The sequence below is a fragment of the Meleagris gallopavo genome, chromosome 22 (genome assembly GCF_000146605.3).
Source record: "Meleagris gallopavo isolate NT-WF06-2002-E0010 breed Aviagen turkey brand Nicholas breeding stock chromosome 22, Turkey_5.1, whole genome shotgun sequence".
NCBI classification, from domain to species: Eukaryota; Metazoa; Chordata; class Aves; order Galliformes; family Phasianidae; genus Meleagris; species Meleagris gallopavo.
The window spans coordinates 6,067,809-6,138,618 of NC_015032.2; the positions used below are offsets into that span (position 1 = coordinate 6,067,809).

General features: G+C 47.0%; 3 protein-coding genes and 1 long non-coding RNA gene across 4 annotated transcripts in view; 1 reads left to right on the top strand and 3 right to left on the bottom strand.

Moving 5' to 3' along the window:
- Positions 1 to 21,979: 21,979 nt before the first annotated feature.
- Positions 21,980 to 29,391, bottom strand: LOC104914023. The gene is made up of 6 exons (XM_031556527.1): positions 27,520 to 29,391; positions 27,359 to 27,418; positions 26,826 to 27,137; positions 26,224 to 26,299; positions 25,668 to 25,754; positions 21,980 to 24,919 (listed from the first exon to the last, which is right to left on the bottom strand). Exons 1-6 carry the CDS (start codon positions 27,692 to 27,694, stop codon positions 24,475 to 24,477), a joined length of 1,155 nt encoding a protein of 384 aa, XP_031412387.1. The 5' UTR covers positions 27,695 to 29,391; the 3' UTR covers positions 21,980 to 24,474.
- A 490-nt stretch (positions 29,392 to 29,881) lies between these two features.
- Positions 29,882 to 40,158, bottom strand: LOC116217383. The gene is made up of 3 exons (XR_004161854.1): positions 39,547 to 40,158; positions 32,447 to 32,528; positions 29,882 to 30,537 (listed from the first exon to the last, which is right to left on the bottom strand). It is a non-coding gene; the product is annotated as an uncharacterized LOC116217383 (long non-coding RNA).
- Positions 40,159 to 46,856: 6,698 nt separating this feature from the next.
- NPBWR2 (neuropeptides B and W receptor 2) lies at positions 46,857 to 53,910 on the top strand. The gene is made up of 2 exons (XM_031556528.1): positions 46,857 to 51,347; positions 51,840 to 53,910. Exon 2 carries the CDS (start codon positions 52,226 to 52,228, stop codon positions 53,222 to 53,224), a length of 999 nt encoding a protein of 332 aa, XP_031412388.1. The 5' UTR covers positions 46,857 to 51,347; positions 51,840 to 52,225; the 3' UTR covers positions 53,225 to 53,910.
- Positions 53,911 to 61,753: 7,843 nt separating this feature from the next.
- OPRL1 (opioid related nociceptin receptor 1) overlaps positions 61,754 to 70,810 on the bottom strand; it is a 12,374-nt gene continuing 3,317 nt past the window's right edge. Inside the window, exons 3-4 of the mRNA XM_010722396.2 lie at positions 64,901 to 65,256; positions 61,754 to 64,628 (exon numbers count right to left, since the gene is read on the bottom strand). Coding sequence (XP_010720698.1) covers positions 64,105 to 64,628; positions 64,901 to 65,256 — 880 coding nt within the window. The 3' untranslated portion in view covers positions 61,754 to 64,104. The remainder of the gene's footprint in view (positions 64,629 to 64,900; positions 65,257 to 70,810) is intronic.

Consider the following 70,810-nt stretch of genomic DNA (forward strand, 5'->3'; position numbering starts at 1 on the left):
GCCACAGAGTGTTTGGCTGCTGCCCAATAGATCAGATCCATAAATCTTCCTGTCAGACCCTCAAAAAGGGCTGCGTAGGATAAAGGAGTCTTCAAAGCCTGAGGGAGTGCTGCAATCAGGGCATCTCTGAAAATCCCCTTGCGGCACAGATACGCACACAGGGAGCTCGCCTCTCTCCATGTGCCTGCTGTGGGGACACATTCTGCACACTTACTGGAAATGGAAGGCTTTTCCAGCCCTGATTTAGGTAATGCAAATGCAATTTTAAATATTTGCGTATATTCTCCTGGAAAAGGCTAGAAGTGGCTTCAAAGAAGAGTTCTGCCTTCCTAAATGTGGCTTTTATGACCCATAACTATCCTGGATGCTCTCGGAGACACCCTTCTTAAAGCCAACTCTTTGAGCAGATGTTCAGTGCTAAGCAACTTTGGAGAAAAGCATTTATACATCAAGCCCAAAGGCAAACCACACCAGAGCCACCAGCAGTTGGACATCCCTCCAGTTCCTACCCAGGATCCTCCCAGCTTCCAGCACCAAGGGATCGAACAGGAGATGAGTCCCATCTGTTAAGCACAGGCTCAAAAAGGAAGACCTTGAAACACAACTTTCTTGTACCAGCACTACACATTAGCCCAGCTCTGACAGCTTCATCCTCTGGCACATGGCTTAGTGCACTCCTTCACAGGATCACAGCACGGTTGCTCAGTGCTAGCAGTGATGGAGAGCTCACAACGTGTGTGCAACCGAGAGCCAGAAGCACGTCCATGTAAAGGAACACTGCAAATCACTGAGCACAGGGCTGAGCACACACAGACACGTGTCTCCTGCCACTTGACAATTCAATTACACTGTGTTCAAAGCGCTGCTGATCTGTAAGTGAGTAGACATGTGAGGGAAGGAAGTGCCAATTAGTGAATCTCAGCAGCCCTACTCATTCTTTCCCCTTTATTTGACTTCTCAAGGCTCAAAAAGACTAACCATTTATTAATGCTAATTGGGGCTTGCAGACGGAGCTGCCCTGCAGCAGCCCTGGGGCTGCATGGTGGCAGAGCCCTCCTACCCTGCAGTGCTACAGGAGGGGACCAGACTTGGCTTCCAGCCCCCAGCAGCCAGAGGCATGCAAGCATCCTCCCCAGCACACCTTCCTTTCATAGACTATCCTGAGTTGGAAGGGACCCATCAAAACCAGCTCCCGGCAGGATCACCAAAAAAAAAAAAAACCAACCAAGGCCATATGAGTCACAAAAATGCTCTGAAAAATGGAATGCCTCTCTATGAGGACAGGCTGAGGGCTGGGATTGTACAGCTTGGAGAAGAGAAGGCTCCAGGGAAACCTGAGAGTGGCCTGCCAGTATCTAAAAAGGCAGAGAAAGAAGGGAGGAGAATCTTCAGTGGAGTCTGTTGTGATAAGACAAAGGGAGATAGTTTCAAACTAAAAGAGAGGAGGTTTATGTTGGATATAAGGAAGAAGGTTTTGTACAATAAGGGTGGTGAGGCACTGGCATGGGTTGCCCAGAGAAGTGATGGTGACCCAACTCTGAAGACTCTCAGGGTCAGGCTGGATGGGCTCTGAGCACTTGATCAATCTGACGTAGATGTTCCTGTTCATTACAGGACAGTTGGATCAGATGGCATTTTAGGGTCTCTTCTGATTCAAACAATCCTATGGTTCTACGACTAGGTAACCCCCCAGCATCGGACTCCTCATTCCCTCTCTCTTTCATAGAGCCATAGTATATAGTTTTCCATCCTCACATTCAGACATCCACCTCCCACACCTTCTCCCACTTGTGTTTCAGCATCTCCAAGGCAGGATCATGCTGGGACACAGCAGCACTCACCACCACCTGCATCCCCAAAAGGGGCAGCACTTCACAGCAAAGAGCCCTTGAGCATTCCTCTCTTCTCTCCTCGGTAGAGCAGAAGCAGAGGGAAATGGAAACATGTACCTGCTGGTCCCACTCCCTTCTGCATCCTCAGGGAGCTTATGCACTATCCACACCAAAAAAATATTGAGGAAGAGCATTGGAGGCAAGAACAACATATTCCTTCCAAGAAGCTGCACTGAAATCGCAGCTTTTCAGAGCCAGGCACATTCCCTGGAGGAGTCAGGAAAGGACTTCTAGCGATGATTTTCGTTATATCCCATCTTTTTTGGAAGTTTCCCTGCGTTTTATCTCGGCAGGAAGGCACAGGAGCTCTGCGGTGCCGATCCCACCAGGGGGCAGCGCGCACCGCGCAGTGCTTGGAGGAAATAATTTGTTGCTGCTGTTGGTCCTTGCTCAGGTTGGTGGGAAGTTCTGCTGGAAGGAGTTATGATGTTCTTAACCCATTCAAGGGAATTTTAAACTGGGAAAAAAAAAAAAATGCAATGCCTTAGGTGAGCAAGAATAACTGTAATCAACTGTAAGCTTTGCTGGACAAAGAGGGGTTTCCACTGGGATTCCAGCCCTGAGCATGAGCAATTAATGCTGTGTCAGAGAGGAACTGCTGAGCAAAACGGGCTCATCCCTGCACCACTTTCTATTCAGGTCACTGAGTTTTGATCGTCCATAGGAGCAGGCAGGGGCTGGGGAGAGCTGCAGCCAGGAGGGCTCCTTCTGGTCGAGGAGTAAAGGAGAGAGCCAGAGTTGTATGCTCCTCTTTTCAGCAAGCAGCATTAGGTTGTCAGATCCTTCTCTAAGCTGATCAGATGCATAGCTTGCTCTTCACTGTAGCTGTCCTACCTGAGCTCAGTTAGAAGGCTGCAGCACTTAGAAAGGATGCCCCCTGAAGCAATGGGATGCTGCAGCAGGAATTTTCCAGTGGGGGAAAATTGTACTCAAAGGAACAGGGTACTTTGGAGAGGGAAAATTAAACCTTCTCTCATCTGAACACCTAAACTGACAGCTTGACAAAATAGTTACCATAGCAACTGGAAGGAAAAAGTCATCAAAAACTCAGATCTTTTTTTCCTGTTGAATAGAGAAAATCAACTTTTGATTGCAGCAAGCTTCATTGCAGTGCTGGTGATAAAGTGGCTGCAGTGGGGCTGGCTGTGGCTCACAGCATGGGACAGCTCAGCTCCCTGTGGTGCTGGCCCAAGTCGCTCTTGCAAACCCTTTGTCCTCCAGACCTAGAAACACTGAGAAGCCCCAATGGATTTGGGAAAGGATTGGTTTCCCTGCTTTTTAGGAGAAGAACAAAACCCTGGGGGGGGAGTCACAGTGCCAACGCCCCAGGAAAGGAAAGGAAAAGAGGCTGAAAACTCAAATTGTGCTTTACAACAGAGGGATGTGGCCCACAAAGCAAAGCAGCTCAGGCATACTTACTCCCATCCCAGCTGACAACCGGCAGTTTATTTCCAGTGAGTTTCCCCCAAACACTATTTAACACTCTATTTGTCATCTCTGGTGCAGTGTGATGCTGATGCCAATCATACAGTGGCCAAAAACCAGAAGAACCCCCAAAAACCCATGAACTTCAGCCCCCCCCAGCATCACCTCAAGCTCTTTGCTGCTGTACCTCAGCACAACCCTCTCATTCTCCAGCCAAAGCATCATCCCCAACCTTGGATCTCTGAGCCCCAAGGAGACAGGCTGCAATACAGGCGTGTTTGTTGTCGGTCTCAAAAACAGCACAGGCACAACCTCTGCAAACACCTCAGCTCTCCAAGGAGGCCTCAGACAAACCTGGCAGTGCCCTGCCTTTTAATAAAAGCAGGCTTAGCCCAGTCCAAGAGGCAATTATTTGCTGCAAAATGTTCCATTGGACCACTTTAGAGTATTTTTATCTTGCTGATAGAAAACACAGCCTGCACCAGCAGAGCAGAGATTGCCCATCAACCCTTGTCTGACCATAGGCCTCAGCCACAAACCTCTCCCACACTGTGAGCAGCTTCTCCTGCACAGCCCTGTACTCCTCCTGTGCCTTTTCCTTAACAAAGCAGCTTTCAATTCCAGTGCGATGCTTCCAGGTCTGAGAAACAACATGGATAGGACGTTGCAGACCCCTAAGGTTTATATGAACGTGGTCTGTTTATTATCTTTAGCAGTCACTGACTGAGCTGAAATGCTAGCACTTAAGAGGGGAAAAAAACAGGAGAAATTGGATCTTTCTTTTGCTGTGCTTGCATGAGGCTGTAAATAGGGCTTGGGCAGTCCTGTTTAAGAAGGTCAATGATGCCCTTATTAATAGAAGAGTTTTTAAATGGCTCAAAGTCGCTCTTTGGTGACTTGTTTTCCTCTCCCTAGTCTCCCCACTCCCTCCAGCTGTCACAGCCAAGCTGACAACCCCACAGCACTCAAACTACAGGCATCCAACCATGGGTGCTCCTCCCAGTCTGCCCAGGGGATGGAGACCCCAAGAGCATAGGGTGAGAGGCAATGCAGAATCCAGCACTTCCCCCTTCTCCTTCATACTCCTTCACCAATCCATCAAACAAACAGGTTTTTCATGTTGTTGTTTTGCAAAACTATCGTTTCCAGCCCATGACTCCAGATAATTTATTACAAGGCAACGACGAGCAACAATGAATTATAGAGGAAGATTATGGGAAGGTCTGACACCGATCACGTTTGGAGGAATAAATAGGAGCAGGCTGTTAAATATGATTATTCTTGTTAGTGCCTGTCTTTCCTTAGGGTGCCTATCACGGAGCACAAGTGCCACGTGCATTAATTAACTGAAACAACACATTTACATAATTAGGGATTAACTCCTGTACTTCTCCTCTGGCTAATTAGTGTATCTATAGATCTATTTAGAAAGAAAATACACTCAGAAGGCCCCTGCCTCCCCCAAGGTATTCATGAGAACTAGCTGTCAAACGCAGGGATTAGAAAAATGCTTACTTCTCCCTTCCCTCCCATGGCACCTCATCTTTGCTTATTTCTCTTGTCTCCTATGCAGCCACAGCAATGAGTTTTACCATGCAAACACTACTGTTTGGGTTTTTCTCTCCCAGGTTTCTTGTTGGCTGTCATCATCAGACTGCTCACAGGAAATTTGCCCAGGTGGAAAAGATTTTACAACAGGGATTTCAGTCTGGTGGCTTAATTAGCTCCTCCTGTGCAGGACACAGCTTAAATCTCAGCTCACAGGGAGGAAAAAGCCGTAATTTCGATGTGAGTACCGTTGCAAGCGGAGCTGTAGGCACCCTACCCAGTCTCAGTTTTGGATGCAGCAGACCTCTTCTTGCCTCAAACCCAGCTGCTGGTTTTCATAGCAAATAACGGATTGCCCAGCTTTCTTACGGGCTCCACACAAACTTTGGGACCCAGCACACCCATTTGCCTCCCAACTTACCAACACCTCTCCCAGTTCCCAAATGATATTTGCATTTGTGGTTTTTGTTCTGTACCCTGGAGGTATGCTGGGAGTGCATCCATGGATGCTGCTCTTCGTTCCCAAGTGCAACGGGTGCAGTTGGCCTCATCACCCCCATCAGCTGCTCTGCAGCCCATAAGGGGCTCTAAGATGTTCACTGAGCTGCTCAGCAGGGCTGCTGAAGCAAAGGCTTTTAGAAAAGCCATGGAGCACAGCAGAATTCTGTGGGGACACAAAGTCTGAGAGAATTAAATATCGTCACTGCTGGAATAATGCACAATCCATCAAATTAGGTTTTAGGAAGCAAAGATATTTACACTGAAAAAACAAGAGAGTAATTCTCTATGAAGTTCAGTGTGACAAATTTCTCCTGCTTGCTTTCAGGGGAGATCCCTCCCTTCCTGCTGCACCTCAACACAAAATGCAAAGAGGCTGCTCTGTATTTTCTTAGGAGGAAGAAAATGCAATAACAAAAACTCTGCTCCCTCAGAGCACAGAGGTACTCACTTAAAGAAGGTCTGACCAAAACGTTTTGTTATCTCCAGCTCCTCTAAAAGAAGCTGTGATCCATTGCTGGCCTCTATTTGTAGGCTGGGGAGGAGGAGGAGGAAGGCGGAGTTAATTCATTAATTACCTACAGCTGTGGCCAAGCTTACTCTCTTTCCTAGCTCCCATACTGCAGATTTCCACACACATCCCCTGTGGAAGAACACAGCCAACCCCAACGATTAATTTCCTTCCTCACCCTTTTATAGAGCTTACACTTGAGGGTGGCAGAAGCAGCTTGTTGGGGTTTCTCTGCAGCAGAAATACGTTGTTATGGCCCTATTACTGCAAGTCTTTATCTTTTCCTAACGTACCTGCATGGGCACCAGTACTTCTTGTGCTTACACTGTAGGTATTGCAGTAAGCTGTGTGCACCCCAACATCTGCATGCAAGTAGCTGTGAGCTCCTTTGTAGCACAGATGCAGGGAGTCCCATTGTTCTTGTTCTGCATCTGCCCCCAGGATCTCACCTGAGGGTGCTCGCAGACCAGAGCTGTCATGCATTGCAAAAAGGTGTCCTAATCTGAGCAACCACTGGGAAATCTAAACAGAAATACCAGCATAACCACTGCTGGCTGAGATAACATGGAAGCACCTGTGGCTGGAAATCCCTAGGGACAGACTGTAAAACCTCTTCAGATGGCTTTTGGGAGAACCCTTGCGATGCTGATCCATTGACATCATGCCACAAATCTCTTCTCTGGAGCTGAGGAAATGGCATTTCAGGGAGCAGCATAAAGCAACCTGCAGCAGATCTCATGAAGTCGGTGGCTGTGAATCAAATTTAAGAGGCTCTTTGCAAGGACCTCATTCCCACATCTTCCAGCAGCAGTAGGAAAAGCAATGAGACCGAGCCTTACTGCTGTTCTGTTTGCAAGTGGCCACCGGGGGAAAATGCTCCTTCAAAGTTTCTGTGCATCTCACAGCCCATGAGCGACTTCCACAATGGAGGCTCACCAGCACATATTACATCTCAGTGATTCACACCGTTTCTGTTACCAAAGACTTACTTGCAAACTCATTTTGGAAACCCAGGAAGAAAGAGTGAGGCTCGCTGCTGCGAGAAATGCTTTTTCTCTGACTGAAAAGAAACCCAGCCCTTATTGCAAAGTGAAATCCCAAATGGGCTTTTTAATTCACTGTCACACAATGATCCTTACGATCCTTTGGTGCTTAAACATACAGAAGATACCTACAAGATGGAGTTTGCAAGCTAATGCAAAGGCCAAACTGAAGTGCCCGTGCTGCAAAGTGACTGCAAAAGCAGTAATGTCTTCTTGCCTGGCTGTAGATCTGCTAAAGAAACATCCAGTCTTATTTTCTATTACATCTCGGGCTCCTTGACTACCTGGAATAAAGGATTCCCAGATAACAAAATATCAAGCCTATACAAATGCATGCTGATTTTTAGGCTCCAATTCTCATCTGCTGTTCTCCTCCACCACTGAAGCCCAAATGGATCGTTCTGGTTTATTCACATTGACTCTCACAGAGGCAACTGAAATTAAAATGAGTTAAATGGTTCTTTATCTTCCTTAAAGCTGTCTCGAATTTCAGTCTCTGCTAACTAAGATTTAATTGTTGAAGCCATTTAAAACAACACTTCAGGTTAAAGGGAAAAATCACATAATTGAACATTAAAATTATTATTTGTTCCTCCCAATTGTGACGGGCTTTAACGCAGAAGCTTAACATGGGGAAGTTTGAGATGCACACTTCTATGTTTTTCTGTTTTCAGAAAGGGAAAAGGAAAAAAAAGCTGTGACAGAAGTGTTTTTCTTGGCAGTCCATGAGCAGTTGGCCTTTCACTGTGCTTTAATTAGCAGCAACAGAATGCTGTTTTGCTAATTGGCCATGGCCACACATTCTGCTAAACATCCTTCCTCTAGTCCAGAGCTGTTTGTATATTTGCACTGACCCCGCTAACAAAGCTGGTCCTTGAGATGCATGGAGCAGACATCTCCACCGACTGAGAGGTGAGGAACATTTCCCTGTTTGGTATCCATGGGGTGACTCATAGAGATAAAATTAGACAGGTGCCATACGTGGCTGGGGGACTGAGGTGGTAAAAAAGGCTCTGCTAACAGGAGTGACTCACAGCAGATATAGGCCATCTGGAATGCGTTTTGGTGGAGGTGGGTATGGTTGGAGGGTGGGGAACTCACAACCGGAGTGCAGGAGGAGCTTTGTAGTAAAGAGACAGTTAGCAGGCATGGTGGGGATGGGTTGGGGTTGGTGATCTTAGTGGTCTTTTCCAACCTTAATGTTCCTATGATTCTAAGTGGGAAATCAACCAGCCCAGTGTTAGTGGTGCCAGGATGAGGTTTTTCTACTTTTAGTGATTGCCTTTGATTTCCCCTGCCCGAGTCAGGCAGTTCAAGCAATTGACACGTGTTCATTTCTGTGAGACCTCCTCATTACCCACAGCGTTGATTGCAGCTCCCTGTGCTGAGACTGGCAGTGGCTTTGTATCCACAAATCGACATTAGAAATGAACACACTGCTGATTTTCATGATGAGAGAGAGAAAACAAGCGAGGAGGACAGCAGCTCCTGATGAGCTCTAATGGAGAACTCTCCAGCCCCAAACAGTGTGAAGACTGTCTTAGAATCATAGAATTGCTCAAGTTGGAAAGGACCTTAAAGATCAAGTCCAGCCACAACCTATCCATACTACCCTAACTTTAACAACCCTCCTCTAAATCACGTCCCTGAGCACCACATCCAAACTGTTTTTAAACACATTCAGGGATGGTGACTCAACCACCTCCCTGGGGAGCCGTTTCCAGTGCTTAACAACCCTTTCTGTAAAGAACTTTTTCCTGATATCCAACCTAAACCTCCCCGGGCTCAACTTGAGGCCGTTTCCCCTCATCCTGTCATGCTCCATCCTTCTGGTAAGAAAGACTCAACTAACAGCAAAGCCAAGACTATTAGCAGCACTGCAAACAGGCCTGTAAAAAGGGAGAAGCACTGCATGCACATGGGGACGTGGCCTTATTTCTAAAGGAAATAGCACAGATTTTCTTTGGGAGAAAAAAAAAAAAACCCACAAACCCTAAATATTCACATGGTAGCCCAGTTCCTCTACCTGAAGACAGCTGGTGATGAGACATTGGGGAGGACTGTGCACACGTAGGGGGAAGGGAGGAACGTGCCAAGCAAAATAAACCCTCCAGTAAAGTTCAATTTCTGCACAGAAAGCTCTCTCAGCAAGGCTTGGCATAATCGAAAATTTCATTCCCTTCATCAAATAAATAAATAAGGAGTACAGGTGGAAAGCATTAATCCTTTGACTACCCTAAGATTCACGGCACACTGCTGTCGTGGCAGCTGCAGAGCTATTCAGCTGCCTGCCTGCTTCATTGCAATGCTGCACACACTGGGGAGGGCTGGACAAAATCCAGTTCTCCCAGTGGCAGGAGGAGAGGTGTTACTGGTGTGCCATCGCTTCCCCTCCTTATTGATGGCAGCACAGGGAGATGGGAGCGTGCTGGCTGCTGATTGGCACCTCCAATCCAAACTGTGGCTGCTCTCTAGAAGGAGTTTTTCTTAGTTTGGAAGTTCTTTTTTAAAGAAGATGGATTGCATTCTGCCTAAAAGTTAAATATTACAATTGATTGCTTAAAAAAAATCCCAGAAAAAGTCGAAGTTGAGTTGTAAATTAGGTTCTCTTGATTTCTTTATTTCCTTTTGGAAGAAAATAAGATGGTTTAGCTTGAACTGTTGCTGCACACTACCCGTGTCTTTACTGAATGCATTTAAGCACTGAAAACAAGCTGAGCAATGATCTTAGAATTGGAGACCAGGCTCTGAAACCCCTCATTGAGCTGCAGGTGTCCCTGTTCACTGTAGGGGAGCTGAACCAGGTGATCTCGAAGGGTCCCTTCCAACTCAATTCTATGATTCTAAACTTGTTCCTCTTTTTTTTTTTTTTAAAGTAAAGATCTCAGAGGATGATCCTGAAAGCATCAGTGGGTTAAAAACATCTTGTTTATTCCCCTTTTCCCCAGGACCAGGATTACTCTGCACCTCTAAGATGTTTAAACCACTTTGCTTATGCCCCTGAGATAGAACCCATCCTGGTTCAGGAGCCTCATCCAAAACTATCCTGGGTCTACAGATGTGCAAAGAGGGGTTTGATGGTTTTGCAGCCACAAGGGTGGATAAGACAAGGAGGAGCAGAGCAGGGGAGGACACAGAGCAGGGTGGTGATGTGCAGGCTGCAGTTCCCGTGTAACAGAACACTTGCTTTTGTCAGAGTTCTTAGAGCTTTTTTTAATTGAAACCTGAAAGAAAAGTGCAGCAATGGGAAGACTAAAAGTGAATCTAAATCTACCAGAAGTACTGGAGAGCCTCACGAAATTAGCCCCATGTTCCTTAACTTAATCTGAAAACGCAGCTCCAGTTTGGCAGACTGAATGATTTCACGTTTGCGACATGCTCGGCTTCAGCTCTGAAACTCTCCCCATAAGCTGCTTTTCCCATCTCAGTGTGGATTTACAATCACCTGCCAGCATCTGCTTGGAGCCTGAGCTATAGAGAGAGCTCAGTGCTTTGAAGTGCCGATGCATCACCAGCACAATGTTACCACTGCATCACCTCAAGTCAGACACTGAGACACAAGGTATCGTCTCCAGCTGGCTCTAATCACATCCCTGCACTGCACACAGCTAAAGTTTTGTCTCCTATTGTTTCCCATGGCTTTGTGGGATTTGGAACAGTGCAAGAGGAAAGAAGCCCCATCAGCTCTTCTTCCTGGGGATAACACCTCATGCTTGAATTGATGCGGTCAATAAGCACTCCCTTGTGTAAAGCAAAGCTGTCATCACAAATAAATAAGATTCTTGAGCCAGCATGACGAGACTGAAACATCTCCTGGCTGCTAGAAGCGTGCTGCTTCAATGTCCTTAAAGGACTGCACTGCTCCAAAGTCCCCCTGACTCCATAATCTCAACTGACCGCTGTGATTTCTGCCCCTGCAAATGTTGGGGTTCCCCTTTTCCCTGGGCATTAGGGGGTGGAGCATCGTATGGCACAGGGTTAGGACATAACAGCCCTTGTTGCCTTATAGGATGTGCAGGGTCTCAGAGGAAAAGAGGATACCTAACTCAAGCCCTAGCAGCAGCTAAACAATTTCCATCTAACTGGAAGTAATAGAAGCCATAATCATTACTAGAGCTGACTGCATGTGGCTACAAACCCTCTAGTAGAGGTTTTCTGTTTTCTGTTCATTTGTAGGCATTATGAGGTGCTCATGCATGGGAGAGAAGTTCTGGGAGATACAGACAGAGAGATGGGATTTAAGACAAAGCCAACCAACACAATCTTTAACTTCCTTAAGCTGAACAGAACTTTGGTGAATCGAATGTCTATCACTATTTCTGCTTCTTGGTAATAACATAATCCTTTGGCAGCATGACTTCAAAAAAATCACGCATAAAATATCATCCTTCTCTTGGAAAAATCTATAATCCTAATCTCCATATGCCTCATCTGCCTGTTAGGCTCCAACAAACTTTCAGATGGGCTACACTGGAAGAAAAAAACCCTATCTGTGGCTTGTTCACTCTTTTCACCCCATAAGAAAAGCTTAGTACGAGTTTTGTCCCCCTGACCTCATGCATGCCCAGGCAATGGCTCACCTCACCCCACTGCTCCATGTGGCTTCTTCAGCACAGCTCCAAGGCCCCATCACAGAGGGAGAGGAGCAAACCCCTTCAGGGCTAAGGAAAGCAAGAACCCAGAAGCTTGGCAATGGGTACGTAACCATGCACCCAGACAGCTAAGAAAAGAACATTGTGGCCAGACTTGCACATGGCAGCACTTATTTCCCCAAGTGGAGCAGCTCTGATGGGCCAACGAGTGATGCCCAGCAAACCTGGAGGCTGGGGCTGAGAGAGCCTGCCCTTCCTTACCAGTGACAGGAAGCAGATGGCTCTGAGCAGGGAGGGAGGCGGCTTCCATCTGGGGGATTTTCAAAAGGAAAGATTAAAAAGAAAAAAAGAAAAGTTAAGTCCTTCATTTCTTTGGTTAATTCATGGTAACCTTGGGCTTCTCATAACCACGGAGAGATCACTGTATTTTATACCAGCTTAATGTTATTGAGTGGACACAGAGATGGACTAGTGTTTGCTTTTGCAGCTGTAATATATGACTTATAAACAAGCCTTAGAGAAGAATAATGCTTCTGTACTTTGTGACGAAGGACTTAGAGCTGTTTTCACTTTTATTTGTACAAGAAACTGTCCAAAGTGGTGCTGGTTTTGAACAGCTGGACATAAAGCAAAGTCAGCGTGAGGAAGCACCAGATCAGACACTTATCCATGGCTCTCCCTGGCCAATTAAGTGGGCTCGTATTCTCAAAGTACATGAAATCATTGCACTGTTTTCCTACCTATCAATTACCATCTGCAAACATTCTCTTGCTAGGCTTTTGTCTCCTAATCCTTGCATTAATTGAATTGTCAGCACCACTCACCATTGTAACCAGACTTCTTGACCTCCTGTAGCACCAGAGGAGAAGTGGGCACAGTGCTGACCACTGCAGGCACACATCTGTGTTTGCTAGAGATGGAAATAATCAGTGCAGCATTTGGGGGCCAGTTTGGAAGAAGAGGAGCAGAGGCCATACCACAGCGTGAAAATAGCCATTCTTGTTGCAGACATCCATGGGAAAATTACCCCTCAGCTTTTAGGATAGATGTCAGAATGTTATTTTTGGTGAGGTAATGATGTTCTCTTGTCCCTCTGTATCAGCTGGGGTTGTACCAGGCTTCATAGAGGAGTGATGGTCAATCAAACTGGACCCAGGCAGCCCTGCCCTGCTGCAGCAGGCATCACAGAGGACCAGTCAGCATCACCAGCGTCTCATCAGTGCCTGTTGCACAGGATGCCAACTCATGTACTGCATGCTAATTAGCAGTGCAAAGCCTGTGCCAGTGTTTATCTCATTTCCCGGAACATGGAAGGCTCAGTCAAGCAGAGCACAGCCTCTCAGTAACTCAGCACATGACTTAAAGCTCACCAAAGCGCTCAGACAGCAGCATCCTACTCAGAGAGCAGCAGCTGGGGGTGCAGGATGCTCGAGGGGCTGAGCTTCTGTAGCATGGAACTTGGCACAGGGTACCAGTTCCCCTCTGCAGCAGGATCAGGGCATGAAGGGCTGGCTAGCATTAGCACACAGAGCTGAAAGGGGAGAAATCTCCGGTGATGAACCCCAGACAGAAGTCTCAGCCCTTCCAGACAAGCAAAGACCCAGGAAAGTGACTTATCCCCCAGTGCTGAAACTCTCAAGGTGATGATGAACCAGGAATATCTGAGAGTCTTCTCCTCCTCATCCTTGGAGACATTCAAGGCCAGGCTGGTCAAGGCCCTGAGCAATCTGATCGAGCTGTAGGTGTCCCTGTTCATTGCAGGGGAGTTAGACTAGATGGCCTTTTAGGGTCCCTTCTGACTCGATCAATTCTGTGATTCTAACCACAAACACTGAAATGAAACAGTTCATCACCCCGCTGGCGATTTTACCACCTATTAGGAAAGTCCCATCCTTAGCAAGGAGAGCAAAGGCAGCATTCCTCTGTGACCAGTGCAAGGGCCCTGCAGGTTACAGAGGGGTCCCCGCTGAGCAGAGCCTGAGCAGCTGCTTGCCTCAGCAGAAGGAAGAGAGAAAGAATGAATGAGCTTCTCTTCAATTTTTTTTTAATGAAGGATGCCGATAAGCAACCAGTTTCCTTCTGAAAAATCTGTTAAAAATGACATTTCACTCCTTAATATCACAATCCAATGTTATGAGTCTTTTTTTTTCTTTTCATAAATCATTTTTTTTGTTTCAAATAATCCTGCCTTGCAAAATAGCTGCATGCTGATAGGAGAGGCATTTTCAGTGATGTGCCCAGCTGTTCCACTGCAAAATGCTGACGAGCTCCAATCAAACAGCATTCACATCCCTGGGTAGGATTTATCTGTGGCATCAGTTGTAGATGAATCTGTCCTTGCACTTTAAGAGTCTTGCAACCAGATTTTCATCCTCATTTTCAAAGGAGGTGAGGTTCCCACAGATGCTTTGCTTGATCTGCCTTCACTCCATGGTCAATCCAGTACCATTTTTTAAAAACCATCCAATCGTGGGTGGAAGGATGGGTAGAAGAAAGGAAGGAAGGGTCTCACATCAAAGTTAATGAAAACAATACCTCAAATGAAGCAAACCAAATGAGTTAAGATATTACACCCAGTGCTGTTTTTGGTGTGCCATCCTCCAGGCATGCAGCCACTGTGCTCTGTAGCATCTGGGTAGGGTGGCAAGGAGCAGGATGGAGGTTCCAGGTCAGTGACATGACAGGAGGCAGATAGGGGATAATGGGTACAAACCCACAGGACATAAAAACTCGTTAGTCCCAACGCCATGGGAGAGGCTGCAGAGTGAACCCTGGGAAAGCAGAGCTGGCAGTAATGGGAGCGAGATGCTATAAAACATGAATCACAGCCTCCAAATGAGACAGTGGAAGCCAGGGACACACTTCTCATATTCTTTCCTGGTGGCAATGGGAACACTTAAGGGAAAGATTCAAGGAGCACTTGTATTCAGGGCTCAGAAAAACACTATGGAGCTCTTCAGTAGTGATGTTAAACAAAATTGCAGTCATTTGGAAGAAAAAAAAGAACCAATACCATTATATAAGTACAGTAGTCCCTATTCAAGTTAGGTCTGAATGCAGATGTGTTTGGGGACGAGGAAAAGGGAGAGGTGCATTCACAAGGGGTTTCCCCCAGCCAGAGCAGCTCTTCTCCATTGGCACTTCCCTCTGAATTTAAGACTTTGGGCTGACAAAAAGAAAACTGTCAGCCAGCACAAAGGGCTGTTTGGTGAAGAAAAAAAACCATAAAATAATTCATTCAACTTCTTCTGAAACAACGGGCAAGGTTATCTGTGCTCTGAAACTTACCCCTGGAGCTCCCCTAAACCATGCCAACGGCCGGGCAGTTGGCTTTGATCCCTTGTGTAGGCATCTTTACCCAAGCAATGCTCAGGGAGCCTGGAAACAACGTCTGTTCTTTTGTTGACTGCTTTGGTCTGACATTTCAGTCCTGCACAGCTCCATTGGTCTCAAATTGCCTGCGTGGCTTCAGATGAAGGACGGAGTCATTGCCGCTGCTCTTCGGGGTCTTTCCTCCACTGCAGTCTCAGTGTTAGGAACAGATAAAAGATGAAAGCAGAAGAGATTATGGGAGCATTATCAGCTGGCTTTGATAAATCAAAGGAAGGGGCTGTAGAACTGGCGTTTGATGATGTGGATTTTTGGGGAACGGAATTATTTTCTAGACTGGTTGTTTGAATCCTCCATGATATCCAGCAATACATTGTTGTGCCTCAAAAATTGGCGGTAATTTAATTCCACTTACTCTTTTCCCCTCCTGAACTGCTGTCTCTTCGTGTCCCTCTCAGCCCACTGCTCTGCTTTTGCAGTTCACTAAGACATAACTAAGGCTCTGAGGCTGAAACAGAAATACAGAACAGAACAGAAATAGAAGTGTGGTAAAAAATAAAACAGGATTATGACCAAAAAAAAAAAAATCTAAAGGCTCCAAAAAGGTCCTGCTGGTTTCCACACATTGCTAATGCAGTGCCAGAACCAAGAGCCAAGGAGCAGACATTTTAAGTAGGAAGGCTCTGTTTTTGCTAAGATCTTGCTCAGCTCTAATTCTTGCTGGCATTAAGTAGCAGTAAGATCCCCAAGTGATTCATGCTCATCTTGAGCTTCCCCTTCAGAAAGTCTGCTTTTACTGGAGCCAAAAGGGAGCAAGTGGAGTTCAAAAAGGGGATGAGCAGCTGAAGTTGGCATAACTACTCACGTAGAAAGGCACTGATGAGTCACTGATGTCTGTGACACAGGCTCCCTTGGCTGCAGAACGAAAGGCACTTTATGTAGATGAGAATTAGCATTTTCACCAGTACAGCACTGAGACCAAAAGTGGATTTTCCCATCTTCAGCTCTGAAGAGTCCTTTTAGGCTCAGATTCAAGCACCTCTACAGCCAGAGTCCATTGGCTTTGAAGGGCATAAAGTACCCTCAAGTCTAGGATGCCAGCTGCTGGCCCTGTCCTCATTTCTCAGGAGTCATGTTTTGAAATGCACACCTGTAGGGAACAGGGAGGCCTTGGGGACGTCAGCTGCATTCAGCATCGCTCCTTTAGGGCTGCTCTCTGGAGATGCTCCTCCAAGCAGCATGGCACCCGCTCCCCAGTTGTAGTTTCTCCAGCAGGCAAAGCACAACAACAATTTTTTTTTTCCTTTTGCTTGCTTACCCACTACATAAAATTTCATTTCCTGAATTCACCCTCCCTATTTTGTTCATTAAATTGTCTTTTCTTATTTACAGAGATGAGACTGTTAGGATGGCACTCATGGATATGTGCAGATAGTTGAAATGTACCCACTTCAAACACTGCTCATGCGAGGAGTGGGTAGTTACGTTCAGACACAGCAGGAGAAATAATACACCAGGCCCAAATGTCAAATATAATCACAGGTGATATTAACCTCCCCACTGAAAGGAATACATCCCTTTGTGCAATAACCTGGCTTTAATGTTCAAGATTGCTACAAGAGATTAAACGGCAGTCCTTGATAAGTTGCCTACACTAAAAGCATCATGGAAATTGAAAACATAATGTACCTCACTTAAGTGATTCATGCTATTAATATGTAGAGTCTTCTAAGCTACAGTTTTATCAAAGTTGAACAGTGGGAATAAGTGAGGACTTGTTTCCTCATTTTTATTTATTTATTTCTAAAAAGAAAAAACAGGTGCCTTTATGTCCAGGGAAGACAGAAGTAAAATTGTTTCTGAGAAATGAGGGTTGGTACCTTGAGCTATTTTATTCCACATGGAGGAAAAAAGGAGCACCCACTATTGCCCTGCCCTTTTCCTGGAGAAGGGATATGCAGCGATAGTTCCAGTCACACGTACACGTACAACACACGTGTCCACAGAAACAGACATATCCTCCCCACACAGAAAAATGGGCAAGTGAAAGGAAAGTATGTGTGACAGATAAGTAATGAGCTTACTGTATCTTTTGATGGAAGCGGCTGCTAATTATTATGGCAACACTGAATGAGATGCTGCCAAGAAAGGCAGGATAGGCACACACAGCACGTGTGCTCCACCACTCCGCCTGTGTCTCTCTGCAGACTCCAAGCCTTGTGAGATTTAGAAATATCAGATTTTCTTTCAATTACAGCTTCCGAGAACCAATTTCTGAGGTGAGCCCCATGCTGGATATCTCAGCCCTCAGAGCTAAACTGTACTGTTTAATCTACTTGTTGACTTTTCAGATTCAGTGCAGCCAGAGCTGTGCCATTAGTCAACAAAAAGCAGTTTGCAGCTGTTCCTGTTCCCTTGAAGGCTATTTAATACCCAGAGCTGCCATCCCTTCAGACATGGTGCACTGTGAGTCCAGAGATCCCCAGGGCCACCTCTCCCTGCCTCCCAGTACTACTATCATCTTGGAAGTTTGGGATAAAGCTGCCTTGAAGCTTCCTTCTATATGGCCAGCTATGCCTTGCCCATATCCTAGATGGCTTTGCAGCCCTATGAGACACCTGTGTCCACCCCCTTCAGAAAATGCTGAAGGACAGAAGCAGCCAAATACATCTTCTCAGTCTACTCAGTAGGGCAACCACTGCTTCTCACTGCTTTGGTGATGCTGATGGGACAGCAGCTGCACACAGCCTTATGGGGTTGAATTTGGCCTCAGCGTGCATCCAGTTCTCTTCCCAGTCCCCCATGGGGTGGTGAAAGCCAGGGGCTTGGAGTCAATGCAGTGAAGCACGATGCACATTTTAGGGACAACAACACAGCACACAAAGCACCTTCTCTGCTCCAGCCTTGGGGACACACAAGGGTTTGCTCTGCTGCAGACTCCTTGCAAACAGATGATTCAGTACATGAGAGAAACTTCCCCATTCCCCTTGTGGCTGTATTGATGCTTCAGTTACCACCACTTCAGAAGAAATACCATTTTCTCAAGTCTCACTGAGTCCTCCAGTACACAGGCACAGGCAGTGAGGAAGGTGTAAGGAGAGGGTCCCACTCTTTCCACCCAGGCAGCAGCTCTCCTGCCTTTTATTGTACAGATCTAAGATTCATTGCTCATGAGAAGCCCCAAATGGCAGTTGTCCTGTTCCCTAAGTCTCTGCCATTGGAGTGGGCATCGTTGCCTTTTGGATGTGTGAGTTATCGCTGTGCAAGGAGAGAGCTGCTGCTTCTCCATAACACCTGGTGAGGTGGGGTAGGAATCACTCTTTAAAAGTCGATTCTGTGACAAGATGAAGGTCAGACCAACACAGGATTTCTAAATACAACACTTCCTCAGTCCTTACCCCTCTGCTTGGCAGAACGCTTTTGCTATACCCTGCGAATGAGAGTCCCAGTGCACCAAAGCAATTTTCAGCAGCAATAGCCTGTGAAAAAAATCATGAGGCATTATCACTCATTAACACTGCCAGACAGGGAAGGCAAGGGTAGGGGAAAGAGCTGAAACCTCTTTGATTCTTTTACCGTAGTGGATTGCTCAATGCTAAGTACACACGGCAAATCCACAGATGAGCCAGAGAAAAGTCTTGTCTTTGTGTTAAACAGGTAAACACGAAGGTCTGGGGGAGGATATTCCAAGCTGAAGAGAGTCACCTGTTTCCTTGTCATGCTGGAAATGCGCATTTGAAGCAGAATTTGGCCAATTCACTTTCTGCACACAATGCTGTAAAGTGAGCAAACAATACGAGAGCTCTCAGCAGCCTCTCTAGTTTCTGTTTGTGGGAAAAATCACAATTGTATTCAGCCAATAGGGACTGAAAATTAAATCCCACTGCTGCTGATGAACTGTTTGTCTTGTATCTGAACTTCTGCAGGCTGGAGTTATTGAGCAAAACTGACAGCGGCTTCTGCAATGAAAACCCAACCTTGCATTGGCATCTCATGAAGGGGATGGGAAGAGATGGCAGTTGGGTGACTTTCCAGAGACATCATTCCCGTTTTCAGCCTCAAAAATGAAAAAGCAATTTCTGTGCTCAGTTGTGTTTCAGTCTGCCTCCTGAGGAAGCACCCATTTGTCCACGTTATTATTCATAAAGGCAGAGCCTGTTGAAGCTGACGCTGCACCATATTGGTAAAAGTGTGATTTTTTTCCAAACGATATTCCTAATCAGCAGGTTTCAAGGTACTGATATGTAACCTGTAGGGACCACAGAACACAATAAAGCATATCTTGTAGCTAGTTCATGGTAACTGCAATTTTTAGGCAGTTAATTTTAATAAGAAACATCAGGATAATGACCATGCAACTGGAAGTGCCCCTGTTTCAAGATGACTTAACTTTCTTCTCACAAAAAAAAAAACCATGGGCTTCTTCCTTTCCTACTTTTCAGACCATTTGTCACCAAAGATTCCTGCAGATCAATGATGCAGTTTTGCAGGGGCAGGCAGGGTTAGTGGGTTATTTTTCACAGAGAACGGTGGGTAGATAGAGCTTTGAATTGCTCCCTCGGTCCAGGCATGAAATCCAGTTAAACTGAAGATATTTAATGATGTTAAAATTGACTTCATCCAACTTTGCACTGGACCTGGAAAACACAGAGGCGATGAAAAAAAAAGCCCCGTGTTGCTCCTGAATCAAAATTATAATAGCAGTGATGTTGCTCCACTGAAGTCAGAGATCGTAGCACTCCTCTCACTTAAGAAATGATGGATTTTCTCACATTACCAGGACAAAATCTAGCTCATAATACGTAGGTCATGAACTCATTCATCTCCACCTTCTCTGTCTCTGGGCATTAACAGAATTAACAGAAATAATAATAAACTCCCATCTCCTTTGGATCACAAGAGTTTAACGATTATTCATTAGCAGGAGTACATTGGTTCTGCAGCTTCCTCATCCCTCGCATGCCCAACACTGGGCTCTGCTGCTTGTATCTATGAGAAGCAATCAATAAGTATCATGCAGTCGTCGGCTTTGCAGGATGCTAATTTCTCCCTTGTCAAGTTAGGCACAGAGTTCCCATCGCTCCACCTAACTCCATTTGCCAAGTGGAAAGAAAAAAAAAAAAACAACAACCCACATAATGAGACATACCATTATGAGAGAACATGCCTCCAAATTGCATGATGTGGCTGGAGGAGTGTGATGCTGTAGACAACAGGCACGGGCCATTAACAAGGGGATGCTGGAGCACGGTCCCACCAATCCTTATCTTCCTGTGCTCAGGGGAAGAAGCTGACAAGCTGTATCTATGCCCCAAATCCTCCCTTGTAGGATTAGAATGGAGTAATCACTGGGTTGAGAAGCCATCACACCTCTGTACTTCTCCCTCTGTTTAGGCACCTGGGCAAGGATAAATGCAAAGGCTGAGCCTGCAGGAGGAGGTGGGCAGAGGGCCAGGAATCTCCATGGAATCCATATGTCATCAGGATGGCCTCCAGCTGCAGGTGGATGTACGGCCCAACTGTTCAGGCTCAAATCTCAAAGCTGACTCGAAGCAGAATATGCCACCTGGTTTTGGAGCTTCTATGGCAGGTTTCCACATGCTGCACACCAAGGCAATGCAAGCAGTCAGCCCACAGTTGGAGGGCACCAAGCTGCCTCTTTTCTCTCTTTTTGGCCTCTGAATGTAATTCATTTAAGTTCTCACAAGGCAATTCATATCCAGATTTTATTAGAAGTGGAAGGCCCTTTTATTTCCTCGGTGTATTCAGCACACAGAGAACTGGTGCTATGGTTAATTTTATTTCTGCACTTTCTGTGTTTTAATAATGATCTCCCCAGTTCCATTTGACTCTGAATAGATTCAGGAGATAGAGAGATATGAGGCTGAATAATGTAATCATGTACAGAGAAATACTGGTAAAAGTCATGTGTAATGAGTATGTAACTGAAGCAGAGAGATGAAAGATACAAAATCTGTTATATTTGCACACCTACCAGGAATGTGGCTATGCTCTCCAAAAACATGCAGTTATCCTTTCAAGAAAAATGTAAAATGATGATGAAAAGTGACCTCTGTTAAAAAAATAAAAAAATAAAAAGTTCAAAAGCATTAAGGCAATAATAACTGTGCGGCTGTGGGGCCACATCTCCAGGTGCATTCTCTGTCTTTCACCACATTTTAAAAGCCAAATAAGATAAAGACATACCAGAACAAAACAAGATGCTCTTTGTGTGCTGAATGCCACCAGGACATGAGAGCTTTGAGAGTGAGAGATCACAGCCTGGCATTTCAGCATTCCATGGCCAAGCAGCTGAGCTCTCCCTAGTCTGCATCCCAATTCCTCGGGTTGGCTGATAGAGCACCTGGAACGATTAAGCACAAAGCATTTCCATCACTAATTCTGCTTGGTGCAAGCTCAGAGCACCTCCTGGAGCTGGTGGCAGCTGCCAGGGACTCTTGCAAAGGCAGACAGCTTTTGTAAAGCTTGATTAAAACACCAGAAAAGATTCAGTTATATTTTAACACCATTCCTTTAAGCAGTGCTCACAGTTTGCCTGTTTTCATTAAACTGTGCTACACTTTCTAGGGGATTCACACAGCATGGATATTCAGTGGTGTGCGTTTCTTATGAGCCAAGAAATGGGAAATTAAAGTCTGCCTGTGCTGGACACTGGAACCCCCCTGGCAGAGTCAAGGAAATAAAATTGAAATAAATGGGGCTGAGCACCAGAGAATTCCCCTCTTCTTTTGGCAGCTTGTATTTTTCTCCCCACTTGAGCTCCCATCAGCAGCACCTCCTCAGGATGCTCCTAACTTGAAGCTCAGCCTGTGTCTGAGCCCAGCTTTCACTGCCCATGTCCTGCAGTACCCACAGTGCCCAGAAACTGAACAGGAGCACCACCTTTAATAAGGTGTTATGTTTTCACCTGATTCATCTCAGCAGAAAGACCTGTCCTGCTTCTCCCACTAATTCCTTTAAAGTGAAAGGTTAATGCAGTGCAATCAAGCTGCTCTTCATCACTTAGAGAGGGATGCGGGCTTTGAACATCCCCAGGTGAAATGGCTCTGGCACAAACCCTCCTCCTCCTCCTCCATCTTCCCTGACCCTTCATCCCTGAGGGGATGCCCCATCCCTGTGCTGTGATCTCCCCTCCTGAGGCTGATTAGCTCGAGCTGGAGTTCAGAAGAGGAGAGCACTGGTTTCCTCGTGGAGGTGCTTGATTGTCAGTGACTGAGTGCTCCCAATTAGCCTGCAGCCACTGTCTCCCCTCCACAAATACCTCACAAATGAAGTTTAACGAAAAGCCCCCTGCGTTGCCTTTCTTCAGCCCCCTCTGCCATATCAAAGCCTTCAGCAGTGCCTGAGGACAAAGTTCACCGCCTGGAAGAGCCCATTTGAACATGGTCTCATTAGTGCAGAGGCTGCTGTACGTGGATCTGGGCAGCAGCCAGCAGCCCCTATCTCCAGCCCTGATTTTGGGGGGCTTCTGGGGTTCTTGACAGAAAGGTTCCCGGGCTCAGCTGCTTCCAGAGGAGCTAATTAGAGACATCTTGTTTCAGGAGCCATCAGTACCTGCAGTCAGTCTTCCCTGCTGTTTGATTTTTACCTCCTTTCATGGTAACGATCAGCAGCTCAGCCAGGAGGAAAGTAATACGGTGTTTTAATATTTTACTAAATAACATTAGTGAGCTGGCTTTCCAGGCTGCAGCTTGGCGAGGGATGTGGTAAAACACCAGGAGGTTGGACGAAGGCAGAAGGAGCACCCAGGGCTTGGAAAGTCTGAAACAGCATCCTCACCATTGCATCCTGCTGCTGGGGGAGCTGGAATCTGGAGATGCTCAAAGCCCCAGGGGCTGGTGCCAAAGTGCATTAAATCAGGCTACCTGTGCCTCCTCGGTCCTCCCTTTGGTAAGCCAACACTCAAAGCATCTCCTGGGCTGCTCGCCTGGGCAGTAAGGCCAACCTGAGGTCCTCAGTAACACACTGCTGGAATGGCAGCCACATTTTAAGGGCTGTTTGGGGCAATTTTGCTCATTATAAACCAGAGGTACACATGGCTCCAGGTGCAGCACTGACAGGTGATTGGGTTCAGCTGCTGCTCACATCAAGGTCCATGCTAACAAGAAAGCACCCCTGACACCTTCACATGGTTGAGAGGAAGGAGAAACAAAAGGAATATAATCAGTTATTGATTCCACCAATGCTGTTAAACACGTGTAATGAAAGTAGCACCAAAATTGTAGGCAAACATCTTTGCCACCAAAAGCAAAACGGCTCAGGGTATTTCCTTAGTGATTTTATTGTTGAATTAGAAAAAGGGAGGCAAGGGGGAAAATCCAGAAAATAACACTTTTTTTTTCTCCCTATTTTCAGTACATTTAGTTTGCATTATTATCTCTTGTGTGGCCGTGAAGATATTAAATACTGGAAACAGAGAAAAATACATAAATTAAACCAAACATTTTAACTCAAAGCAACTGACATTTCTTTGTCTGAATAATTTCAAAATTAAGAAATAATTCATGTCTGAGAAGCTTCTTTCAAAGGAAATGTTTGGTAATTTGCAGCATTTCTGTCAGGTGGATTAGTGCCAGAATGTTATTCTTTTAATGTTAAAAACACTTTTAATGCACCCAGACCTCAATTCTAATTTATTCAGGAAAAAAAAAAAAAGTTTTTTTCCTAGTCCTTTCTCACAGCCTCTCACATAGGAAAAAAAAAACAAAAAAAACAGCTGATTCTACCTGGCATTTCTTGGTTAGGATAGAAACAGTGTACTTAAATTATAATGGCTGCATCACCATGTGTCTGATCTTTGAAGGAAAGGTGTACCCGCAGTTGGCCAATTTTTGCCCCCATTGCTTGCCCCCATTCACAGAAACATGCAGGATTTCTCCATGGAGATAATCTAGTTTTAAAAGGAAAATCAATGCAATGAAACTTCCATAAGAGACTTTCTCTTGTTCAACAGACTTCGTTAGTGCAGACACTTCTTCCAGACAGCCACATTAAAGCAGAGGGGAAAAAAAAAAAAAGAAATAATCCTTCTCTGAAGGTTTTATGGCATTGTGTTAATGAGCCTGCCCTTCTGTTACCATGAGAAGCTGCAGTATGCATTCAAAAAGGGAGCAGGTGCTGTCCACAGGATGAGAGGACTGCTGTGCCATGCAGGGAGAAGCCACGTTGGGTGCTACCAAGTCCTTGTGCAAATGGAGCTGCTGCTTTCTTGGGGCTGCGGCTCCTGTCCCATCACCAATCTCCCTCCCTGGCCACTGCAAAGTAGAACAAGGCTGGCTCACCAACCCACGCTTGGATCCAATGGGAAATTTCCATCTTTTGAGTGTGTCCATCAAGAAGACCCAGGAATCAACACCCAGCTATGAGTTGAGGTTGGCACACAGACTGGAGTGGAAGGAACTGGTAAAATGCTGGCAGATGTGCAAACCTGGGGCCAAGCTGAGCAAACTTCCCTCTGATTAATGCAGGTAGACGATTGTGAAAGGTTTGTATCATCTTCAGTGCCTCGGGAGGAATCAGCCAAGCAGCAGCAACGCAGACACGATATTTCTGGGAGGGATGCTCAGGCGCATCAATGAGAAGAGTAGGACCAGAGACACCAAATCACCCCCGTGTCAGAGACATTCTGTCTTAAACTTCTGCCTCAGAGCTTTCTGCACGTTTTGTATCTTCTCTGTGATCACCGTGTCACTGAGGTGGTCCCCAAACTTCTGTTTCAGCAGCACCCTGATGATTTTGATGCAGCGCTCATCCATCATGGGTTTTGCCTCTCGGAAAGTGTTGCCTCTGCGCCCCGTGATGGAGTGGCTCTGGATGTAGTCGGAAGTGAAGAGCTTGTAGAGCAGCGTCTTGCAGGCAGTGCTGATCTTCTGGTCGAAGCGGATTGCTTCTCGGAGCTGTTCCTTGGTGTAACCATTGAAGAGCTCTACCACCTCGCAGGGCTGCCGGTGGGGCTCCTCCTGAAAGGACAGGGATTCCAGCCTCTGTACCTTCTTCTTCAGAGAGAGGACGTCCTGCTGGAGGTCTAAGACCATCCTTTCCAGCTGATCTATCTTCTCTCTGAAAAAGTCAACCAAGGGATAACAGGTGTTGATGCAAGAGGAAAGACAGCATGGCCTCACCACAGCCATTGCTGAAAGCTGAAACACCTCTACCCATGCCATGCTGGTTTGTTTCCTGCAAAAGGGCACAGGACAAGAGTACCAGCCCACCCAGTTTTGCCAGGAGCAAGGCAAGGGCACAGAATGACACGGTCAGAGCTTTCCAGAAGTCCAGAAATGTTCTGACTTTAACCCCCAACTTCACTCTGTCATGATACAGGGAGACTTTGATGCTCAATTTTCTTCTCAGTTTTAAGGAAACATACCAGCCCTTTAAGTCCCAGGAGGCATGTATTCATGGTATGAAAGAATGGACATGCAGGAAATGACAAAGCAAGTGCCATGAGGTGATTTTTGGCACCTGTTTCTTCGCAGTAAAAATGTCCCCAGTAGCTATTTCATCACTGGGTACTTGTCATCAAAGTAATGGGCAATAAAGCAAGCAATGCAGTCGTGCTCAAACATGATAGGTGTCATTTTGATGGCTATAAGCAAGAGTTTTGTGGTTTTTGCACTGTTTTAGATCCTTCTTGCATCTCTAACTCCGAGCTCTACAAACAGATCAAACACCAGGCTCTGATTGTACAGACACTGAGCAGCTCTTGGTTCTAAAATGGCACCATTTTGTCACCCAGTTGAAGATTCAGTGTTCTTTCCTGTCGGGAGGAAAATACAGTGAATAACAAGTGCCTCCTTTGGCTAATTACCTTTCCATTTCACTGGGAGCAATTTTTTTCTGAACTCTCTCGAAGCCATCCATCTCCTGCAAAGTGTCCAGCTTTCCTTCTTCATAGCTGGAAGAAAAAAGCAAGCTAAAAAGCACTGCCACAGGCTTCACACTCCTGTTGTGGTCATTCTCAACGGGCATCGTCTGGAATTCAAGGGTTGACAGCAAAATCAACTCTAGTTTCATTTACAGCCAAACCAAATGAACAAAGAAGAAGTACCCATGGTTCCTCATGCAGACAACCTCCTGAGCATCTCCTTCCAGGTGGAGGAAGCCCCACACACTGATGCTGGGAGCTCCCATTTGACCCACCAAGGGATCAGGACTCCAGAGCACAAGGGAGTCACTTGCTCTGCAGGATCAATGTATCACAGTAATTGCCATTATCCGCAGTGCTTTGGGTTTAAGTCTATACTAATGTCTACTCAGACAGCAGCACCAGGGCATAAAGGACCAGAGTGGACAGACTACACTGTATGAAATTAATTTATGTGGTATGAGACATTCAGGGTTCCCACCGCACTTTCAGGTGTTACCTGTTCAGACAGATGTGCTGCTGGCAGTGGGACAAGATGCCATCTGACTTCCTCTTCATTGCCAGGGCAACGTAGTCTAAGAGGCAGGGATGGGGAACAAGCTGAACTAGCCTGCTGTTGACAAGGGCAGCACCTGGATCTCTTGTCTCCAGAACAAATTACCTAAACACTCAGCACAGCAACACATTGTTCCCTTTGCATAAACAGAACGGTCCAGACCTGCTTTCCAGGATGAAACAACCAGGATTTTGTTTTTAGAGTGAGGAGGTATCTGAAGGGCTTCTTCTGTTTCCATTACAAAAAACACAGCAGGCAAAGCAGGAAGAGACAATGTGCCTCTAGACACTGCTGTAAATCAGCAATAATAATAATGCACTGGGGTATTTCTGTAACTACTTAATACATGCACTAGTGAATGGACAAGGGGGAACAGCTGGTACATGGTAGAGCAGACACTCTATGCGTCCACACATACATCTCTTTTAGACAGCCCTCCTGGAAGAGACCTCCTTGATAGAAAGGACCAGAAAATGGAATCCTAACTCAGCCCACCCATCAGGAAACAGCCAGAAGTCAATGTCCCAATTTACAGCCACAGTTACCTTTGGTAGTGGTGTCAGCTCTGTCTTCCTCACCCTGGGAAGTCCCTGGCACAGCCAGGCTGACAAAAGTGGCTGGAGGGGGGAAGGTGCTGGTAAGATGGGGTGGCCCCAGGGTACATCTCTCCTTGGTGATGGAGGGGCTGCCAGCACTGCAGGGCAGGCTGGGCTCAGCTGCCTGCAGCAGTGGCTTCCCAGAGTAAGTCCTGTCAGTGTGGTATTTCCTGCATGCATTCACTGGGGTCCATTTTGGGAAGGTTTTCCTGGATTTTTTTGGCTGGGGTGGCATCACACTGTGGGCAGCTGGTTCATCTTCTGAAAGAAAGGCAGGCACTCAAGGCATGGGTGTAACGGGGTATCAGTGCTGTGCATCTCCCCGCTCCCACGTGCGGCTGTTTACCTTGATATTAAGGCAGTGATGGAACACTCAACAGCCTCCCATCCAGAAATCCCAGTGAAGGCAGAAAGGTGAAATCTTTCTTACCAAAACTCCCGTCCTACCCTATGAAAGGGTCCAAAGCAAAGACATCACTCACTTAACTTCTCCAGGAGTTGTCTATCTTCCAGCAGCTTCTTCTCCAACGCATCTTTATGCTCTGTAGGAAGAGAGGACATTTCAGCATCAAAATTCTTCTCTTAGGGCTGCTCCCAGGCAGCCCCAAATTGTGAATTCCCAAACTGGAGGGGTGTCACTCACCACTTATGCCTTCCACAATGCCCCAGTAGAGCCCACTGAAGCCGGGGCAGCGGGCCAGCACCTGCTCACCCACAGCATAGAGATGGAAGGGCTTGCGGGGCTCCTTGATGTTCTCCATGCTGATGACACGGCTGCCATCAGGCCAGCTGATGAGCACGTAGAGTTTGGCCGACATCAGGGCTGCCCACCTGGAGCAGGAAAGCTCAGCAAATGATGTTCTACCTGAGGCAGTGAGCCCTGGAGATACAAAGTTTGTTGTCCGTGCATCTTTTCTACCAGTTATTTCTCCTAATCGTAGACTGGCTTATGTTGGAAAAGACTTTAAAGATTATCTGCAGCACAAACCAGCACAGCTCAATTGAGTTCAACTGGGCTATAGCAATTTGCTGCAGAGGAGGATCGTATCTATCTAATATCAGGGCAGTGCAGAGAAAATACTCTAAAAGACCCCAGTGTATTCCAGGAAATGATTGTTCCTTTGCCTGTACAGCTATTTCCTTCAGTAAATGTCAGAATGCTTTGATACGGAGGGCATCAAATTACCTCCATTTCACAGATGGGGAAATTGAGGCACAGAGCAGAGAGGGAGTTATTTAAGGAAGCCAAGGAACGAAGCTGCAAGGAGCCGGTCCTCTGGATCCTGGCCCTTCAAGACGTCCTTAGAGCTGTAGCTCAAACCACTGAATAACAGCAGCCAGGCTACTGGAGACTTCCAAAACTTCCTGAGCCACAGCACCAGCTCAGGGATGATTTCTTTCCAGGTTTTTCACCCCACACATCACAGAGGGGCACTAAGCCAGGCAGGGACCGACCTCCATAGTTCCTGAGGGCCCTGGCAGAGCCTCACCGCAGCCCATCCTGCTCTCCTCTGCAGCAGGGTTTGGCACAGCTGCCCTGGTGAGTGAGGCTGAGCCCTCATGCCAGGCAGTACATGCAGGATGCTCACAAAGCCAATGGCAGGGAGCTGGAGCAGGGAAGGGAAAGGTGGAACAGGGACAAGCTGGCAGGACAGGCAGCTACAACCCCAGTTACTTCAATCTCTTATTCTGCTTCCATATCCCCATTAAAGCTGCGTCTGGCTGAGATTCCTTCACCTGGGAGGTTCAGTTCCCCCTGGAGAACTTCCTCCCTCCCCCCTGCAGCATTAATCAGCTGCAGCAAAGCTGCATGCAGGAGCTGTAGCACTCCCCAGTCTGCCCTGCTGGCACAGATGCGCACCTGGCTCACTCCAGTCCTGATCCAGACACACTGTGGGATTTATTTTTACAAGGAGGGAAGCACCATGCACCAGTGAATCCTATGGCAACTCGATCCCCACATCCCTCTCCCACAGGGCTGGATGCTCTGCAGCAGGCGGCTGCAGACCCAGGAAAGGTAAGGAGAGCCCAAGTAAACTGAGCTATACGCACAGCTGAGACCTCTCCCTCACAGCTGTCTTAAAGAGCTCCATACTCCAAACAGCAAATAACCCCAGCCCCCAAAAAAGCTCTCTAAAGCGCTTTTCCTTTCTTTAACATTTAAAGAAAAAAAGCAACACCGATCCTCACAGCTGCTGCTGCTCCTTTCTGCCCCGCTTGCCAGTTCCTCACTTGCCTTACCAAATGCAACAGGACTACACAAACGCACAAACAGAGAAAGGGAGAGAAAGAGAGAGAGAGAGAGATCAACATCTTGATACAACAGAGCCCCGTCCTTGCCTGGTTAGCACTGCTCCAGGTGTTGAGTCTTGCAAAATGTCTCCTGTCTATGCAGATCTCAGCTGCCTGCTCCAGGGGAGGAGGTGACCGGACATTCCTTTGCCTTGGGCTCGTCCCTTCACCACAGTTTCTTGTCAGGTCTCCTTTGTCTGGCTTAGGAAGCTCCCACCTGCTGTCCCCACTGCATTAGGAAAAAAAAAAATAAAAATCCCTTCCTTTTCCTGGTTGTTTTGTTTCAGCATTATTATTCCTTTTATTTTTCCCATACACATACACATATATCTATATATATATATTCCTTAGCTTGTTTCAGGTCTGTTTCTTACAGGGAGAGAATGCAGAAGAAAAGAGAAAAAGCCTTGGGTTTTTTGGAGCATGAATAAACCTTGCATTTCCATGAGTTATTCATGAATAATTCATGAAAATGCATGATTAATTCAGGTTCATGAATTATTCAGGAATAATTCTCGAACATTCCTGGTTAATTCATGCTCACACAGCGAGTGAGTCAGGCTCTAGGGCTTGGCGAATTCCTTTCTCCCCGAGACAGGAGAAGAGAGGCTTAGAGACAGCTGCATTGTGTACTTCCCATTTGCTGAGCCTTAGAAGAAAACATTCTGAGGCCTTTTTTTTTTTTTAATATTTATGTAATGAAATAAGGGCTTGAAGAAAGGATCTGAAATGCCTGCAGCCTTCTGGCCACAGAGGAATTGCATGGCACCAAAAAAGAAAGAGAGAAAAAGGAAGAGTGGAATTGCTCTCCAAAGGAAGCCTGGCAGCAAGTTTTTCTCACTTTGAAAGCATCTTTCAGACTGATTGAGCCTTTCCTTTCCTTCTCCCCTGCCTCCACAGCTCTCCCTTCAGATGCACATTGGCTGTTTTGGTATCACGTTGCTGCAATACCAGTGAGCAAAGCAATGTTCTACCATAGGGACACTGTGCTCTGCAGGACAGCCAGCCCTGAGCTTCAGGGTGACACACAGGGGCTTCTCCACCTCCCCCCAAACCCGCTGCGACAGCAGCTAAAGACCTCATACATCTGAAGACATCAGCAAGTCCTTCCATCTCGGTGCCGAGCTCTGTAGGTCACACCTGTTTCTGTTAACATCCCCATGTCCTTAGAGGAAGGTGGCTGTGGCACAACTCTGCCCCTGAGAGGGATTTTCTGGTTGATCTGGCAGTAAAAAGGCCGTAATTGGTGTTGGAAGTCATCCTCAGTGCTTTGGGTCTGAGCAAGGCTCAGCAACACCATCACCACGCTGATGCCTTTGAACAGGAGATGGTCCTCAGCTCGTGGTGGTTCTTGGTCCTGTGGCCAGTCCTGCACATCAGAAGTTGGCTGTTAACAATCCAGTATTCTCAGTCAACAAAACAGAACCACCACAGCAGCCCCAAATCCCACCGATCAGCTCATCTAGTGGTTGAAAGACACAGGCTTTCAATATTTCAAGCTTCCAGTTCTCAGAAATCAAAGTGCAAATTTGGTTAGATCACATCTCCAGCTGAAATACGAGAGCCCACGAGGAAGAAAAGTTCCCACAGGCTGGGATGGCCACCTGCAAGCTGAGGTGCAGTGGGTTGGAGCCATTTCAGCTCAGTCCATGGAAGCTGCCTCCCCACCAGGACGTCCCACCCCAGCCCCTACACGATGTGGGAATACAGCAGAGGACTGAATCTAAGCAGAGCCGTCTGTCTTGTCTGAACCCAAACAGCTCTGGGGATCATGGGGAGAAAGGGAGATTTCAGATGTTTAGTGAGATATCATAAAAGGACCTCGTGGGGCAAGAAAACATAAGGAAAGGATGAATTGCAGTTTTTACAGCTTAAAGAATACAGCTGTCAGCCCAGGAAAACCAGCCTTTAAAAAGAGATCCAAGGATATTGAAACGTAGCAGACATAAGTATTAAAAAAAAAGAGATATCTGAATTCTGTGAAGCTTTGTACGATGTAGCTGAATAAGAATTACATACGAAGTATTGGAAAAGCAATGATGAGTGGAGAAATAATTGAGACACATAACAATGGCTATGAGATTGGATTCTGCTTTTGTACAGGATCAGGTCCACATGAAATCTGCTTGCAAATTGGCCTTGCTCAAGTGAACATTATTTGCTTTCCTTTGTAAAAACAGCAAGGTACAAAGTAAAGTGAATGAATGGTGCTGGGGGCAGGGGCTTGGCTGCAAACTGCAGGAGAGGAAAGGCTGCAGTGACCACCAGAGGAAGATAAGCCGTGGTCCCAACAGACAGACAAACCAAGGATGTGCTGCTGATCATTGCAGTCTTACTGTTGAATTATTTCAGGAAAATGCAAGTTAGAAGTAAATCCCAAGCATACAACTTCACCACTACGGGACCCAGCCATAACTGGATAACTGAGGGATGAGAGCTGTGCTGCTCACTACGTTTTATTGCCATGCTGCAATGACTGCGAGCAACCACGCAGTGGGTCAGAGAGAGCAGGTCTGTACGCAGCCAGGGCACGAGCTGCAAGCTGGATATGGGGATCCAGGCATTTAGCAATGCCCCTTTGTCCTCAATCCCATGTGGGATGGCAGGTAGGGCCAGAGGGATCATTAGAACAAATCGGGGACATGATTTGGTGGCCATCTGTGTGACACTGAGGTATAAGTCACTGCCTGTACCAGAGAGCAACCACCTGGAGGCATCTTGCAATTTCAGTGACAGTAAGTACAAGTCACATCTCTGCTTGCAGTATGAGAACACTGAAACACGATCCAGGCTAACGAGGCTGATAATTAAACACATTTTAATTAAGGTCTCGTCTCTTTCCTAGTAGGCTAGAAATGAGTTAGATGGCTCAGAAATGGGGAACAAAGCAGCTATCAGAGGTCAGCAGTCACCAGGTCTGGTACAGGTAAGCCCTACCCACTGTGTTTTGTTAATTGCTTTTCTGGACTCAAAACATTTCCATGTTATTCATCAAGTGGCAGAGCCCAGCAAACAGGAAAAAAACAGAGACCACATGTGCAAGGCTGCACGTGCTCTTGCAAGTGCACAGGCCTGGCAGGACTTTGCATTTACCAGAAGTGATACAGTCTTTCTTCTCTCTATAGCCTTGAATTCATCAGATTAATATTTTTTTCTCTATGTAGAAAAGAGTTTCCCCTTTGCCTCCCATTTCGGCTATTGAGCTTTTGCATCGTATTGCAAAGCCTATCTCCTGAGCTGTGTGTATTTATTTGATCTTTGTGCTCTACATCTGTTACCTTATCTGTTTGGCTGGCTGGTTGCTTGGCTGCCTGGTTCCTTGGGCTCCTTTTGTGAGCTCTTCGGGGAGATAGCATCCAGCTAGTAGAAAAAAAAGAAAAAGAAAAAAAAAAAAGTAAAAACAGAAAAGGGAAAAAAAATAACAAAAAAAAAAAGGGGGGGAAAGAAACTTAAATAGATGAAGAACAGAGCCATCAACATGAGAATGCATTTTGAATATCCCCAAACCTTCTTATTTTGTTCTAGCCTTTTTTTCCAGTATTCCCCAGGGAATGATGGGGACCAGAAGGAATAAGCCAAACTAAGGTTGCAACAGAAACCAAAGAACAGATGAATCTCATGAAACTGAAAAAAAAAAAGTTATTTGATGTTATTAAGGCTTCAGAAACAAACACTAATGAAAACTATAGAGATGACCCTGATGTACAGGTTAGGATTCTCAACCTGCTGCTAACGGATAGAACGTACCAGGTAGGTGGTGGCTGCAGGAGGGACCAGCTGGGTGGCACTTGGGGACATGAGCACTCATGGGTGTGAGCAGAGTGCTGCCTCCAGCCACATCCATGGGATTCATGCGCTCTTGGCCACAGCATTGATCCTTCCATCTATTTTTTCCTCTTTCTGGACATGGTACCACACTGAGTGCCATGGGGACCTCGCAACCCAACATCCCCAGGCAGAAAATGTTGAACACCAAAAACTCGTAAAATATTTTGCTTTCACTTTGCATAACCACAGCTGTCAGTTATTTCTCGTAGGGTCCGTGATACTGCTGAATAAATCATTGTATTCCCACCTCACATGTCACAGCTTCCAAAGAAGCAGCACTGAGCCCTTGCAAACACAGTGGTTTGGCATTACATGAGTCCCAGCAGTGTCACTGTGTGGGGCTACAGGAGGTCCCATTGAGCCAGAGGGAAAGGACAACATCAAACTGCTTTGCAGCGAGACAGTGTAAAAATCAGGAAAACAGGTAAATCATCCTCAGCCAGGCAATTCTCTAGGCCCTGATTGTGCAGCTGGCAAATGGGCACTTGTGTGAATAGATCTGCTGAAACTGATGGCTTTACTCAGTGGTGAGAACAGTTCCCACCTGAGCCCTGACTACTCAGTGACATTATTTTGGTATCTGACTACTTGAAGGTGCAAACATATTCTCTCTAATTCGCTAAATTGGCGAATTTACTTATCTCAGGAGGCAACCTCATCTCCACCCTTCTCAGCCTTGCACACTCAGTTCATAACATGAAAAGGTTTTTCCTTAATTTCTTCTCCAGGAAAGAAGGAATTGAGCTCTTACCAGTCTTTCAGGAGAAGTTTTTCCTAATAACCAACACTGGGTTTGGGGGATTTCCACCAGTGCTCAGGTCAATGGGACCCATTAGCCTGGAGAAGGGACTCCTGGTTCTCCTCCAACCAAGAGCACATGAAAAGTCTACCAGGGCCATCGCAGAAAATCCTGTGCTGTGCCTTCTTTTAACATTCTTACCTTATAGTTCTGAATGCAAAAAGCAAGTTAGGAAGATCAGATTGTTCAGAAGCAGGATGTTTTCCACAGTCTTTTGTAAAGACTTTTTTGAAGGTTCAGGATGAAGGAGACATCTTCATGGAATGCGCAATTATTCAGAATCCTGTTGATTTGAAGCTTCCATTTTTACCTCCTGCCAACTCTTACCTGCTCAGATCATCTCGTTTTGCTGACAGCTGTCATAGCTGTGTGCAATTTGTCATGCACCAAGCTGCATAAAGTCTCAGGCACTTGCTAAGTGAAAGCTCACTTCTTGTTTTTTGGGACCAGGAAAGGTTTTATTTGCTCTACTGGGAAGCAAGACAGTTTGCTTCTCCAATCTACTCCACAAAGCATCACTGATGCACTTTTAACTCAAAGAAATCTACTTATTGTCTTTTCTTAAAAGGAGAGCTGCTCCTGTGGGTGACACCATGTGCAGAAAATACACAGAAAATAGCTGTTATTCAAACACCATTTCTGAAGGGATTGTTCTCTGCTTTCAGATAAGATTAAGAGCTCAATTACGGTACAGAAAAGGTCTTTCATTAAAAATGCTTTCATTAAATCACACATACAACATAATAAGGACAAATTATAAAGCTCTTCAGAAACACAATTGTGCCAGACTGCAAGGTATAGAGGCCTGCTGGAGGCAGCATCAGCTGCTCTTCCCAGCCTTCCTTCAAAGAAATGAATCCCATATACCTCATCTAACGACAGTTCTGAGGAAAACATAACCAGGAACCTTTGGGCACCCAACTCGACTCAACTGTGTTTCTTTCAGAGGATCACTGTGAGCAAACATTCACACATTTTATATGTGCAATAGTATATTCAACTTAAGAAAAGCCCAGAAACTCGATGATTTCAGGCCTCGATAGGTAGCAGCAGATCAACTACGGATTTTTCAAGATTTAAGATTTATTTAACATGTTGTCAACGGTTTACGGGCTGGTTCGGCCCGGTTCCGTGACTAGAAGGGCGGAGGGATCCGCGGATCCGCGCCCCCGGAAAAAAAAAGAAAATAAGGGACCCCGAAATAATTGAAAACAGTGGCAACAATCTGAGGTAAAACAAAGTAATTTACTAAATATGGTATCAACAGAAATTTTTTATAAAGGGAGAGAGAAATGTGAAATTGATGGTGGATCGGCCTTACCACAACGCTGAGATGAGAAGCGCAGGCAGAGAAGCGCAGGCGAGAAGCGCAGGCAGAGAAAGCGCAAGCGAAGCAGCGCAGGCAGAGAAGCGCAAGCGAAGCAGCGCAGGCAAAGAAGCGCAAGCGAAGCAGCGCAGGCAAAGAAGAGAGCATCAGGTGACCTTGCCGGGAGTTATATCTCCTCGTTGACCGCAAAGCCCCCTGGGGAAACGTAGCTGCTCTTCTCCGCTGGACAGGCACCCGGAACTTGAGCATCAGCAGTCAAACCCCCAGTACATTGCATGATGTTATGATGTGGAATACCGATAATGAAAAATCATGAAACCATGACACATGTAAAGTATGACTCAACAATTTAAAAACCAGTCAACACAAATCACACCCAAGGGCAAGCCTGTTTCATCCTGGCAGTCCTCATATGCTTTCCTGCCTGCAAAGCCTTCAACAAAACAACCTTCAGATGAGAAAGAAAGCTAGAAGAAGAACACAAACACATCTGGCAGAGGAGAGAGGCCAAAGGCTCACAGCCAGAGAGCTCTGTGTCCTAGCAGCCAGGCAAGCCAAATCTTCCAAAGAGAAGATACCACACGTGCAGGGTGTGTGGATCACATGGACTGAGCAAGATGAGGAGAGCATACCCAGGGCTCTTCAGACTCACAGCTGAGAGAAGATTAAATCCTGACTTACCCCAGTTATTCAGGGAGGAGATCAAGCCATGGGAGAGGGCTGAGCAAGTGGGAGTATTGATAACAAACCATTAGCAGGTGCATGGAGGGAGGAAGAGCAACTTGGGCTGCATACATCCCAACATCCCGCACCATGCAGTGAGTCACAGCACCTGGCTCAAAACGTGGGTGGCAGAGCTGAAAAGTCCGCTGCTGAAGCGATGGAAATAATTAAAAGCATATAGAAGTGAGCATGCTGATTAGAGCTGAAGAAAGAACCTAAAGAGGGTAGACGTCAGAGAGTAATTTGTGTAATGAAGATTAAATAGATGCTGCTGTTCATTACGCACCGAAAGACTGACGGACCATTGAAAGAAAGGAGAAAACAATTCGCTCACCACCAGTGGAAAGCTGTATCAAAAGCAACCCAGAATTCTAATTAAAACAGCAGCTTCCAGAGTACCTTTGGTCTAGAGATTTGTCAGTATTCACACAAAGGGCGAGACATCCACATAGGTACTGTGATCTCTGCTTCGAGCTGGGGAAGGAAAGGATGCAAACGTCCACCTCCCAAACTGCAGAAAGCAGCAATTGGATACGAGAGAGACAGTGAAGAGCACAGCCCATGCACGCAGTCTCTGTGCACAACTCTACTGGGTTTGGGACACTCGCAGAGTCACCAGCCCTCAGCCCCTTTGTGCTGAACCCCAGAGGAGAAAATCAGCACTGTCCCAGGGGCCGAACAGCCCTTGTGTGCTGCCTGCCTGCCCAGGCTGTGTGTGTGTGCCTTAATTACCCCTGCACAGATGGCTAATGGCTTCCTCCTCTCCTTGCTGATGAGCCAGAGAAGAATGGAACAAGTTTGCTCGTTAGCAGCATGACCCTTCAGGCCTCTTCGTACAAAGGAAAAGAAGCTCTGAGAGCTCCAGCAACACAATAAAGGTGATGGATGCTTTCCAAAAAACACCACTTTAGGGAGCAGCCATGGGAAGCAGCAGGCTGTGGGCTCTGCATCCACCTCCTGATCACTGGTGTATCACTCAGCCCTCCACTGTTTGCAATACCAACAAGCTGTGTTTGGGGCAGGTTTCTGCCTCGATCAGAGGTGAACATTACAAAGTTAAATTAAATTTAAAAATCACACCCATCTTTCCATGCCATGTTAGCAGACATCTCCCAGCTTGCTGTTTCCTGCAGAAAAACACTGACCTTGTGATGTTGCAGCACCTGCGTACACACATGCAAAACTTTTCCAACAAATATATGCATTGTTGCTCCTCCAGAATAACACAATTTTACCTGTGCATCAACCAGCACTTCGAGAAAATGCTCAGTGTAGGATGACCAGAAAAAATTAAGTGCATCTATGCAGCAGTGGGCTGGTTTTAGTTCTCCTTAGGTCATTAACTGCTGGTTTCATTAGGCTGCCTGCAGACAAAACATAATTGCTTTGTGGCTAGTGCCTGGTGAACAGCCATTTGGGTTTATTAACGTCCTCACAGCTGTAAACCTGTCAGGGAAATTCTTTTAAATATGTCTTGCAAAGTTTGTTCCTTCTCAAAGAATGTGTCAGGTTGATGGACTGGTGCTTGGAAGGAAACACCCCATAAATGGTGTTTTAATGCAGTTTAATGGCACTTGTGCCCTGAGCTTCTGTCTCCAAAATCCACAGGACCTTTCTCAGGTAGGGGCTTTTAGATCTCTGTGAAGTTATAACTTCAGTGTTCATTTTACAGGAGTTTTACAGCCCAAGAACCAAGGCCATAAAACTCTGCATGGGTGATGAGTTGACAGCTGGACTTGATGATCCTTTCCAACCTTACAGGTTGTACGAAGCGCTGTTTGGAGCCAGCTCTACAAAGTCCTCCTTAGCAGTGCCCTGTTTTAAAGCCTGGCTCCCAACAAAGACAGACTCTGCTAATTTAGTTGAATGTTCTCCTCTGAGTATCAGACATTATAATTGCTCTGACAAAACACACATCCACTCTCAATTTACTCTTCCTACTTACAGGAGAGCTAGTTGTATCAGCCCTACCACATCCTCTCTCCTACAACACTTTGACGGCTCCTATTTAACTTATCACTTTGCAGACATGTTGGATTAAAGTCTACCTGAATGAGAGCTTTATCCAGCTCCTGCAGGAGCTAATGGAGAAGGTATTTCAATATATACAATGTGGCTATTATCTCAGGGGAAAAAGGAAAGAAGTCCTGCTTAAATTAGAATAAGAATTCTGCCAGAATCAGAATGCTTTTGTTTCACCCAACTATTCACTAAAAGCCCGCACTCACTTAACAGCATTTTATATCACTTCTAGCATTCATGACATAGCCAATTATTTTCAGAGTCACGAACCAGTAATACACTTAATTATGGTCTCTGGCACTTTTTTTTTTTTTAATCTCCATATTTTCCTCAACAATAGTTGCCCTCATCCCTTTTATCTCCCATTTAATCCATTTGCCATCGCTTTTCCCAGCACAGCACACGACGTTTCTATAGCATCCTCTATGCACCAGATGCACTGGTCACTGTGCCACAATCCTCACACCATCCCCTGCGTTCCCACCCCTCCAGCTCTCCCTGCATGGAGTAAAGCCAAGGTCAGCCAGATGCAAATGAGATATTTGAAGCTGAAGCATGACGGGGCGATGATTGCTTGATGAGTATAAGAGGAGAGAAAGGTCTTGGCCGTGCCTCGTTTATTTAATCACCCGTTGTTGTGTGGGGACAATTAAGGACAGAACAGTTATGATCCTCTGACCGGCTTCCCAATGTCTTTGTTACTGGCATTAAGACAAAGAGGGACAGGTTACACATGTCTTCTTAGCCTGATTCCTGATGTAATGAAAGCATTGCTAATAGTAAATCAAAGATTATCATTGCTTAGGTTGCAGCTTTCTGGCCCTCTTACAAAGGGGGAATATTTTGCTGGCAGAGAGTATGAGAAGGAGCCTCCAATTTGTCCTGGAAAAGCTGGATAATGGTATTCCTGTCCTTCCATGGAGAGTCACTGCTGTACGTCTATGATGTGTGCACCAAGGCTTTGTCCCACTGGAGTTGTCCAAGGACAGAGCAGCATCACAGAAGGCATTTAAATGAGATGAGCTCAACCCAAGAAAGCCACACAGCCCTTCGCTAAGGGCAAAGGCAAGCAGCAGAAAATTAATTGGTACTCATGTAACCAACATGTAACAGCCACAAGGCAAGTGAGGAGTTGAGCACGGAGAATGAGAGGAATACAAGAAAAAACACTGAGCAACATACGAGGTAAGGAAAATACCTCACTCCAACAAGGCAGAAAATGGAGGTAAACAACTCAAAGAAAAGCAAATGTAGGCGGGAAAAAGAAACAAACAGAGCCAAAAAAGCCTACAAACAACAGCAAAAACAGCAGCTAACTAATAGCAAATATGAGCAGAAACAAGCCCAGAAATGACGGAAGAGCTAAACATCTACTCCTAGTAACATAAGAAGTGAGAAGAGGAGGAGCCCAAGGAACACCTCTGTGCCTCCTCCACGTACCCAATCCATTCCATGCCCACTGCTTGGCTTTCTAATCCGTGTTTTTCACATCATGAGACAGAAATCTAGGAGCAAGAGAGCAGTGTTCAGCAGAAGTGTGGCTTATTAAGGATAATCCTGCACAGCACAGAAAATAAAGCCTCCTGCATCAGTAGGGCCACACCTGGGAGATACAGTAACTTAGAGGAGGAGACAGGAGAAGAAGAAAATGAGTGTCAGAAAACTGGTAAAGGCAAAACCTGGAGAGGTGAGAGCTGGTGGCTGTCCTGGAGTTGACTTGCAGGCAGTGCTGCCCACAGCAGCAGGTCAGGGACACAGACACACAGTGTGCTGGGAAGCTCCAGAGCCTCGCTTGCAAGCAGTAACAATGCAAATGATCCCAAGCAGAGCCCACATCATTAATTGCTCCTTGCCCTCCTCCATGGAAAGCCCAATTACCACACAGGTCAGCTTTTCTCCCCATCCTTGCCAAGATCAAGTGCTCCTGGGGTTCCTTAATGCCCATCACACCTGTGCTCAGAGGACAGGAGTAACTTCATTTGGCGGTAATTATATTGATTAACTTCCCCAACTACAGAGCTCAGGAGTCCCGGAGTGCCTCAGGCTACAAAGCTTTACAGAAGGAAAGAGCTGTGCCGAGTGATGCTGTGGATGCTGCAGACCCCCAGCTCTCCTTCCCTGCCCTGGGTGCGCTGTTATTCCATCCACACTGCAGAACAACGTGGGATGTTTGCCATTCCCATGCAAGTGCAGCGTCTCAGAAAAACAAAGCATTTGCCCTCCTTCCCAGATCTGAAATTACACCAACCTTGCCAACAGCATCAAAAACAAATTTCTACTACATATCTCCATCTTTCAAGGAAAGAAATACGCTAAATATTTTTTTCCTCTTTTTTTTTTTCCTCTTAAAAAATCAACCAGAACTCTTCAGAAAGAGCTCTCACCCCATTTTCTTGTTTTTCTCCATTTGACAGAACATTTTCTCTCTGTTGTTGTTTACACCAGTGCATTTCTATATCTGGCTGCTTAAAATAGCGTGATGAGATACCGGGGATGGAAATCTCTGCTCTTGTGCATCCAGCATGTCTGTTGTTGGAAGCCTTAAATCCAGCTCTCCGGTGGGATGAAATAGATGCCACTAATCCAATTTCTAAAATATCAGGCATCAAGCTGACACCGTTTTAAGACTGAAAAAGCCAATTTAATCAAACCTCTGCTATTTTCTCTCTTTTTCTCTTCCACAATTTATGATGGCAGAAAGAAGAGAGACAGATTGCTTGGGGAACAATGTTTTCAAACCTCTACAGATAACATAACACTGCTCTACTGCACTCTGGGCTGTTACAGCCCCAAAATGCACTCCATCTCCTCCTGTTTGCCCAAAGCACTGCAGAATGAGGTTTGTCCTTCTGTGTTTATTTGAGCATGGCACTCCATATAGCTGCAGGGACAGAAGGTAACTGGAAGCCGGATACAGACGGGTACAAAGCAGGAAATTAATTGTGAGTAATGAATACTTACTAGGTTATTATTTGCTGCTGTCATTATTTCCACTGAGTTCAACATTGACCATGAGAAAATGCATTGAGGCTCCTGATACAATAGCCAGGAATCTTTTCTTTTTTTGGATACAACACGGGTACCTCTGAAGCTTGGAAGGAAGAAGTTCCTAATCTGAAGGAGCTGGGACTTGCCACAGTAAATGGAAGAGAATCCAGTTAATTCTGACACATTGGCTAGGTGCAAATCCCTTGGGCAGCATTTCAGCCTGGGCTTTGCCTCTGAGATGGCAGAAGGGATTTTGGCAGGTTTACATCAGCTGCTTTGGTTGCCACCTCTCAGCACACCACCAGCAACAGCATGCAGAACAAAATACTTTGCATGGGTTGTCTGAGTTGTAGTTGGAGCCAAGCAGTTTTCAATGCACCAGGCTGCTCAAACCATCTCCACAAAGCAAGAGAAGCCTCAGGAGAGCTTTAGGTCTCCTCATCCACAATAAACATGCATTGCAAAGCTTTGCTCTTGGATTATGCATGACTTCTATCAGCAGGTCCAGAACTTTCATATCGTTCTTGGGTAAGTTGCAGAGATTATATTTCAGAGCAAGTTGAGATCAGCACAGCTCTTGTAACACACAGCAAGAATCATCAGATCCGGTTGTTTTGGCCATGCAAACTGATGCTTCTTCACCCCTTGTGCAAAGGTGATAATTAGTATGTCACCAGTGTGCCCCGTGCTCCCCAGAGAGCTGTCCCTTCTGCCTGGCCCTGGCAGGGCCTCAGTCCTCGCTTCTCAGCAGTTACTGACAGTGCCATGCAGTACTCCATCCCTGCTTTCCTCTGCCTTTTTCTCCCCAGCTGCCATCAGACAGTGTGTGGGCACTGCCTGACAAGCCGACAGCAGCAGCATTAAAGTGTCACCTTGTTGACGCCGAGATGCATGTCACAATGTCACATTGAGTCCCACACAGCCCCGTGAGGCTGCGACAAAACCCAGAGGCAGGGACACAAGGGACGAGGTCGGACCTGGACCCAGCATGGGGCAGCAGCTGTGCTCCCTGCCCCACAGCCACCTCCCATCCCACCATGTCCCCAGGAGATGCTCCTGGGCAGTGACTTGCACTTCCAAGAAATACCATTTTCCAGCAGCAGAATGAAAAGTGGTTTGGAGAACTGCAGGAAGAGTTGAAGCCAATGAATAGATGAAGATAGGAACTATTCATGCTGCAAAGGTTTCTGTCAAAACCCCTCTAATGGTTTCAAGGCAACATTTTATCCCACACAGCTGGCAGAAGCCCTGTGCTGTAATTCAGTTATTGACAGCAAAGGAAGATCACCTGGAGCTTGTTTGGTACACCACATTTAATATATATTCTTTTCAAATCCTGAAAATGTAATTGCATCTATTCATTGGAAAAAAAAAAAACAAAAAACAAAACAAACAAAAAAAAACCCTACTGCTCTGAGTGGTTTGAAGCAGTTTCTTCCTATACCCACTTCAGTCTTCAAGATAAATATTTTCTCAGAAGACCTCTTCAAAAATCTAAAGTTATTTTGAACATAAATAACTTCATTATTTTGTTCCAAATAATAAGAGAAGTCAGCTTGACTCGGTCAGCTTTACAGAAAGTTTTTCTTCCTGCTACTTCAGAGAGGAGCAGTGTGCTTTCTAGTAGGAAAATGGAGAGGGGAAGAGGTTTCCTTCCCCTGAACTGCACAACACCAAGAGGCAGCAAAGATCTTCCAGTGTGCAAAGGGAAAACCTCTGAAGACACCGCAGGCGAAGACGCAGTGGGAGAATCAGGAGGTCTGCAGGCAGGCTGGGGAAACAGCACCCAAATCCAACAAAAGCAATGAACTACAGACTACCTCCCCTCAAAAAGAGAAACACATCAATGTGACCCAAGTAGATTCATAACAGCAGACAGTCCGAGGCTGGGGCACTCCTCCATTGAGCTGCTGGATGGATGGCACATCTCCATCCATCTCCTCTCCGTGTCTGCACTTGCTGATGGGCACAAGTTTCCTCCTCATTTCCAGCCTAATTGCCCAGCCATTGCCATTCATTCTTCTGCAAACATTGGTTTTTGTATTTAATCGCTCTTCCTCTCCCTGGTATGCAAAGAGCCTTGTGTGGCTGTAAATTATGCCATTTCTCCATAATGTTACCCTCCAAGATTATTGCACGGATTTGGTTCTGGCTCAGCGATTGCAGCCTTGACACCATGAATTCAATAGCAGTTTTTTCCATCAATTTCCAGAGGCTGAGCCCGTAGAGAAGAAATTACATCAACAATCAAACAGAGGCCCTAGGAAAGCTGATAAAATGCCTCATGCCTGTGTTTGCTGCAGGGAAGGATCAGCTTCCCCGTTTAGCACTGCTTATTAAGTCATTACAAACAATTAAAGCAGCAGAGGGGAGGAAGACGGAGCTGCTGTCGTCTCCTGCTTCCAGCCTGCCTCTGCCCCAGGCATGAATTTCATGAGACACAAATCTCCCAGCGGGAACCTCTCAGCTATTGATTTCCTGCTCGTGAAATCCAGCAGGAAGATGTCCCGGCTTTCCTACCAAGAAAGGGAGATGAAAGGGGAGATGTGCCTCGCACAGCTGCAGTGAGAAATCTGCCTAGCCATAGGCCATGAACAACTCATGGCACTCATGGGACCCAATGGGACAGGTGCTCATCCAAGCGCTGTCTTTGTGCTGTATTTCCCCAGCACAGGTTATTTCTGTGCAAGGGTTGGTTCAGGTTGAATATTAGGAAACATTTCTTCTCTGAAAGAGAATGTTGTAGTGGCACAGCTGGGAGATGGGGAGGGTCACCACACCTGGAGGGGTTCAAAAAACGTGGAGATGTAGCATTGAGGGATATGGGATGGGGGGAAAAAAGGGAAAGAAAAGAAAAAAGAAAGAAGAAAAACAAACAAACAAAAGAAACAAATGTCAGCGGCCTCCAATTGTGCTGAGCCCAGCTGTTGACAAATGCCAGGTGCCGTGCACTGCAAAGCCCATAGATCTGCTGGGTAGTGGGCACTGCCAGCATCTGATTGCAGAGCAAGTAGCTCATCGTATCCTCCTGGTAAATTAGGATGTGCTGGAGGACAGACGTGTAATTGATTGCTAAGTAACCTGCAGAGACATGAAACTGCTCGGCAGTTATCTAGTACTCACTAAGCAACACAAAAAGGTTATTGATGCACTTGGGGAGTGTTTCTGTACAGCATGTGCTCCTGTAACTCCTGACATCGGAGGCAGAGAAACACATCACTTAGCATTTACGAGAAGAAAGCAATTCTTATAACAAGAAATCAGCTTCCTGGCAAGGAGCCTCAGTGAGCGTTTGCAGCAGCCGGTGGAAATGGGCCCTCTACAAGGGAGTCATTTTCGGCCGCCTTCAAGTGAAATTGAGAAGCAGGAGGAGGCAGATCTCAGAGCCCACGTGTGCTCTCTGTCAATAAAATAACACTGGCATTACTGAGGATCTCTGGGATTACATGGAATGGTCAATCCAGTCCTAATGCAGCCCTCCAGCCTAGAATAGCTCCTGCTTGGGGTAGCTCTGGTCTGAAATGGCAGACCTGGCAGGAGGCAGGGCCCAAGGAGCTCCGTGCTCTCAGATTGTTCTCTATGGAAACAATTTTTGTTTTATAACCTTTGTATTTGTTTGTGTGCTGTTTTGTTTTCTGCTTAGAATCATAGAATCATGAAGGTTGGAAAAGACCTCCAAGATCCCCAAGTCCAACCCCAGCCCACCCAATCATGCCCTCTGCCCACATCCCTCCATACCACATCTCCACAGCTCTGGAATACCTCCAGGGATGGTGACCCCAACCCCTCCCTGGGCAGCTGTGCCATTCCATCACTGCTCTTTCAGAGAAGAAATTGTTCCTAATATCCAACCTGAGCTTCCCCTGGCACAGCTTGAGGCTATTACCTCCCAATTGCTTCTCCTTCACAAGAATTAGAAACACTTTCCCTATGATGACTGTTCACATAAAATCACATCAGTAGGATTTCTGATGGGGAACTGCTGTTTCCATGCATGAAACTTTATTTCCCCAGGGAATTTCATTCTGGAGGATTTGCTGTGCTGTCTGGGGTTTGGGATCCACAGATTTCAAGGGAGAAGAGTCATGCCCTCCTGACTGACATTCACTGCTCTTTTTCTTTCTACCACGCTAAACCCATCCTCACCCTTACTTGGAGCCAAATACCTCTGTTCCATCCATGCCAACAGGGTGCAGATGAGATGGCTTCACCAACTGGAAACCTTCATTTGCAGCAATGCCTCATTACTTCTTTTTTGCTCTGCATTTCACAACACACCATTTCCTACTGAAGTTCACCCTCTGTTACACAACTTCCATTTGCTCCAACCTGTTGAAACTTTCAACAAGGAGCACGCTCTCACAAACTGAATTTTCATTAGCAGTACTTGCCTACATGGGTTACAATGACTTATTTAAATAGATTAGCCTAGCATGAGCTGCAAAAATGAGCTGTGATAAGTGATTGTAGTCCATAGAATCAAGCTGGGCTACACTCAAACCCAGCCTTTTGTTTTTCCTCTTTCTCTTTCCCCCCCTCAGAATAATTGACAATACCTCAAACCTCATAATCCACTTTCTTGGTTGGTCTGAAGAGCATTTGCAGAAAGGTGCAGCTCTGTGCAACCACCCTGGAATACATCATGCTCGAAGACAGATCTCATGCTATTTTTTTTTTTTCTATTTAATCTAAACAATGAACACTGTACAAAGTATTAAAACATTTTTTTCTAAAATATGATATTAACATGGAAATGAGTCATTTCACTGTCACAACACAGGCAGGGAGGAGGAACTGGAGCGAACAAAGCAGCAAATTCATTCGGCAGCAATTTGCACTCCATAAGCCTCCGATGATTGAGCTTTTAGGCCAGATGAGCTCTGCTACTTAAGCAGACAAAGTGACACATTTAGCTGTTGCTTGGAGATATTGGAATATACTGCACACAGCCAAACATCCCCAAAGGGCTCTGTGCTGCTCTTCTGTGGATGCATTAACACTGCTGCAATGCTGCGTGCAGTCACGAGGCAGTTTTCAAAGTGAATGCAGCAACGTCAGATACAAACTTTTCAGAAAGCGACGCTTCTGTTATAAAAAACTCAAGAAGTAAATTCCTATCACCTGAAAGCAGCACAAGGCACCAAGGGCCGTTAGAAGTCAATTGCCAGCTTAATAGCAATTGACAGAGTAGAACTTCTGCACAGCATTTGTGTCCTGCACACCCCATTTTGGGTGAGGGGTCAGGAGAGCAGCAGATCTCTGCCTGCTGACTTACACCCACTGCTTTTTCACCTATCAGACCAGATAACCTCCTCTTAATTACCCTTTACACTAATCCTTTTGGAGTATTCCCCCTTATAACTCTGCTGGAGAGTCTCCCATTAGCTCTATCATGCATATGTGCCTTAGTAACCAGCAGGAAAACATACCCCAGCTCAGTGCTTGTGGACAAGTTCGACTGTCAACAGCATCCCAAGACGACTACAAATGCAAGGAACTAACTGCAACACAGCATGTCTGTTTTTGTTGTTGTTGTTGTTGTTGTGTTTTTTCTCTCATGGGCATGGGACCTGAAGTTGGATTACACTGAAACCATGATTCAGCATGCAGATGAAAGAAACCTGAGACAGGGAACAGCAAAATCTCAAAGCCCAGAAAACAGCTCACTCACAGTTGATGCTCCCTGCTCTTTCTGAGGGCTGCAGCCACCAGCAGTGCCACTACTCAGTGACATCAGAGTCTCTGTGCTGCACTGAAGCCAGCAGGGCTCTGGCATCCCAGGTCAAGCACTGCCTTCTCTCAACTCCCAAAAGGCTTGGAGAACAACAGAAGATGCATTTTTCCCACTGGGAAGTCTTTACCACACACTCATGGCAAAAGCATCATGACAAGAGGAGCCCTGGCTGCTCCCCAACACCCCTGCACCCCCAGACCCCACAAAGATGAGTTGCATGGAGAAGAGTGGGTGCCCTCCCCACCCCCCCCCCCCCCACCTTTCTCAAAGCCTTCCTCCCCACAGTGGGCTCTGTTCTGGGCAGACTCATGGCAGAAACTCCAAGTACAACTTCCAGCCCAAAGAGAAAAGCAGGGGAAAACGTCGGAGAATAGAAGCATCCTGAGATGAAGAATATTTTGATTTTGTTCTCCCTGGAAAAAGGCTGAAACCAGAGGAAGAGCTGAAAATTGAGCTGTTTAAAGCAGCTCTCTAGCATTCTATCCTTACTCTTTAAATCTTCGTATAAACTGCAGCAAGACCAGCCACAGGTCCTTGTTCGCAAGGCTCGGGCACGCCGCCGAGCTCCGTTAATTGATCGGACGGCGCCGCAGCGCCAGCAGCGCTCCTGGCAGGGAGCGGAGCTGTCCGCGGTGCTGCCCGCGCCCGCCGGCTTTATTCCCATCAGAGCCGCTCCGAGGAATAAATCACACAGCATTTATCTCAATTGCTCCCCTGCAGAGACAGCAACGGGGCAGTTATCGATACATCCCTCACCTGACAAGAGCAGGCCACTTAAAGGACTCATTACTATTTTTATTTTTTTTTCCTTTAAGCACCTGCTTTTTAACTTTGCTTCCCCTCAGCTTGCAGCAGGCTGGATGCGCTGGAGACTGCTGAATCCATCACAATTGCTATTGCCGTTCACAGACACCTTTTTTATAAACAGTTCACCCATTTCCCAACGGAAAGCTCTGCTTCATCCCCTACCCAGTAAAACCAGCACCCTCCTCCTGGCTCCCGAAGCTGCTATCCTTCCCCTAAGCCAGCCTGGAAAGATTGGGAAGCTGTTGCAGATACCTGGCTTATGACAAAGAGCAGGACAGGAGTGACAATAAGCTCAGGTTTCCCCTTTCCAGCTCATCCCAACACCCACCAGCTCAAGGAGAGGAGATTACTGGGGAAATGGCCAAGACCCGTGAGCACTCACCCAGACAGGGATCTATACAGCTCAAAAGCAGCTCCAAGGCAGGGGCTACAACATAGCTAATGTTGCCCCACAGTAAATAACATGGCACTGCCTTTTCTTGCCAGAAACCAACACACTACTTAGACATCGCTTGACACAACCAGTGCTGAATGTTAACCCACAGTGCTGCACCACCTTTTGAAAAATACGAACAACTCATTCAAATAAATCACCCTAATAACCAGTGACCGCAAGGCAGTCAGCAGAGAACATTTTGTTTTGGTGAGCAAAGTATTGATTGCACATCCATGTCCTTGAGATGAACTTGGCTCTTTGAAAGCAGCAGAAGCCCAATGAAACAGGATCCTCTCCCTGCTAATCCCTTTGAAGGATGAAGCAGAGCTGTTTTACCAAGCTGGACTCAGCCACAACACTTCTCTAGTGGCCTCAGAGACTCCCAGGACATGTTGAGCATACAACAAAAGTTCCACCTCCTCATTCCCCCCGGGTTTCCTTGCTGAGGGGCTTCAGGAGGCTTGGACAACATCACTCACACTGCCATCAATAGTGGAGCAATCTCACAGATGATTTGCTGTGTTTTCCAAAAGCAAAGAAGGCTTCAGCCCTGTCTGTGCCGAGAGCTGTGGGTGCTGCTGCAGCCAAACATCACCATTTTCCACAGCCCCAAAGTAATGGATGGCCTATGCCTGTGGTCAGCAGTGTATTAGTTTTATGGAAGCAATAAAGCAGCATCAATTTTGCAATACAGGTTATTTCCCCCTCCCTAAAATACTGATTGCCTTTGCACAGCTGACTCAAGCTTTATGAAGCGAACATGAGTTTCGAGAGGCAAAGCCCATCTCCACCACACATATTTGCCAGGGATAGAAACTTTGTCCCTCTTGCACCGTGCTGGTGATGGGGCTGTCTGCACAAGGATGGATCCAAATGGCTCAGAGGGAAGATGCCACTTGTAGCCTTAACAGTGAGTTAAGCAGGGCTTGATTCTCAGGGTTTCATACCACTGCATGTTTGCGATCGTCCTCCATAAGTCAGTGAATTTTACTGCAAATCTGTTTAAGAACAGACTCGGAGAAAGCATGGTCAGCGCATTTGTCTTGGGGATATAAAAGAAACAAAAGCCCCCTCCTCATGCTAGACAACAAGATGAGATTCTTAGTCACCCTCTCATCTCCGACAAAGCTTTAATCAAACACATCCCAACCAAAGCACGCAGGATGCTGTGCTCACTGTGGGTCCTGAGAACAAATGCCATGCATGCAGCCCCTGCACCCTTCCCCTGGGAGTGCACCCCACAGACAGCAGCACCCAGGCACACAGCCAAAGCAACATGAAAGCCAATCCCAGGGGAACAGTTGGGGGAGTGAAAGGAAGGACATCAGGTGTTCCTTGTGCTGGAAAATAGAAAATCTTCCCATTGAAGCCTTCAATGCAAACACTTTTACAACTTTTGAGCTGGGAATAGATCACGATCATAATGCTTCCACCTTTCAACAGCAGTAGGCAATAGTACCCCTTGTCCTCACAGCTCTCTGCATCACCTTACAGCAAAATTTGAAATAAAGGAGGAAAGTCCTTCAGCCTTTCCTCTCCGGGATGCACTGTGTGTGAGGGACACCCTCACCACCCACTCTGAAAGTAGCAGCTCTAAAGACAGCAGCCAGGTAACACACACACGAGATGTGCGGTACAGATTTTGCTTTGAAAGGTTGGTTCAGCCTGCCAGCCTCTTTTCTGGGAATTAGTGTGGAAACAAACAAGTCCCACCCAGTAAGAAGAACCACTGATGTTGCCAGAACTGTGTCAGCTCCTTTGCTTCCTTCTATCTCCCAGCAGTAATGGGGCTCCCTCTTGTCTCCATCCAGAGAGAGAATGTTTCACAAAGGGTTGGAAATAAAACCTGCCTTAACACCAGTGAGACCCAGAAGATGCTGTCTGATAGGCACACATTGCATCACAATGGCAAGGTGCAGGGACTGGGACCAGGCTCATGAAAAGCTCTCCTCCTCCAGTGGATGCCAAAATCCACCCCAGGATCCCTCCAAGCAGCCTCACAGCCAGCAGGTAACATTCCCATGGTGACAGTCTCACCTGCAGATCAGTTACACCTGCAGTAGTGCTATGTATCTCACCCAGACCTGCTCACACGTGTTGAGTTCAGATCTGGGCAAGTTTCTGACAGCTTCATGTTCCCCCCCCACACAATCATACTTTTCCCCTCAGATAATCTCTCTCTGTGAACAGTAGATCTAGCATTTTATTCTCCCCGTTTTTTTTTTTCTTTTACTGTTCAATGTATTCTTGACAAAGAGAACAGTGATTCCTAAACCAATGCCTTCCCACTGCAGCCCTATAAAATGCAGCTTCCCCTACAACTCACAAACAGTTCCAATTTTTCCCCCAAAACCAGGAGAGCAGCTCTGAAGGAATCTTATTTTCTGATGAAATAACATTCTTATAATTCCTATGGATATTCCTCGGGCAATCTTCACTTTGTTTCATTTTACTGAGGTCTAGCAACTGACCAGATTTTGGTAGGGATACAGAAAATACCAACAAGAGTTGTGCTCCAGGCCTGGAAAAAAAGGAGCATCTGCTGAAAAGTCAGTTCTACCCATGGCCCTCAAGAAGACACTTCAAAGTGTTTGATTCCCAGCCCATTACCAGTGCACAGGAATCTTGCAAGAAAAGGCCAAACATCCCCAGAAAAGGAGCAAAATCAAACACAGCTCTTAACAGCATGGCTCATTCCAATATGCTGACCCACTTGGTGCTGCACACTGGCAGTAGAGTGCTGATGGATGGATGCCTCTCCTCTGCTATTAAATCAAAGGTCAGGCAGCCTCCAGCTGGGTGCTGCATTTAAAAGACTAAAGGAGAAAGAGGATGACCTTTGGCTTCCTTCCTACATTCACATGAAAATAAAAGTGATCATATGCTGTTGCTGACTTCGTTATTCAACCTGGGGTTTGTTTCTTTACAGCACTTCTGCAGCTCCTCAAGCACATCCCAAGATTAAGCTGTGTTTCCAAAAGCTGGACCAGGAGCTCAGCTGGAAGCAGCAGCGCTCTTGCAAGGTATGGCTGTTTATTTTTTCATTACCAGCTCCGTAATGTTGCGTTCCCTCCTCCCACTCCCACTCCCTTCCCCTCTCACACATCTGTGCATCTTTCCTTGTTAAAAACAGCCAGTGCTCCCTATTGGGATATTCCAGCTCCCCCCCTCTGCCGCTTCACACATCCCCTGCTCAAACAGCCACAGCCTGACAGCCCTGGGTGCTGCCTGTGCACCTCATTCCTGAAGAGAGCAGCCCTGCTGCACCAGCTGCTCACCAGCATCTGCCTCATTTCCTATTTAAATAGCCCAGCACACACAGAACTTTTCTTCCCCCCGATGGGAAGGAGTGCTAATTGCTCAGCCGTGCCATGCACACACGGCCACCATGTTGCTATGATCTCAAAGATGGGTAACGTCAGCATCCCGGGGACCCTCCTCCAGCTGGGATCGGCGAGCCAAGGCTGAGCTACACGGAGCAGCGGTGCCGGAGGAGCAGCAGAGCTGCACACCAGGTAAGGGACACCGCAGCCCTCTGTCCCCATGCTGTTCCTGCTCACCGTATGGCTGAGCGACAAACTGCAAGCAGAGCAAGGCAATTCTCAGCACAGCCCGGGGACCAGCTGCCAAATCTTTGATCTGCACAGGGGGTCGGGGTTTTTTGTTCCCTTCCTTGCAGAGGAATTTCTGGGAGCGTGGGTCAGGCGGTAGCAGCCAGAAAGCTGTAAGCAGATAGGGAGATTCTTTCCTTGACTTTAAAGTGGATCTGCTTTCATGGTGCTCCCCCCTTTTTTTTTGGCTGGCTAATCCTCAACTTGGGATTCGTCGGTTTGTCTGTCTGTGCCAACTTTTGCATGCTGCCACAAGTGGATGCTCTTCGTAGTGAGTGAGATCATAACCCACCTCGGTTAAGAAATAAACTTACTTTAAATGTGAGTTAAGCCTCTTTAACTTAGTTTTGGAAATACTCCTTTAACTTTCTTTTTCCCCCTTCTTTCTTCTGCTAGGGCACCCTGAGAGGAGAATAGCTGTGTCACAAATGTTATCGTCCATGCAATCTCAGCTGCTGAAATGAGCTTGAAGTCCCCAGTCTAAAGAGAGGCACTAATTAAACACAGCAATGCTCCTGCTCTGATATGGAAAAGCAAGCACTGTGCAAGTGAAACAGCCATCCCTCACATCCTCCAGGAGAGGAGGAAAGCCGCCCAGGCACAAAGCTTCCCCTGCCCTCCTTGTTGCTGCCAGCCCTGAGGACTGCAAACAGCTGAACTGCACCTCTCCAGCAGAGAAAAGGATGCTCTGAGAGCTGTTCCACTTGCACAGGAGGATACAATTCTCATTTGCTTTCTTCATGAAGCCTTGGACGCCAGAGGGCAGCCTGTGACCAGCAGGCATGGGGAACAGCTCTCTGTGGGACAGTTTGAACGGCACCTGCAGCAATGCAGCCAACAGCTCCTACCTGGACAGCGATATGATGTTCAACTTCACCTTCCAAGAGCAATCAGCTGATTTCTATGTTGTCCTCCCTGTGATTTACTCTGTAATCTGTGCTGTTGGGCTCACAGGCAACACTGCCGTCATCTACGTGATCCTCAAGGCTCCCAAGATGAAAACTGTGACAAACATGTTCATTCTGAACCTTGCTATAGCCGATGACTTGTTCACACTTGTCTTGCCCATTAATATCGCTGAACACCTCCTCCACTATTGGCCCTTTGGAGAAGTCCTCTGCAAGGTCATCTTGTCCATAGACCACTACAACATCTTCTCCAGCATTTATTTCTTAACAGTGATGAGCATAGACAGGTACCTGGTAGTGCTGGCTACAGTCAGGTCCAAGAGGATGCCGCACCGTACGTACCGAGCAGCCAGGATCGTCAGCTTGTGCATCTGGATCCTAGTCACCATCATAGTTCTCCCTTTCATCATCTTTGCCAATGTATACATAGATGACCTGAAGATCAAGAGTTGCGGTCTAAATTTCCCCAAGCCTGAAAGGTTTTGGTTCAAGGCCAGCAGGATCTATACCCTCATCCTTGGCTTTGCCATTCCAGTGTCTACTATCTGCATCCTCTACACTATGATGCTCTACAAGCTGAGGAACATGCACTTGAACTCTAACGCCAGAGCTCTGGACAAAGCCAAAAAGAAAGTCACCATCATGGTCTTCATCGTCCTGGCTGTGTGTCTCTTCTGCTGGACCCCCTTCCACCTGGCCACCATCGTGGCTTTGACCACTGACTTGCCCCAGACCTCCATGGTCATTGGTATCTCCTACTTCATCACCAGCCTAAGCTATGCCAATTCATGCTTGAATCCTTTCTTGTATGCTTTCCTGGATGACAGCTTTCGGAAAAGCTTCCGGAAGATGCTGGAATGCAGAACTTCTTGAACAGTGGATGGGAGGTTTGCAGCTCCCTTCCCTCCCATAGCTTTGCAAGGGAAACTTTGCAGACTTCAGAGGGTGGCTAACGAATGCATAAGTCTTCTCTTTAGTTTGTATGTAATGTATGTTTACCATCATCATTCACAGTTTGTCCAGCGTTTTTCATCTCTGCATCCTCAAACTTCTCAAAGCTGTATTTCTACGTTCTCACTTTTAATCACACTCCAAAGCAGTAAGGACAGAAAACTTCTTTTGCAAAGGTTTGCTTCTGCTACACAGCGGTCCTCTATTGCCATCTGCTGTACAGCATAGTGAAGCTGTAGACCAACTTTCAGGCTGAGGGAGCAGCAGGGCTAGCATCCACCTTGTGACATATCAACAACACAGAGGATGCAAGATGAGTATTTGGAAAGAGAAAATAACCATTTTCATGTGTGCACACGTGTTACAGCTTTGCTTTTGTTTGAGGGATGTCAGCTCCACTCTGACCCCAGTTTCCTTCTTTCTTGAACTGTTACCAGTTGTTACGTTTAAACCAAAAGAAAAACCCGTGTCTTAAAAGTGCTGTTCAATAACACACCTTAAAAATATTGTGGTAACTGTGGGAATTTGTGTTAGAAATTATTTTTAACTAACGATTCCTGTTCAATGTCAGATATATATTTATTTAAGTGATTGACAAAATAAACTTCATGGGGAAAAATAAAGAAAGGAGAGCCTGGTCCTTCTTTCACTGCAGAAACCTTGTGCTATTTGTCCCTGTCATTGCTACACATATTGTGCTTTCTCTACTGTAAAAGACAACATCATCAGTTGGTAATAAGTGAGGCGTTTTGGAAGTCACAAGGCTAGCAGCAGATAGATGCGGGTCCACCTTCAACAGATAAATAATAAAGCAAAGAGCTTCACAGAACCAGGGCTCGTAGTGAAGCATCTGGAGACCAAAAGCTGTATACTGAGAGCCACGAGAAATACGTGAACATGTTGCAACCCCATCCTCTACACCTCCCTGTGGGGCTGTGGGATGGGCGCACACCTTCCAGCTTTGACAGCTATGGAGGAACCTCACCTCCACTGCTCAGCTGCACAGCAGAGCAGGGCTCAGTGCCACAAGCAGTATGAGTGCAGTGCTCCCAGAAGTCCCACCTTTGTGGGAAGGAAGGGATGAAGGGGTCAAAACTAGATGAACATTATGGTCCTTTTCAACCCAAGGCCATTCTATGATTCTATGACCCCACTTAAGGGTCCCTCTCTGCCCTCCCTAAACTTAAAATCTCAGCTTGGTGGTTGTATCTGCCCACACCTTGTCAGGAAAACACAGAACAAACCAAACAGAACCTAAAACAAGCCATAGCACACACACACCAGAGCCTACCCAGGAGGTGATTTACCTGGAGCATGGGTCTGATGTCTGTCCACAAAATGGAGCAGCAACATAAGCTCAAGAACCATCCAAGAGGCAATTGTAGAAGCAGAGCCTTCCTTCAGCAGCATTACAGGCTCCTGGAGAAGCAGGTAGGGGTCCCAGGTGAGGCCATGTGGGGCAAATCAGGCCCATCTGTTCCCTGACACCAAAATCAGAAGACTTCAATACAGCATGAAGGCTATTTCTTTCTTCTTCTTCTTCTTCTTTTTTTTTTTTTTCCCCTTTCAGTTCAGAAAACTGAAAGGGATTTCTTATACAAGGTCATTTGTGATGCATTCTCTTCCCAGCCTTAGACCTGATGACTTACTGCCCACAAAATTCAGGAGCCAAGATTCATGGCTCAAATCTATTTCTTGTTAGCTGCACCTTGTGCCTTTGCCCCCAACTTTACCAGAAAACATAAAGGTTTGTTCAAATCAGAAATGACAACGTGTGGTTGTCGTTGGGGGGGTGGGTAACGGGGTGCTGTTTGCTCAGCAAGCCTCAGTCACAAGAGAGGAACTGGGAGGCAATCAGCTCTATCTGGAAGGTGCTGCTGGCTCCCAGGAAGCACTGCATGACTCGAGGAGGGGCGAGATGTGAGACTAATGGCTGATTTAGGAAGGCATGCTGGGGGCCGCGGTCCTGACCCACCTTCCCAGGGCAGGAAGGGGGTGCAGAGTATTGCCGGAGCCCCGGAGCAGCCCAGAAGAGCTGAGGACGGAGGGTTGGCACAGACACCAACCGCTTCAGCACGGCTGCCATCTGCTGGCGACGGGCACCCGGGTGGGAAAACCTCACAAAGCGGCGCACGCTGCACACAAATCGCCTCGCCGGGTCCGAGTCCGACAGTTATTAGCGTTAATCTGCAGGAAAGGCGACGGAGCACCTGCGGAGTCTAAATCGCTTCAAAGCGAGAGAAGGCTCAGCTCCTCTTCGCTCTGTTGGGGGGCTGCAGGAGGGCAGGAGGGCAGGAGGGGGGCTGCCCGCTGCTCCGGCTGCTGCTGCCGCCCGGTGCTGCAGCGCTGAGCGGCACTCTCGGCTCGCAGGTTCCGCATCTCGCAGCGCAGGAGGGAGATGCTGAACGCTCGGAGTGAGCGCGCAGAGCCCGGCTGCTGGCAGCTCGCCCGCTCTCGGCACAAATTTCACTCCTAAAGTAAAAACTTGAACGCCTGCTTGAGTCTCTGGTTGGTTTTATTGCAGACCGGACCAGCTGCATCTTGAAGGCTGGAAGCAGGGAAATAAATACCCTTAACAAGTCACCTAAAGAACCCTCTGCTAGCGTTCTTCCTACCCAAGCATCCCTTCCAAAGTTCCCCAGGGTTGCCTGGGGTTTCATCCCTCCCTCATCTCCCCCTTCTCCCCCAAGTGACCATGCACTGAGTGGGGAAGGCAGCCCAACTCTGCAACCAAAGCAGATGAACTTCCTTCTGGGATGCCTTGATAAATGCAAAGATGCTGGGAAACCCCATAGCTCCCTGCCTACGCAGAGCTGGGGGCTTTTGGCTTGCTCCTACCTGTCCCCTATCTGGGAACAACATCAGCTTTCATTCATGGCACTGAGTGATGTGGTTTAGTGGGCATGGATGGTGATCTGTTGATGGTTGGACTTGATCTTAGTAGTCTTTTCCAACCTTAATGAGTCTGATTCTCCCAGTTGCTCCCTTCATCATCCTTGGGAGAGGGAGAAGGGACTATTTCCCACCTTCAAAACAGGAATTAGGCTCATGCAGGGCTCAAGTTCCCACCACAGGCATTAAATGCAGGCAGCTGAGAGAAAGGGAAGGGATCAGAAATTGCTATTGCTTTTTAAGTCTTTGTGCTGCAGCAAGAAATTGTGTTTGTTTCGGTCAATTGTCCTTGGTTGAGTTGTGCTGCAGCTTGTTCCCACACGGAGCTGTAATCCCCCGGTATTGGCACAGCCTCCTGCTGCTGGACACGACTTTGAGTGAGAAATGACATAATGCTCCAGTGAGGAATGAAGGCTCTGCTTTCAGAAGGACATTTAGATGAGGGAAAAAAAATAATCAAAGCAAAGAAATGAAAAGCAGATGGGAGAAAACTTGGAATAGAGAAGATATGAAACAGAAGTGCTTCTAGGTGACATTATTTAAGCCATCTCAGGAAGATAATTAGTCCCTTTTCTGTATGACCTGACTTATTCTCAGCCCTTGCCTTGTCCCCTATAGATTGTGGGAGCCCCTGGGTGTCATCTGGGATGGTGATGAGTGGGGTTGCTATGCCACCAGCCACTGCGAGTGCAGGATCCTGTGAGCTGCCCTGCTCTGCACAAGCCCAGGGTGATGCCTGCAGGGCTCTGAGCACCTCAGAGCTCAGTGCTGGGGGTGAAGGGCACTGAATTTTGTGGTTACTGGGCACGGTGGGGATGGGTTGATGTTTGCACTAAGTGATCCTTGTGGTCTTTTCCAGCCTTAACCACCCAGGCTGAGCTGTTACGTGGTGAGTCAGAAGGGCACCTGAGAACCAGTTTGGGCCATTGGGACCACAGCTACAGCAATGCTGCTCTCATGGAGTGGCAGGAGGCCAAGCATCCTCCGAAACACAGAGCTTCCCAAAGAAAGCCCCCCAAAAGCCACAGGTCGCACTGCCCTGTTTCCCCAGCTCTCTTGTGCTGGAAGGGAGTTGGTTTAAAGCAAATCACCAAGTACCGTGACAGTAAATATTTTCGTGTGCTTCTCACTGGCATTTGCTTTTCGTAAGTAGAGATGCAGAGAGAAAGATCAAAGCTGTCTGAATAGCTTTTAATTACAAGCCTCAATTGCTCTATTTTCTCTCAGAAAAGTATTACAATTATCTAACAAAGCTGATCAAGTGGAATTAGGCACTAGCCTGAAGCTTCAAGTACTGTTTAGTGGCTATTTTCCCTTTTAAAATAAAATAATATTTGATGTCTAGATGGAAAAACAGGCACTCCTGTAAGTGCCTGAAGGCAAAGCCAGGCCTCGCTGCATAGAGGCAAGTTGGGAAGCTGTTCACAAGCAGAACCGAGCTGCGCCCAGAGCTGAGCACGGCTCTGGGAATCCACCCCAGTGTCCCCCCAGCACCTCTGGGTGCTGCCATCACCTCCCACATGGGGGAAGGACATCCCAGGGAGGGCACTATGAGCTGCAATCCAGGAGCAAAACCAGGCAGCTGTCCTCACTGTCCGTTTTCTTGAGAGGAGATTTCTTTCTCTCTCTTTCCCCAGGACTTCAGAGCAATTCCCCCACGTTGCCTTGCCCTGCACAGCTCCATCACAGGAGAGCCCGGGAGTTTCTAAAGACCCCGGCATCCACTGGACACAACTCAATAAGAGAGATGAACAAGGAACGCAGAGAAATAAGGATTCCATTTCATAAACTCAGCCCTCAAATGAGATCAGAGGCTGGTAATTAATAAAGTCAGCTTTCAGCGCAATGAAGAACGTCCCGTGAGACTCAGCCTGCTGCTGCTGCACATCGATGCGAAGGACGCGGTGTAATTACATTTCTGTGAGCTCTGTGCTGGAGAAATGGAGCCGTGCTGGGCACGCTGCTCCCCAGGAACTGATGGCCACGTCCTGTGGCAGAGATGGTGTGGTTGGACAGCCCACATCCATCCCTAACACATAACCAGGAGACAAGAGGCAGTTTTCCAGCCAAACACTCTCAAGCCAAACCCCAGCGCTGATGCCAAAGCAAACTGAGGGGAGAGAACCCTGCTCAGATTTCCACCCCCAGCTCCCCACAGCCACAGGAATGCAGGCAGCAAGGGCAGAGCCAGGGCCAGAGGTTGGTTTCATGTTCTCCTTTTTTTGCATTCCATCCCTGGAGGCAAGCGATTATCTCCAGGAATTTTCTCTGCGGTTAAGCAAAGCAAGAGCATGCAATGCTGAAATGAGGGGAAGTCTGAACTATGTGAGCAAATGACCTGTGCACACAGAGAGGCTGCTATTAGCACCTAAAATTGGATAAACATTGTGTAGCCAAATCACAACACTGGATTTGTTTCACACGGGGAGGGGGGAAGTAAGCTGAAAAGCCATTAATCTTGATTACCTATTGACTGCATTGCTTGTGTGTTCATTCTTCATCACTGAGTGAATCAGTGCAGCATGGTATTTTCAGGGCACTCACTGCACATGGCAAACTAAAAACGCACAAAAATAAATGTTTACAGAGCGGATAGGGCTGGTGCCAACTTTGCCTGGTCCCCTCTCCGTTGCCAGGGGAAAGGTGAATGGATGCAACAAAAAAAAAAAGCAGGAATGTGCTCATTCTACCAATGGTTTCCTTGGGGAGGAAAATAAAAAATAAAAAATCAAGCTTCCTATTTGGTTTCCTGCATATTCATCCTTCACCATGTGGAAAACTTGCTGTTTGGCAGGGCGGTGCTGCTCTGGGCTCCTGAGCATCCTGCCTGGCTGCAGCCTGGAAGAGAAAGGGCGAAGCAGATACTGACATCTGCACAGGAGCTGCAGTCTCTGTGCTGGAGTGTGAGCATCTTCGCTGCAATTGTGGGCTGAGTGCAGAGGATTGCTCCCAGAAACAGGTGCTAACGTGGTCTGTGCAGGTAGGAATTCCCACCCAGCACCTACACGCTGCAGGAGGGTGCATGGAGTGGGGAGTAAAGCAGGAGCGAGGAGCAAGGATGTGTGTAATGCTATGCTGCACGGAGCTACAGGTGATCCAACCTGCAGATTGCTCAGGAACATTCCAAGCAGCACCAGCGTGGAGCAGCAGTTTTGCTTCCAGCAGAAGCAAATACCCTGGGAGCTGAACAGGTGTTCTCCAGTGGGGAAGATGAACCCAGCCAGCTTTGGAGTATCTTTGTGCACTTCCTGCTCCAGGAAGCACGAAGGGAGCTCCTGGATTGCTGAAGCAGAAACCTTGCATACATGGGAGAGGCAGCAGCAGCTCACAGGGGAAGAGGGTAACAGGGTGTCCCAGGGTGCAGAGCCACATCACTCCTCTGCTGCAGACAGCTGGGATTGCACTGCATTAAGGGAGGGAGAGCAAAGGTAGTTTATATGGCTGATTAGCATCGTTGTTGCCAAGATACATCACCACGTTTCTCTATTTATTGGTCAGTTCATTCTGTCATGCAGTTTATCCAGGCTTCAGTCGACTGAAGGGAACAAAAGGAGTTGTGAGGCTCTTTCATCTAAAGCCCCCTCATCCCTGTCCCTTTGTACATCTTCTCAGTGCTCTGAAAAATCCTGGAATTCCTTCTTTCAGAACGAGTTACAGCCTTAACACATCTGTTATGATGTGTTTTGAGCAAGCCTAAAGGGGCAGGATGGCAGGAGCAGGCAGCCACCCCAAATGGGTGTGCATCAGCTCAGCAGGAGCATCACCTCCCACCCCAAAAATCCGATGCCAAACACAAACTGTCATCACTGTGCTCTGACTTCTTATATCTCAGTTCTTCACCCAGCACCACGAATTTGGGGCAGCGGTTGGTGCTGAAGCCTCAGGTCCTCCATTCCCTTTCTCTCCCTTATCCCAACCACGGGCGGTGGAACTCGGGGATGTGATTCACACCGTGAACACAACGAGCTCTGCAGTGCTGAGTGCCAGCATGCACCGCCGGTTCTGCAAAGTCACAGCAGCAAAGCTCTGCCCACGTATTCACATGGAAACACGGTGTGGCCAGGAATGCACAAGCTGGGCTACGTACCCCTCCAGATCTGTCTAAAGGAGGTTCTCCTTTTGCTGAGGGAATTCGGTTCGTACATCAGTACCCACCAAAATAGCTGAAAGGAAGCACAGGGAAATGAGTGGGAAAGCAAAGTGGAGTTTTTCTGCTTTGCTGCCAGGCTGCTCGTTCAGCAGGCAGAAAGGGCTGCTCCTGCAAATCCTTTTCACTGGGGAGGACGTAGCCATGCAGAGCACCCATCCCCTGCAAAGCAGAGCAGGGTAGGGACACCCAGGCCAATGCACACCTGCTCCCCAGCAGCAGTACCTGAGGGATGCACAGAAGGAGCAGAGCACAGTTGCAGCTCCTGAAGGAGTTAACAAATCTGCCTCTGGGGAAAAAGAAAAAAAAAAAAAAAAAAAGCAGACATATTTACAGTCTAGCTCCTCACAAAGAAACACCTTGTAAAAATAGCCCTGGCGACTTGTCAGCATTAGATAATGTCTTTATTGGGGCTGGAGTTGCAGATGGTGGAAGGTTATTGTGGTTCCAAAGGGCAGTGGGCATCAGAAGGGTGATTTCAGCTGGAAACACGCCTGAACCAGAGGATCTCTGATCTGTGGCACAGGAGAAGATAACTCATCCCCTTTGTGGCATAAAACCTCACCATAGAGGAAAGCTGTGGGCAGAACAGCCCGGGCGGGGGAGGTGAAGGGGGCACGGCCCCATTGAGCGAAGCATCCCTACAAAACAGAGCATCCTAAAAGCCAGGAGCATGGCAGGGCACAGCTCAGCTCGTCCCCTCCTGAGCCCCTCCAGCAGCCAGCTCCAGCCACCAGCAGCAGGGACAGCACTCAGAGTGTTAATGAATTCCACAGTACTGAATAAAGCAGCTTATTTTATAGCTTTGCCATAAGAACTCACCCCTAGGTACTTATAATTAACTGGACTAGAGGAGCAATAGAGATTTCTTTTTTTTTTTTTTTTCCTCGTCAATTTTTTTTTTTTTTCCTCCTGGAAAATAAAATAAAATAAAATCACCACTGCTAATAAAGAAACCTCTGCTGATATTCCCCTGTCTGGGTAGGAATATCGATCTCCATGCAGAGAGAAGATGCTTTCTTTATTGCACATCGCACAGGATGATCAATCTTTTCTGGCTATGGGAGATTGCTTAGGCTTTGTTTTCAGAGCAGTCTGGTAACTCACTGCTCTGCAGGACCATGCCCAGCCCTGCAGCCCTGCGGGATGGGACCCAGAAGCTGCAGGAGCTCACACTCCTCTCCATCACCCGTTTTCTCACTTCTTCTGCATGCAGCTGCCTCCAGACAAAGTCAGCACAACAGAAGTCCCAGTGACCTCAGGAAAATGGGACTGGATGCTTTGGTGGAGCTGCATGCACTCAGCAGGGGTTTCAGATGGAAACACAAAGCCCACGTGCGAGCATCCCATCCAACAACTGCTGACCCACGCAGCTACGTCTTCCAGATTCCACATCATTCCAAGCATAGGGGTTTTATTTTCCTTTATTGAAGCACACAAGTAGCCACCAAGGAAATTGTCACTTACACTGCAGTAATTGTAAAATCATACCAACATGACCATTTTAGAGGAGAATTAAAGAGCCTGCACTTCAGCTGGGTAGCTGAGCACAAGCCTTTAACTCCGTAGGCACAGTACAATAAAGCTTTTGCTTCCAGGTTTTGTTGCTCTTCTTATAACTCCACCGAGCATGAACAGAATGCCTATACACATCCACTGCAAGGGCCACAGAATTACCCAAAAGCTCAGTAAACACACATTTATTGGTTACTCGATTATGTGAGATTGTTGCAGCATAGTCATTATAACAAAATCCTTATAAAAAGTGCCAAACACTTTCAGAGGACATAAATCTGTTTAAAAACACAACCAGGAGCTACAAAGGGAGCATGGCTCTGCTCTGCCTCATGACACTACAAGGAAAGCCCAGCAGCCACATCCCTACTCATACCCAACACCCCATGTCACCCCACATCGCGTGGCTCAGAAGACCCCACGCTGCCAGTGACCAACACCATCGTTGCATCCATGACTACAGCAGCTCATCAAGCTTGCTGTGTTACTGTCCCCATGGCGTGCCTAGGGCTGTATGAGATTTCCTGGTGAGTGCCTGGGGATAAACATCCATCACAAAGTGCTTACAGTGCCCAGACCTCCTCCACTCCTGCAGCTACTCAGGGGAAGTGCTACTTGTAAAGTTCTCTCTTATATCCCCCTCCAGACTCCCAGTATAAACTATGAGAATGGTCCCAGCTTGCAGAGTTTACAAGGGATCTGGGTCCAACACATGGGATGCTGGGACTGCGTCTATATTTTAAGCCCAACCATAAGGGAAATACTCTACATAGAAATATAACATCAGATTCTTTTCTTTTTTTCCTTTTTTTTTTTTAAACAGCATATATAAAGAACGTGATAGCATTAAAATAGTGGTAAAGTGATACATTAAAAATACAGCATCTCATAGACCAGAGCACAAGAACTACATTCACGTGAAGTCTGTACAGTTCGGCTGCCACCGCAGCTGGCCATCTCCGAGCAAGGGCTACTGCTTTCCTTCCCAAATTTTCCTGTGGCCACAGTGCTTCAGGAAGAACACAGGCCCCCCCGTCCCTGCAGAGGGCACTCAGTGGTCAAACTCTCCGGGAACACTTCCATTACCAAATGAAACAGCTGAGCATTTCATTTTACACAAAGGTCCGGAAGAGGGGAAAAAAGAAAATCAGTCAGGTAGGTAGAAGGTGTGGCAGCTCAGCAGCATCTCCCAAAGCTCTCAGCATCAGTGATGTCACTTTGCCAAAATAAATAAGTAAGCCATCTATTGCACACACGGAGCAGATGGGGTGGCTGTAGGCTGCCCTTCCTACCAGAAACATCCGTGTCTTCTGGAGGAGCTACTGGGCTGTTTCTGAAATGGCTTCCCCCTGTACACAGGTGCATGTGTTCATAGGCCACTCCATCCACTTCATTCCTTCCTCTTCTCACTGAGGAAGATCACCAAGGCATGCTTGGCAAGACAAACATTTACAATATAGCTGTATCATAGCAATATAGAGACGCATACATGTATATACAGACATTCTGTCCGTTATTACAATGGGAAGATAATGCTAGAAAAACCCACAAACAATAGCAGCATGTAAACAAGGATTTGTGTTCATTTCATCCATCTTTTCCTCCTCCTCTCCCCTCTCAGGTGGAGGATTTTCTGCAGAGCTCGCCAGCTCCTGACAGCTTGAATTTCCCTTTCCGCCAGCTCTGCTCCCTCCTCTCCCTCCCCGCATCCTTCCTCTCGTGATGACTCATCCTGGAGATGATCTTGGGTTTTGTCTGACGGCTGTTGCCCACTTTGTCTTCAGCAAAGTCTAATTTCAGAGCGGTGCCGCAGGAATAAACCCATGCACGAGCGCCCGGAGAGGTACGAGAGCCGAGGATCTGAAACGACTCAGGGAGGAAAAAAGAAATGGAATCGTCTGCATTTTGTCTGTCTCCCAGCAGCAGAAGCGTAAGATGCAGGAGCAATGCCTGTTTCAAACCCTTAATTCCCAAATTCTCAATAGCCTTGCAAGCCGCCAGGGTTTCACAGGAATCAAAAGGCTGATTTCAAATGTGCTCCATAGTGCAGGGCACGTCAGAACTAAAAATGCATTGAATCAGCTCTTTTGCATGCTCTTGCAGTGTCCAGTTTTCCCAACTCCCAAAATTGCTTTCTTGGTTTCTCAGTTTTGAGGTCCTGCTAAAGGGCTGTTATCTGAGTTAGCTCTGATGTGGGAGTGGTTGGACTCTGCTGGGCGACAGCCACCATGGGGATTTCCATGCCTAGTCAGGCTGGATTGTTAGTCCCCTCCGAGTTCTTGCAGGCATAAGCCACATCCTTGGCAATGCTGCACATCCTGTTGGACATCTGGAGCTCTGTTCTGAAGGCGGTAGGGAAGCAGAACTTCTTGAAGCAAGCCTTGAAGTTCTCATCTAGGAAGGCATATAGCACAGGGTTCAGGCTGCTGTTGGCATACCCCAGCGCTGTGCAGAAGCAGGAGATGGCCAGCTCGAGCTCGCTTTCGGCCTTGGCACCCAAGCACTGGACCAGCACGAAGATCTGGATGGGAGTCCAGCAGATTATGAAGACGGCCACCACCACCAGCACCATGCGGGTGATGCGCCTCAGGTTCCGGTCCTTCTCCTTGGAGCCTGAGAGGACACGGACGTTCTTGAGGCGTCTGATCATGAGACTGTAGCAAATGGTGATGATCAGCACTGGGATCATAAAGGAGAAGAGAAAAACGCAGATGCCAAACACTGGATCCCAGTAATCCACGGGTGAAGGGAGCTTAATTAGACAATCTATTTCTGCAAGGAAAAAGTAAGAAGGAGATCAGTAAGCCCATATCAGGAACAGAAGGACCTTCACATTCCATTTCATTAAAGCATGTTTAATACTGAAAAACAATGGCAGCGATGCAGAGAAGCAACGACAAAGAGGAATGAGTTTAAATGGCTTTAGAGCAGGGAAATTAGCCCATTGTCGAAACCAGTTCCCCCTCAGATAGCTCCTCAAGACCACAGAGCTCCCCTGGCCATTGGCATAAAAACCCCCAAACCCTCAGTGTGTTTTGACTGACCATTGTTCTCATTCTCTGCAGATCCCATCACCATCGCTGGGATGCCAAAGACAGAAGCGAGCGCCCAGATGCAGACATTCACCACTTTGGCCTTGTGAGGAGTGCGGATGTCCAGAGCTTTGATAGGATGGCAGATAGCGATGTAACGGTCCACACTCATCATCGTCAGGGTGAAGGTGCTTGTGAACATGTTGTAGTAGTCTATAGAGATAGCAATCTTGCAGAGGACATTGCCAAAAGGCCAGAAGCCCAGGAACGTGTCTGTACCCTGGAAGGGTAAGGTCATCAGACACAAGGTATCGGCCAGAGCAAGGTTAAAGATGTAAATGTTGGTTGCTGTCTTCATCTTGGTGAATCTGAAATGTAAAAAGGAGCAGTGGTTAGAGCTCCACCTGACCCCAATGGGTAAGGCATTGAAGTATGCCAAAGTGGGCGTTCATGTTATGGAGATGCTGCATTCTTCTTACCGAAGAGCTATATTGAATATTGCCACCTTTTTCTGCCTCCTACATGCTTCTACCCAGCTTCCACGCTGATGGAAATGCTGCTTTCACAATCAGTTTTACAGGCAGAAAAAGCTCGTCCTCATAGACCACAAGCAAGGACAATGAACACTTGAAGCTGTCAGGTCAGCTCGTGCTTTATGAAAAATGACTTCAGTAAGGCTAATCTAGGATTTCATCACATACGCCTTCATTATTATAAATACTGGTGAAAGCTTTACCCAGTAAGCTGATTTGAAAGGCATCATATGGTCCAAGAGTAAGATGATTAGCCATTCTGCATGGGCTCATAGCCAAAGGCTACAGTTAATGTGAGCTGTCAAAGCAGAACGGCTGAGATGGCCAGCGCTGGTTAGCAACGGGCTACAAGACATCAAAAAAAATCTAGAAAGAAAAATGACACCTTGGGGATGAAGTCATGAGCCAACTCCAAATGATTTAATTTCTGCCACTTTTATCACAGGAACAGGCTGCCCCAAAAGATTCACCTGGCTCCAGTGTTACTTGTCTCCTCTTTGCACATGGGAAGTGATGCAAAGAAAGTTGTGATCACTGGCCAAAAATATCCAGAATGTGAAGGAATGGAAACTCAGCTGTGACTCCAAGTGCACCTACCCTTCCAGCTCCAGGACGCTCCTCTCACAGACATAAGAGCTAACACGTTGATATCATTTTAAAACTTCATTTCATCAATCATTTAGCATACTAATGGCCTTCACAGAAGCGTTGCCAGACAACAATACGTATTAACCGAGGACAAGTTCATTTTGAGGGCAACACCAAAACCCATAAACCACCATACAATTTGCACTTTGATATATGTGCTGGAACATTATGAGGTTCTGATTTGACCTAACATGCTCTTTCAGTCCAATCGAGTCTGAAGAGCAAACCCAGAGCCGTGCACCTTCAATCAAAGTCGTACCCCTCCTGGGTACAAGGTGACATAGCAAATTTGCAGTAACCTCACCCAGAGAATCCACAGTTGGGAATATGAAGTCCATTTTATCCTGCCAGAGCTTGTGTTAGAAGCCAGGTGTTTGGAAGTGCTTTCTGCCAGACTGTGGCTTCAGAAAGCAAGAACAAAGGAGCCTGTGTTTGCCCTTGAAAGCCAAGGGGAGCTTTTGGAGCAGGTGAGTGTTGACGGAAGCATTTGATGTTCCCACGTAAGCTTCAGTCAGGCGGCTCCTGGCCCAGAAAGCACAGCAGCCGAGCAAGGCAGTGTGTTCTTAGAAAGATCAGAACTTATATAACAAAAAGCACTAAAGGAAAAATACCAGCATCCTTCCTCTTGCAGAGGAGCGAGGAAGCAAGGCACCTCACAAATCCAGCACAACCTGGAAGCTGCCAGACTTTAGTGCTTCAGGGCTTCCCGTGCAATTCTGCCTTAGGAAGAAAGAAGATTCCCGTGCTGCATAGCATCATTGTTCTGTAGCAGCACACAAAAACACATACAGATAAGTATTGTCAGCTCATGCTTCAGGAAATTAAGTCACCTAAGACTGCCTTAGGAGATATCTCCTGGGAGTATTACTGTCTCTGTGTCCCTCAGTGCAGGCTTCCCAAAGGCCAAGCTTGTTCCCCCACCCATGCAGGAGGATTGCACTCTGAGGCAGTTCATCAGCACACCTCCATCTCGCTTTTTTTTCCACTAACACTATAACTTGAGGAACAACAGCTGCATTTTTGAACAAAGATGGCCCACTTAACCACTGGGTTAAAAATATATATATATACATATATATTTCTGAGCAACAGGAGAAGCAAGCAACGATCCACCATTCCGCCCGCATCCTCCTGCCGACCTTCATGTGGATTCTGAGGCTGATTTCGTGCTCTTCAAAGATGGGGAAATTAATTTGCACCTAATTAATTACTTCTAGCTCCACTTTCTCCGCACGCTGAGAGCCAACAGCCATTATCCCAACGAACCGATGTACCCAAACATTTCCAGAATGTTCAGTACAAACAAAAATCAATTAATCACTTCTCCACAGATTAACCTTTCTTTTCTTTTCCTCTGGGAACTGTGAATGTTCTTTCTTAATCTGAACAACAACAACAAAAAGAAGAGAAATTAAAACTCTTCAGCTCAAGGATGCACATAAGTTACCCCCCCTCCGTGGCACAGCTGACTGACAAGGTCTGCACACAGGACATGAGCTCCTGCTGAGCCACTTTCTTGCACTCGGTCACAGAGGTAATTTCCTAATGGAGCATCTCCCACAGGGTGCTCCAGCAGCTCTCAGCTCTTCATCCCACTCCACCATTACCATAAATGTAATCCTGCTCCGTTCTTAAGCTTTCCCAGCTCCTGAAGCCTGAGAAGAATAAAGACCTGTAGAGCAGCTCAGCACTGGGTACCCCTCTCCTTTCTGCTAAGTGGACCTCCAGCAGTGTTACATGGGGGAAATCCTTCAGGAAAGGGAACCTGCATTTTGGGGGAGGAGGGGAAGCAGACAGTTTTTCCACATGCTGGCTCTGTTTCTCAGGATGGATTCTGCTTGTGGCTGAGCCTCAGGGCAAGCTGCAATGCTATTGTTTTGGAACTGTTCTTCCTGTCCATCCAGCTGCTGTACAGCATGCAGATGCCCCAGGGGTAAGAATCAGCAAAGTCAGATCCTGAAGCAGAGCTGCAGGCATCAGGGCAGAGGGAACAGAGAGAAGACTTCACACCCTGGGGAGCTGTGAGCATCACCTCCAGGAGCCCTCTGCCTCTTTGAGCCTCTTGGCATCAGCAGCTCCAGCTCATTGGGATGCAGACAGTCCCTTCATCCCCTTCCCGGACACGCACTGATCTGCAGCAGGGCAGGGAAGCAAAACAGAGCAGAAAGAGCTCCAGAGGGATTTTGCAGAGCTGCTCCAGCCCTGACAGCAGGAATCTGTGGAAATCAGTGACATCCCAGATTCCAGCCTGCCCTTAGCTCACAGGTTGAATAAAGCTGATATTCCACCTGGCACAGACTGTCCTGCTTTGTGTCATCTCAGCCACGTACTTGCATGGTGCTCTGCACATCCCTCCTGCTCTGATCACTCTCTTGCAGCCAACTCATCCTGGGATTTCTCCCCCGTTTAAGCTTGTTTGTTCCTAACGATTCAACATGCCACAAACAGCACATTTCAGAAACGAGTTTCAGACTATGGAGCCAGACACCACTGAAAAAAGCAGCCAGCATCAGCAGCACATAAATCCTATTCATTACCTGGGCAGGGTGGTGACCAACGAGCAGGGGTTAAGGAGGCTGCCACAGCACTGGTGCTTTGGGACAGGCAATTCTCTCACCCTTTGAATCTCCACCATATCTGGGTGACAGCTTTGAAAAACAAGCAACGTGTTCCCCCACTGCAAGGGTCTCTGGGGAGCAGCACCAGGAGCCAGCATAGGCGGGGACAGGGACAAAACATGGCCCTGATCTGCTATGCTGAGGGTTACAGCTGTGCCAACCCCTGCAGCTCGCCCTCGGGCTAGCAAGGATACTGAAGGCTGCCAGGATGAGGGCTCTAGGTTAAGAAGGATGTTTGCCAGCAGCTTTTCTGCAGCAGGATGCTCTCATCTCCATGAACACACTGTGGACACCTCTGCTGGACTAATCGAGCCCTAAATGCTGGCCCTGCTCCTGGGAGCTGCCCAGACCCAAAAAGCATTGGGAACCGAGTCACAAATCAAACATCACTCAATTACTGTTGCACATGAGTGACTCCCTTCAACTCATCCCACCAAAGCCAGGGGAAACCAAGAGCAGAGGCACTGGAGCTACAGGAGCTGTCAGTAGGAGATGGGCAGGGCTGCCCTGTGCCACGGGCACAGCTTGTCCATGTCCACAGCTGAAGATCTGTCCCCCACCACCCCTGCCTGAGGGATTCCCCCCTCCCACTCTGCACAGAACAGACCCTCCACGTGGGTTTTCCTTCTCTGCAATTTACAACAATTGTCTTTTTTTGTTTTGTTGTTGTTTACACTCCAGGAAAAACCAGCAGAGGCCAATGTGGGGAGAGCAGAGGTCCCAGCTGACCTCACTGCATCCCCTGAGTCTGCATTGCATTAACCACTCACTCAATTTCAGCTCCGAGCCACACAGCTGGTCAACGTTCTTCCATTAAAAAGACTTTCTATTAAGAAATCAGCATCTCTGATATGTCCTATTAACTTCATTTTCCCTGGCTCATCACAGCCAGCTGCCCTCAGCCTCCACACACTGGGATCGATGGAGGTTTCAAGCAGAAGGACAGACAGCACAGACCTGCAAGATAGGAGCAGCAAGGCAGAACTAAGGCTGTGAGTAAAGGGGGAGAGGTCTGGCATCCAAACTCCTAAAGAGCTGAGCTGCTTGAACTAATTTGAGACCACGTACATCAGCAGGGAGAGCTGCGCAGCCCCAGCACTTTGCTGACTGCTCCAGGCTCCCAAGGAGGGAGAGCTGGCACAGAGGGAGGCAGCCACCCCACGAAGCCCCATTGCAAAGAGCCCTAGAGATGAGGCATCGTTCTCAGGGAGGCTGATCCCAACTATTAGATTCAGCACCAAAGAAGAGTTCTCCAGACTCTCATTGCCAAGCATCACAGCAACACAAGTGGAGTGAGAGGGCTCCCCAGGCCAGAAGCTGTGTGCTGTCCATCATCCCCTCTCCCAGCACCTCTGGGGCCATGAAGCTTCAGGGCTTGGTCTCTTTCACACAGCAATGCTTGTAGCTCTTATGCATAGGGAGATTCTGGACAGCTGGGTCTGCAGCACCTCAACCCATAGCCCACGTGTCAGTCATGCCCAGTACCATTGTGAAAGCAACACATCTCCCTTTGCCTTCCCTTTTCTTCCTGAAAACAAAGGTTTTAGGCATCCAGCTTTGCAGAGATCAATGATAGGAGAGAACCCAGCAGTCTGCTCACCCCCACTCACCCCTCAAATCCTCTCTGCATGGTGATGTTCAACTCCTTGTTCTACCCTCATTAAAAGCAACACAGGAAATGTATGCAGAAGAGAGCAGACAGCAGGAGGAGGGAGGGGAGGCATTATCTGGGCTGGCAAGGAACTCTGCAGTGAGCAAGCAGAACAAAGCCCTAGAGCAGGCAGATCTCCACAATAGGCCCTTTACTGTCCAGGAAATAGTGCTCCTGAGAAGAGCCCTTCCAGTCTTATCCAATTAGTGCCTCGAGCACTGGAAAGGGACTGGCAGTCACGTGGTGACCAGTGCTACAAATTAATAGCTCCAGATGTTAAATCACTCTAAATACAATAGAGAGGTAGGTTGGCTTTTACAACACAGGGGAAGACCCAGAGGAGGCTTTGAATGTTTGTTGTTCTTGGTTTGGTTTTTTTTGTCTGAAATACCAAGGGATTCCAAACTTTTCCCTGTGTGCTATGAAAAAACTCATTCAAATGGAACAAATAGGCCTTCTTGAAGCCTCCCAT

Bases quoted from the DNA above. Each gene is read 5' to 3' on its own strand.
- LOC104914023 (XM_031556527.1), bottom strand. From the start codon at position 27,694: ATGTCGGCCAAACTCTACGTGCTCATCAGCTGGCCTGATGGCAGCCGT. The intron at 25,755-26,223 runs GTAACACCTGAA...TTTTTCTTCCAG, and splicing joins CAGCACATCTGTCTGAACAG to CTATGAAGAAGGAAAGCTGG. The intron at 24,920-25,667 runs GTAATTAGCCAA...TGACTTTTTCAG, and splicing joins GCTCCCAGTGAAATGGAAAG to AGAGAAGATAGATCAGCTGG.
- NPBWR2 (XM_031556528.1), top strand. From the start codon at position 52,226: ATGGGGAACAGCTCTCTGTGGGACAGTTTGAACGGCACCTGCAGCAAT.